Raw genomic sequence first — 72,089 nt, forward strand, 5'->3', positions numbered from 1 at the left:
ATGCGGTTGCTAGGGTGTTCTGAGTGTTTCAGTGTGTTGCTAGGGCATGGCCATGCGGTTGCTAGGGTGTTCTGAGTTTTTAAGTATGTTGTTAGGGTATTCTGCATGTTTAAGTGTGTTGCTAGGGCGTGGCCATATATATATAGTTTATGTAGTTTATGTTAAATATAATAAATGTGTCTGAAAGTGAGTGAATCTGTATATTGTAGTTTCCTGTGAAATTCCAATCAAAGGTCGCCTGTCATTTGTTACCCTCAAGTTTCAATTTCATGTCTTGTGCATTGAGAAGAGAAAGGGGTTTAATTTGAGCACTTTTCTAATTGATGGCGCTCATTTAGGCTTGTTGTGAATGACAGGAAACGCTCGCGAGTCGCAGCACTTCTCGTTTATGAAGCTGAATCTCAAATCACTCTGTGCCTCCACATCTGTCATCTTTAGGGTTAAAGGACACAGATGGCAGCCTCGCTGGCATTCAACCAGAGCGCCGCGTGCCAACTGGATGCCAGGCTGTGAAGAGGGAAGGGAAACCGTCTCAGGTCTCTGTGTCACCAGATGTCCCTCCAATCTTCTTGAGCTACAACTTATGTTGTTGCAATCTTGGTTTTAATCACTCTCATTTATACAAACGGGTCTCCAATAGCTTTGAATAGAAAATTAAGCATCTCAGCATAAGGCTTGAATCAGGATAAATCATTTAAGGATTTGACACGGCGCACATAAACATGTCTGGAATCACTGGGTGGAAGTGGAGCGAGCGTTTGATCGTTGCTGATACGAGGGCGTTCGACACTAATCGCGTGGCTAAGGCCGTTTGTTTTGCTGACTGGCCAGGCATTAGGCCTCTTCTGGACTTCAGTCAAATCGACACTCGTGGGTTTTTATCTTCAATATTACGTCTATTTAAGCGATAATTGAAGTTTTGGGAGCAGACGCTAAACCACACGGCCCTTCGTGTTCATCCAACACGCTGCAGTAAATGATATACCTCGCGGTGTAAATACTGCGCAGAAATTTGAAAGCATATTAGTGTTATCCCTTCCCCTCAGGCAATTGGTCTTTTATGGCGTCAGATTTTGGCTTCTGATAATATTAAGTGGAATTTGCCTCTCATATCTGCAAAAATAGCTTTAACCGCTAACACATATGAATATGTTAATATTGCGTGGGGAAATCTGCCATTTTACTGAAAGAATGACTGATCCTTCCCAAAGATCTTTAAGGTAAAATTAAAGCAGCCCTCATATTTAGCATCTATTTTGTCCTTTAGATGGAGGAATTTGAATATGACTAAATTGCATTTTCTTTAATATCTCCTCTCGAAATTAGACCATCTGGCTCGGAGTCATATTGGTTTTTGATCATATTTTGAAATGAATTCATTTTAGACACATTCCTTTTTAATGCAGTGCTTAATCTAAAATATTATTTTACATGGCCTCTTTTCTGTGATTTGTTTCCTGCTTCTTTTTTCTTTTATTGTTCACTCTTGAAAATAAATGAATAAATAAAATTAAAAAAAAAAAAAAAAATTGGCATTGATGGTACCATGAAGAACCTTTCAAATCCATGGAACCTTTCAATGCACAAAATGTTATTTAAAGTGGAAATAGTTTCTTTAGTGGTTTAAAATGTATTTCCATGTCCCTTTCTGCAAGTCTCATTTTTGGCAAACGCTGTCTGTGCTGTTTTACAGATTTGAAAATGCCTCGGCAAATGATCGAAATTTAATTAGCAATATAAATGCCAGAAAGAGCACATTATGTACAATTGTCTTGCTATCTTTCCAGAAATTAGTCTTTTAAAATGAATTTGCTGTATTAATCATCCTCAAAATATTTTTGATCACTGAATTAATAGTTTTCCATCCTGTTTTTAGGTATTCATTGACATAGGTGATTGCCTCTTAATTACTACAACGGCCTCCTCCTATTCAGTCTTATTAATTCATGTTTCCTGGCACAGTCCCAAAAGGCAGTCTCGCCCTATATCTTCTAATTACTTCTGTAATTGAATTTGCTCACTGTTCCTGGGCAATTTTTTCAAGGAAGTGTTTGTTCGGCGGTTTATTGTGTCTTTGTGCACCGGTCCTCAGCAGACAGAACATGCAGGGCCTCTTTTCTCTTTTCTCATTAATTTTCCAGAGCCTGCCTTCAGTTATTTATTTATTATTACCTGCCGAGGCGGCATGTGAACGCCGGCGCAAACAGGGTGGAGGAAATTAATTAATTAGGATTGGTGAAACAATCCTTGGGCCCCTCTCAGTCAGTCAGTTCATTTGCTGAAGCCTTCACCGATTTGAGAAGTACTTTGAAGTGCCATTACAGATACGCCACGCAGGGAGACCGCGGCTGTCACGACTTTCAGAACAAGTGTGAAAGATTTGGAGTGAGTTGTACACTGGCGTCGAGCATAAAGGATATAATTCAATCCATATGATATTGGCGTAAAAGTCACTCAAGGCAGTGGCTCCTAATGCAGAGATTAATGGTGTAATTGAATGTGGCACGAGCTCGTCCTGGCCCTTATCGGAGCCCATCGCGGTCGCTCGACTGACCGCCGATGGACCCTCAGGGCTCTTTGTCCTCGTGTCAGAGGCCATTATCCGTTGGCAGTGGTGGAAAATTCGTCCCACAGCTCTGACGGCGCATGTGTGTCTTTAAAAAAAACTTTCCCCCACTCGGCCATTGATTTATTTTTCCTTTCCGCTGCTCCTATCTCTCCTCCTTTTGTTTCCTTATCGTGGCTCCAGGTTATTATGTGCAGAGTATTGACAGCACTTGAAGGCCCGTGGTCGATGGTGGGCTAATGCATCCGTAATCCCGCCTTTGTTATGGCGGGAATGTTTTGCACGGGTCTCCGATGAGGAGAGAGGTGCAAAGCTGTTGATCCAGGTTTTATTTGTCACGAAGCCCATCCATCAATCAAACCCGAGACCATCTGACTGACTGAATGACACGCCGACTGGGCTGAGGAAATTTGATAACGCCGTATTGTCAGGCAGCTTCACAGACTTTTTCCCCCCTCTCGATAAGAAATACATTTGACTGGAGCAGATAAGCGCACAAGGGGTAAAGCCTTAAAGAGAGAGGGTGACACATATGCCATAAGAGGGGGGCTTTTCTTCTTTTAAGAGCCCTGGTGTAAATGATAGGTCTGGCAAACAGGACAAACATAGATTCAAATGTGGCAACATCCAAGTGCAATGGATATACCTAGATTATTTAAAAAGATGCCAGATAGTAACAATTCCCCATCTGTTTGTGCCATTTTGGAAACGCCGGGAGAAGCGTAATGCCATGTTTTGCACCCTGTTTAGGGTCTCGCTGCATCATCACGCTCTTAAGAGATGCATTTAATGCACTGCTGATCGGTATCGCCACATTAAGTGCTTAGCCAAGACAGGTGAAGCATGTTTTTAGCCATCACACAAGGCCCTTTCTTAATAACACCATTTTTAAAATACAACAGAGGTACTTACAATAGAAGTGGATGAAGTCAATCGTAGGCGTTAAATTACTCACTGTTATAGGATAGAATTTTCAAAACTCGCTTTTTAAAATCTTGTCTAATGGAATTTTAATTATGTTATCACAGTGCAACCACAGTGCACTCAAATTTTTGTTCCAAACTGGGCCGCTCGGCCCGTCCCGAGCATCTTCCCAACATTAGCTGCAGAGGGACGCTGACCCATGAAAAGATTCTTGAGCAAAGGCGATGAAAGACGAGAAATTACCAGAGGGCAATAAAATGGACGTTATTGTGACCTGTACATTAACACACTGTATGATTAAGTAAGTTTTTGTGCTGTAATGACCAGAGGCTAAGGAGTCCGAAAAGAAATGGGGGAAAAAATCAATGTAAGACTGCAGCAGATTAGCTTGACAAATTACATGCACTCGACTGGCCCATTGTACAGTGTGTCTCCTATATTCTTTAAGAAGACATCACAAAATGGAGCTGCCAAATGGTGTATGGACTCCCGAGATCATTTTTATTGATTTTGCAAACATCAATGCAGGACTGGGGTGGTCGAGCACTCCTCGTGTCTTGGATGTGTGTCAGGAATGCCGCTGCATCAATACTGGGTCAGATGCAGACAGCTGTCATTGTTCCTGCCAATGGACGTTCTCATTCTTGAGATCTCCTCATCAGGACAACAACAACAGCTCTTTGGTTACTGAGTTTCGGCAAGACAAATAGTTCTGTTGTTGAGTGAGCTGCCAAAACAGACTTGAGAGTCATGGCTTGGCTGCAATAATATACAAATAATGTTTCTTTACGCTGTGTAGAAAATGTCTGACATTTGGTTCGAAAGTCTTTTTTAATATCACCATTACTTCTCATAGACCACAATAGGTTTAAATAAAGAAAATTGAGACGTTTAGATATTTTCCTGAGAATTTAAAACTTGAGATTCTAAAGAGAGCTTGACAATGTCTAAAACTGCACTCTTGTTAAAGACGTCAACCAGGACATTTCATTGCTCAGAATTCTTGATTCCAGAGTTCTCAGTAGATTTAAGTGCGTTTGTGTCAGATTTATATGTCTAAAACTAGAGATCTATCTTTAGAAAGTCATACTATCTTAAAAGTTTGTTTACTGGTATTGATGGTTCTATTAAAGAAACTTTAAGATCCATGGAATCTTTCCATAGCACAAATGTTCTATAAAGTGGAAAAATAGAATAATTATTGGATTTACAGTGGATTCTTTACACTAAGGGGGGGGGGGGTTATTTTAAGACATGTTCAGTGAAAGGTTCTTTATGTAACCCAAAAAGGTCTTCCTACACTCTTAAAAATAAAGTATTTTTATTGCCATCTATGATTCTAAGAAGAACCCTTAACATTCATGGAAACTTTTTATTTCACAAAATGTTCTTTATGTTGGAAAAATATTCTTTAGATTATTAAAATGTTCTTCAAACGGATAAAAAAATAATAATAATCAAATATTTTTGGAGAACCCAAAATGGTTCTTTCTATGTCGTTGCTCTAAAAGCCCCCTTTTGGAACCGTTCTTTTTTAGCTATAAATGTATAAAGATGGATTGGATTAACAATTTGTAAGAATTTAGTAAGAAATGTTGGTTGCACTTTATTTTACAGTACGTTTACTAACATGCACTTATAGTGTACTTACAGTGTATTTTAAAGTTCTGGTAACAAGGTAACTACATGGGGTAGGGTTAGGTTTAGGTTCAGGGTTAGTACCTAGTTATTACATAGTTATTGTAATTACTTTAATAAGTACATAGTACGTACATGAGGAACAGGAGAAACATTTGAGAAAATGGTGATACTTAAGTAAACTGTCTTGGTTTTTGAGCAATAAAATTGTCTGTCATAGAAGCAGAGTATGTTAAAATTACATCACTAAAGACATGGTAAGTAACATCATCATTTGACTATCTTACAGAGAAAAATAAATACATCTTTTTTATACTAAAACTAGATTTTGTGCGTAAACTCTTGATGTCAGCGCTCTCCCTCTCTGCTGGAGCTGTATTAATGCCATCTATCAGCACATGAGCAGAGCATGTAACATGATAAGAGCTGGCAGCGTGATTCATTTGATTCTATTAGCAGAGTGGCAGAGTTACATGGCAGCGTTAAACGGAGCAGATGTTAACAGTGGGAGGTGATGGAACAGCTTATACACACACACACAGATGCTGCAAACTGTTGCGTGCACTTGTCAGCAAGTGTAAACGTGTGTGCTTTATGATGCCATTTAAAGGAGAGTGTCTTAACATAGGCCATTTCCCACCGCGCAAGGGAAATTTCTACGCCTCCTTAACTCATGTTTTCTTTGCTTTTCACACACAGGCAAACACGTGTGATTTATCTTCCCGTGAACCGGTGGCATTTATGGGCTAGTTGTGAAATTCTACAACTACAGTATAAACAAGGGAGGAGAAAAGCGCAGGATGGAGAAAAGCGCAGGATGGAGAAATGCACGCAGAGTCCTTCTGAGCACGAGACCTCCCTGCAGTTCTGTCATGAAGTGTGTGTACATGAGTGAATCTTACTCGCAGGAGGTGCTCAAGCCTGACTCCATGCTCAGAGTTAATTGTGTTTTTTTTTTTTTTCTTCTGTATGAAACTTTTAAAAATCCAATTAGGAGCTTGAGTTCATTAGGAAAGACTGTTTTGAGTTTAAGCAACTATATTTTGAATGTGTCTTAAAAACGGGTGAAGCTTTGAAGTCATTTTATTTTATGATAATAATTACAGACTTCATGTGAGCTTAGTGTCTGTAACTAAATACACACCTCCCCAGAGGAGCATTTAGATGATTTTTTTCTCCCTCAAATTCCTTAGGAATAAAATAAAACTAGACCTGAATTTTTTTTAAATAAAAATACAATTCCTCTTGGACATTTCAATTGTTTCTCCAAGAAGGATAACTGTAGACTTTTGCTTTTAAATCTCCTGCTATTTTCCAGTAATATCACATGTATCTCCCTTAGTTTCAAGATATGTCTCTATAATATCTCTCTAAGTATGCTCAGGTTAGAATTTTTTCTTTCTAATTGGTCACTATTTATAACTTATGAGGTTTTATCTTTATCTCATATGTAAAAAAAAATGTTGATGTAACATTCAATTCAGTCTTTATTACAATATCTGGTGTTTTGTTGCAAACTTGATAAATCAAAGCACAGTTGGAGATACTGTTCTAAAATATAGATTGTGCTTTAAATTATTATTATTTTTTTTAAATCCTATGGGTCCTCTATTCCATTTTCAATACAAATATATAAGTAAATTACTTGTAATATATGCAGTTGACTGAAAGTATGAAAATTGCTCAAATGCTGATGTCATCTCATCTAACCACCCCAACAAAAATGAGTTTACAGTGTAATATAGAACCTCCTAATAGCATCTCCCAAAACTGGCCATTGTCTCTTTTTGTCTGTGATCTGGAAAAGGTTGGTGTGAACCACACTGATCTTCCTCTATTCATCCACAAGAGCCTGGTATTTATTTTTTCCTGGATTTCCCTTGGCTTGAGAAAAAGTCCACAAGATAGCTATATTGATCTGAGCACTGGACAGCCATCACACCCAGTCCCCGCTCATCTCAGATGGTGGTCCAGAGCCAGTGTCTGTAAAGATATCTCCACACAACCTGCCAGTGCTGGAACACTATGTGTTTCCTCTACTGGGAACAAGCGGCCCATTCAAACACATCAGCGAGGCCAGAGATTGGCCTAATCACATGCTTCCCAAGTCCATTATGATGTGTGGAAACTCTCCAACTAGCAGTGTCAGTCTGAAGGGATGTAGGAGAATGCAATTTTAGTAAGGTTGTGGTTGGGTTTTAGTGAAGCATTGGTAAATAATATATGTTCCAATTAAAAGTTCCACAAATAACTTTTGATTCACTAGTTCTTCAAAAAAAAAAAAAAAAAAAAAAAAAATGTCTGGTGCATTTATGAATCCGAAAGGCATTACTCTAAATCTGAACAACTCATCATGTGCAGCAAGAGCTTTTTAAATCTTCAGATAACGATATTGGAACTCAAGAACCTTGAGCAACTCAAGAAACCAAGAAGCCAAATGTTTTGTTATTAATATACCATACGCTGAATAGTGAAGAATGAAATATTTACCTTTTTATTTCTGGAATCAAATTCACTGTTTGAGAATCTTTAATAGAAACATTACTGTTCAAAGAAATAAGATGATCAAAGACATAATCAAGGACTAAGAGAAGCCAAGGTGTCCTCGGCCATGATGTTGGATTTGGTGTTTAGGGTATGTTTTCTAAGCCTATATCTTATGACACTCATAAGCAGAAATGTGAGGGACACCTGCCGTCGCCCATGTCACCAAAGTTTAAGAGGTATCATCCTGTGGTGTGTCCAGTATCTCATCTGGATTTGAAACAACTCTTCACACTTAATTACGGAGGATGAGGGAAATGCCCTATTTCTCTTTGTTATAGGCTAAGCTTCCAGTAATCCCAAACAAAAGGTCTGGCTCTGGAAGCTGTAGGATTTGCTGGTGGGATTATAGTCTCATGGATAATGATGTGCAGTCAGCGAAAGCAAAGCTTTATTTGAATTCAAATTGGCCGGTAAACAAAACCCATCGGTATGTCTGCTGTTGGAGTATCTGTCTAGTAAGCACTGTGTCAATGCATCAGCAAACCCATGCAATTTATATGGATCTATTATTGCCGTTACAGTGAGCAAGTGTTCTGTTATCTATCTCTTCATTATATGAGGGTTGCTGGAGCTCTGTTTCCGTACGATTCCTCTGCGCTACAGAGCCCATATCTGGCTTTTGATAGTACCTGTCTCTTGTGCTTGTTTTCAATGCACTTTGATTAATAGACACGTGGTTTCATAGAGACTTTTTAAGAAGCATTTGCCTTTTTTAGCAATTTTTATTTACTTGAAATGTATTTCTTACTGCTACTAAGTCAACAATATTTATTAGTGCTTGACACTAGCAAGCTAGCATTGCTACTAGTATTACTTACATAAAGGGTTAGGGATTCTCAAGAACTCAATATTAAACTTTAAGGAGTAACTTGCCCTTCAATTTGTGTGAAAGGCATAAATGATACCCTGATTTATGTGGCTTATTAAAGAAACATACTTATCTTGATTTTAAACACATCTGGCAGACACTGAAAGAGGACCTGCGATTAAGTGTAGGCTTTTTTGACTTAGAACAGCATGAAATCAACTATAGCAACAATCTAAAACACCCTGAAAATGTCTTAACAATCAACAAGAATTCCCTAAACATAAATGACAACCACAAACTAAGCTTCATTGCAACTAGGATTAATTTAGTCTTAGTCCTGTGTCAAGTGTACTATTATTTTGATAAATTTTATTTGCAGTTATTGTTATCATTTGGGAATTTTTTTTTTTTTTTTTTTACATTTCAAAAGTTGCTCTTTCACCAATAAACACAAATCAATAGAATATCGACTCTTCTCTGAAGTCTGAAATATTTTGGCTCTTTTTTTTTAAACTACATTTTAGTTTCATAATTTATTCTCAGTTGTTGTTTAATTACCTTATTATAGTCTTGTCATCTTCTTGTTTTCATCAGGGGAAAAAACTTTGTTGATGAACTTTTTTTGTCATAGATTTCATTAATGAAATTAACACTTACTGCAACAAGTTCAGTTGGTTTCCATTGTGTTAGTTGTACGTTAGTTGTGTTAGTTGTGTAGACCAATATGTAGCTAATTAGCAACCACCCAGAAATCTCTGAAAATGCCCCAGGAACTATCAAGATCACTCTAGCAACCACATAACAATACCCTGGGTACCATTTACACACATCCTAGCATCATTGCAACAACTTCCATTGGTTTCTGTTGGGGAAGTTTTTCACACATTAATGTGGCTCTTTTGGTGTACACCAATGTGTAACTGACTACAACCCACCCAGAAGACCATGAAAATGCCCAAGCAACCATCTAGATGCCCTTGCAATGGTATAGTAATGCCTTGTCAAGCATCCAGAACATCTTAGCATTATTGTGGTAAGTTCCATGGATAGCAATTGGGACTTGGGACAGTTATTCACACCTTAATGTTTCTCTTTTGATGTAGACCAGTATGAAACCAACTAGCAAACACCCAGTTAATGCCCTAGCAACTATCAAGAGTTGGGTTGTTGATGCCACTCAAAGAAGTCTTTGGTTGTGTATCAGTGGCCTAATCAATACTGGATTGGATTGGTTGGTAGATCCAGGGTATTTTAAGGCACCAGAGTGTGTCAGCTTAGTGCCACTGCACTTTATATTTCCAAGTCAGACACCTTTTAATTTAATTCAACTGGAGCGAGACAACATGGGAGTCAAATATAAGCCACGTGTCTTTTGCACCTTATTTACTGTAGGTGGTGATTTCGAATAATGTCTTTTGTGTTGTTCTGGAGGTTGGGCTCCAACTGTTTTCCCTCTTTCATTTCATGTTCCTGATGATGAGGCAAAGTCATTTAATTCAATATTTTCGCAAGTAGAAAGACCTTGAGGTCCTAAGACACCTCTTCTTTAATAAAGGTGTTATAGATTTTTTTTTTCACTTAGAGCACACACATATAATAAAATTAAGAAGAACTTATAGCTTAAAAGCATTTCTCTGTACTCTAATAGCCTGAACCCATAGCCTGTGATGTAACTCTGAAGATAACTGCGCCTGCATTTCCTCCTGACCGTATATGAATCAGAAGGCTTTCATCACTTGGTCCTAGCTCGTGCCTTTAAAGAAAGGCAGTGTTGGAATGGTTTTGATCCTGTGTTCTGGCTCTGTTAAAATTGTTTTCAGGATGTTTAGTCTAAGTGGCAGGTAGATCAGACACAGGGAAGGGATAATTTTAGGACATGACCTATATTTTCTTTCATATTAATGTTAAAAACAACCCACACAAAACATTTCAAGTGTTTCAACTAACTAATCTGGAAAAGTTTTTATCACCAAGCACACTATGAATGAATGATCACTTTTATGCCTCGATGAACGATACATGGGAATATAACTTGGGTCTTCTCTCGGTTTTCACATTAAGCAATTTACGTAACATGGCCACAACACTGAGCTGATTTAATAACATACATGTTATTATGGCACATTAATAACACATGGGGGGTGTCTCGTCGTCTTGTCCCACTGGAGCTCTGTTCATTCAGCCCTTGAAGAAGTTCACACAGAGGTTCACTCAGGCTGTGACTGACAGGTCTCGAACCCTGGAACGCTTCCTCTTGATTACAGATTCAGCGGGGTCTAAAGTGTCATCCTCCCATTAAGCTGGGGTTGTGTCACCATAATGCACACAAAATAGCAGCCAGAACACACTCTCATGCATATGGAAATGAATGGCCATTCATTCATATATCAGCGATGCAGGCCGACTCCATCAGAAGCACATTAGTATCCGACGCATTGCAACGCAGAAGTGAACCGCAGCCGATCTGACTGCAGTTCTGTCATTTTCACCGATTGTTTTGTCACCGTTTAATGGTTGTTGAAGCATCAGCCCATCATCACTTTGATTGGAGCTGTAAGAGCAGTTATTCTGCAGCAAAACACAACACTAACAGTAAATCTGTTACTCCGGTTAACAATAATAAATTATGTTTTTTATTGTAAGATTTACTTTTTGACAAATCATTAATTAATATTTTTGACTTCACTTTTTGATGGTTATTATTATTATTAGCCTACGTACTACACACAGTGTGTTCTATTTGCCTGCATCTTTGCGAGCTCATTAGTCAGGGTAGTATTTTGATTGAAGTCATTATTGCTTTTCTTTTGTAGCAGCACCGTTGAGATTAACACTGAACCGTGCTGTATGAGTAGACAAAGCCTTCACAGTCAGTGCAGTGGATTACTGTCAGTACGAAGGTATAGGGAGGACGTGGTGGCCCATAATTCCCATAGAAAGGTAGACAAACACACAACTTTTCCCTCTAAGGCCTTTTGTCTCCCCCTGCTCCTATCACCCCCAGTGCCCTGTCAGAACCCATAAGAGCGCTGACCCAACCAGAGCCAAAGCCTGAAACCCACACCGAATAAGACCGGGTCCTAGCTTCAAAGCATCTTATTCAACTCAAGCTTCTGTTGTTAGATATTTTAGAGCTTATTAATTAGACAGATCAGTTGAAAATTTAGCTATGCATTTAAATACATGCAAACTGTACTGACAAACAGGAGGAAATGTGTGATCACAGTAATGAAACTTGTCACTATGTACAAATCAAATCAAACTGATTTTCTACTAGTATTAATTCTACTAGGATTAAATATATACACAAAATGTACGAATTTAAGGAGCCATGCAATGACATGCAAGAAAATAATAAAAATAAATTGTGCACACGATTTATAAATAAAGAGAACTTATTAGTAAATCGTGTGCATGATATAGCAAATTGAGAGCAATAAATAGTAATCGTGTGCACCTTTTAGTACATCGAGGGAACGAATAAGTAAAACGTGCATTTATTTTTATTTTTTTCATGCACGTCATGTGCAGAGCTCCTGACAAACTGGTGAATGTCATTGTTTTACAACTGGCATTGCTTTTTTATTTTATTTGTATTCATTTTGTGTATGTGATTATATCATGACATAACTTTTATTATTATTATTATTATTATTATTATTACTACTACTATACCTTTATTTAAATTTATATTATATAGTGGTTTCTTTTTGCTGTTGTTGTTCACATTATTCTGATAAATGTATGGAAGCACTGAATGCTCCCCGGCTGTACATGCCATGGCAGTGTATTTTCTGAAGTAAAATCTTTATCAAATAGCCATTCTTTTCGTTTGAAAAAGCCAGCCCATTACCTCGCGAATGCTTTTGTTGGCCTTTTACAAGAGCGAACAAAAACTGTTATTCAGGAGAAGGCTTTAGATTTTTATTGTTGGTGGAGCTCACAGTGTTATTGTAATAAAAAGAGCCATCTGTGTCAGAGACAATGGCTTCAAATTATCTCTGAATACCCAGTGAAAAAAATATAAAGCTTCCTCCTTTCTCATTATGTTTGGTGGGGGGTTTTGTAGACTTGCTATAAGTGACTTTTGTTGTTCTTGATGCATTCTTCTTTTTCAATCGGCCCCTTTTCAGATGGTTTGTAACTGTAGATGAGCTGAGGCGGGCGAACACAGCCGCGCAGCGAGCACTCTTGAGCGGGCACACGGAGCGAGTGGACGCTGCTGGATCATGAGAGCGGACGCCGGAGGAAAGCGCGGCCGGAAAGAGCGCCTGCTCGCCGGGCGCGCATGTGAGGATCCGCCCTAGAGGCAGACGGAACTCTGGATGTGTCAGTCAAACTGAGTGTAAGTAACTCTGGTTTGATGCTCGGCTTCTGCGCGCGTCTGTCTGCTGGGACAGGATATTAATTAGAGATTTAAAGAGCGTGTTACACGTTTGTTATTTTAAAATATTAATATGTGTTTTTTAGGAGGCGGCATTTTTTTCCAAGCTATTTTGTTCGTTTTATATATATACGTGTACAGTAGATTTCTACTTGTTGACATTTCATGGCTGTCTGGAAAACTTTATGGGAGAGGTGGGGGGCTGACAAACATTTGTTTTACAAGTGTTTTTAATTGTTTTAATATTTAAAATGTATGTTAAATTAAAGTACAATTAACACATCAAAATTAGTTTGTAATCTTCAAAATTTCGTCTTTTTTTTTTTAAGAAAACTATCAAAATAATTCTAAAGATGACTGTGATAATCTGTCATGTCAGAATGAAACATTTAATCTCAAACTTTCTATCTGAAGATGTATTGCAAATTTTCAACTTTTGTTTTAATGCTTCCGTTTGTTAGTTTTGGTCGCTGATGTTTCTGAACTATTTTAAGCACCTATAGCTATAAATTGGATACCGTTATCATATTTATAGATGTATAAAGCAGAGTTATTTGTCATATTTTGATCTGTAGTCAGCACGGCCCCTAGTGGACAAAACTCTCTCTCTCGCTCTCTCTCTCTCTCTCTCTCTCTCTCACACACACACACACACACACTCTCTCTCTCTCTCTCTCTCTCTCTCTCTCTCTCTCTCTTTCTCTCTCTCTCCCTCTCTCTCTTCCCTCTCTTATGCCAATTTCTATCTCATAATTTGAGTACTTAATTCTTGAATAATTCTAACTCTCACTCTCAAAGAATGTTTTCTGTAATTGTTGAATTCGTTTCTGTGTACATAGGCCCATATTTGTTAGCATACACTGGATTAGTTGTGAGATATTGAGCGCAAACATTAAAAAAAATAAACAAAATAAATAAAAAAATCGACGAAAGTGTAGTTAGTCCTGGTAGTTATTTCCATTTATTTATTTATTTATTTATTTATTTATTTATTTGTTTGTTTTTACGGTTTCAAACAGCTTAATGGTTCTCGTAGGAAATGTTACGTTTGTTTGATTGATTTACTTGTGTTTTCTATTTATCTCTTTTTTTTAGTTTCTTTGTGTTTATTCATTTTCATCTGTCAGGCAATTCTTTATTTCTAAAACATCAGTCTTCAGGACCATGGGATATCATTAAAATGTATTCATTCGCTTAATAATAAGAAACTTTTTTTTTTTTTTTTTTTTTTTTTTTTTTTACAAGCTGCTAACTATTATTTAGAACTGCGACAATTGCCAATTTAGCCGAAGCAGGATCCTCTCTGGGACGTTAGAGATTCCCTGCTGTTCTACACATTTCCATAAGCAGATTAAAGCAGTCAAATGCAGATCGAGAGAGCAGTTTAGAGCTGCATTAGAATAGCGCGTGCTGCACTGCCCTCGTGCTCAAATCCGCGGATTTGTTAGGCGCTTAATAGAAGTTTAAAGTGACATCACGACTATTTGTTTATTTATTCAGGTATCCATCCTTCAAAAATAAATCTAAAACATTTTCAAATATGCAGTGGGCTATAGCTTTATTTTTTATTTGTGTTTGCTCTTTAGAATTGATTTTGTATATGGTAACAATGTATTACACATTATGGCCTTTGATTTATAAATAACACAAATGGATAAATCAATCGAGTTGGGAAATATTTTAAAGGGCCAGTCGTTGAGTTTTTCTTCTATTGTTATCACCACAAGAGGACGCTCTTGAAACATTAAAAGATCTGCTTTCGTGCATAGTCGAAATTTTTTTATTTTTTTCTTCTTCTTCTTCTTCTTCCTGACATTAAGCCTGTTTGTATGTTAGTTCCACTTCTGTCGCCTTGTCGTTTAATGTCTACTTCTGCAGAAGAATGATCAACTTTAAATCGTAACTCTTGGAGAACAGATCTTCTTACCAAAAATGACACCGCGTGTTTTAGTAATTATAAAACAGCGCAATGGTTGTTTTTGACAATTGGATTTGATCAGATTGCATTATTATAAAGCTGTTTTTCTGAAGGAGGCTGTGCGGAATAAACCGTCTTTCCTGTCAGTCTTCATGGAGGAAATCCTCAGATCTCAGATGGGCAGTGTAGTCAGCTTCTGTGGTGCTTTTGTTCAGAGTGAAGTAATGACAAGAACCGAGACAAAACTACCTATTTGTGATGATTGACGGGGCTCTGTTTTCTAATTCACATTCAGCTTGAGCCGTTGAAGTGTAGTGTGTATGAATACAGAAATCCTACCACACATTCTGCTTATTGTTTCCAGAAATAATAATAAATAATATAACACTTTATGTATATATATATATATATATATATATATATATATATATATATATATATATATATATATATATATATATATATATATATATATATATATAATAGCACACGAGCAGTGATTGTTTATTCCATATGTTAACAGTTGCTAATAATACAAATAACAACCGAGAGTAATCACAAAATTAATAATGACTTTAATAAGTAAAATAAATATTGTATATTTGTGTTTAACACACTTCCGCATGCCTAAAGGTTTTATCCAAGAGCAATATTCAAACAGAAACTTACAGGCTAATACTATGAAAATGTTTCTAAAAAAATCGTTTTTAATTTTATTTTTCAATGTCAAATGTTTCAGTGTTCAACAGTCCATTTAAACTTGCAAATTAGACGTTAACATATACATGTAGCTACTAAAAAATAATAAATAAATAAATACAATTCCGGACGCTTTGTACAGCAAAAGCAGAACTGTATGTTTTGGTTTAGGATCTCAAAATCACATGTCCTTGTAATATAGTATGGTTAGAGAGTTATTTGTGTGAAATACTCTCACTTTAGTAAGTTATTGCTCTGATAACACACACACACACACACACACACTCGCAGTGTTCATTGGTGGAGAAGTGCTGCCTGTGCCTCAGCGCTACACTGCTGACCGCCCGTAACCCCGCCCCTTTATGCAAATCCTAGAGACACACAGGCTTGGCTGAGAGAGCAGACGCGCTCTGATTGGTCAGCGACAAACCCATTTATATTCGCTGACAGTCGCTCTATGAATGGTTGTCTATTAACTTGTTCAAAAAGTATCAGGAGTTGACAAGGGCTCAGGCGAGGAGGGAAAGCGAGTTTGTGTTGATTCTTCAAGACTAAAAAAATAAGTTTGTGGGCTCAACAGGACCCGAGAGCGCGTACCTCCTCAGCAAAGTTCCCACAACTGCTAAGGTAACTTCAGCAGCCTGCACTTTGGACTTCTTTGCGTGTTTTTTGTTTTGTTTTTGTTTTTACTTCTGGTGGGGAAGACTTTCACGAAATCGTTTTAAATGTATAACATGATGGAGACCGAGCTGAAACCCCCGGTGTCTCAGCCGAACACGGGGGGCACGGGGAACACCAACTCTTCAGGAAACAACCAGAAAAACAGCCCGGACCGGGTCAAGAGACCCATGAACGCCTTCATGGTGTGGTCGCGGGGCCAGAGGAGGAAAATGGCACAGGAGAACCCCAAAATGCACAATTCGGAAATAAGCAAGCGCCTTGGGGCCGAGTGGAAACTTCTGTCCGAGAGCGAGAAGCGGCCGTTCATCGACGAAGCCAAGCGCCTTCGGGCTCTCCACATGAAGGAACACCCGGATTACAAATACAGACCCCGGAGGAAAACCAAGACCCTCATGAAGAAGGACAAGTACACCCTGCCGGGCGGGCTTCTGGCGCCGGGCGGCAACGGCATGGGCGCCGGTGTGGGTGTAGGGGCCGGTTTGGGCTCTGGGGTCAACCAGAGGATGGACAGTTATGCCCACATGAACGGCTGGGCCAACGGAGGCTACGGCATGATGCAGGAGCAGTTGGGTTACCCGCAGCACCCGGGACTGAACACGCACAACACGGCGCAGATGCAGCCCATGCACCGCTACGACATGAGCGCGCTCCAGTACAACTCCATGAGCAACTCGCAGACCTACATGAACGGATCGCCCACCTACAGCATGTCCTATTCGCAGCAAAGCACGCCGGGAATGACGCTGGGCTCCATGGGCTCGGTGGTCAAGTCCGAGTCCAGCTCGAGTCCGCCGGTGGTCACGTCGTCCTCTCACGGCCGGGCCGGACAGTGTCAAACAGGGGACCTGCGGGACATGATCAGTATGTACCTGCCTGGCGCGGAGGTGCAGGACCAGAGCGCGCAGAGCAGACTGCACATGTCCCAACACTACCAGAGCGCGCCTGTGCCCGGCACGACGATCAACGGCACCATGCCCTTATCACACATGTAAATGACTTTTCTACAATTTGGACTATTTTTGTACAGGACACTTTGGGGAGGGAAAAGTTGTATAGCTCTCAAGGAAAGAACACAAACGTTTGCTTTCTATTTAAAATGGAACGGTAGGAACTCCACACAGTTTTTCGTTCTGTCGTTCTTTTTTATTTTCTGGTTCTGTTCTGTTCTCTCTTTTTTTATTGCAGAAGGTGTATGAGATTTGGAAAACTTAAGCGATTGAGAGTGAATCAAATGTTTTATTATTGCAATTGACTTGTGTACAGTATTTATCAAAGACACATAATAACAACCAGATTTAATGTTTGTCAACAGCAGGAAGTTACGTTTTTTATAAAAGGCAAACAAGATGGCAAAACTGATTTACTTCAGTATATGCTTCAAAATTCTGCGAACGCTGGAAGAACGGGATAAAAAGAGTTTCTCGATGAAGTACATAGTAATAAACCGTTATTATTATTATTATTATTATGAGTTCTAAATGACAGAACAAACAGTGGCACTCTCGCAGGTTCGACCTTTTATTTGATTTGATTTGATCATTTTCGTTCTCCCATTCTTCATCTATTAGGCATATGAAGTTTGTGTTCTTTATTTTCTCATGGTTTATAAATTTTCTGTACATTTTCTGTGATATTTTAAGTTTTTATTTGAAAAACTTTCATTTTTCGTAGTTGTTAAATGTGGCCAACACTCCATGTATATATTTTATCTAATAACATCATTATAACAGTTACAATCTGAGTTTTTTTTTTTTTTTTTTTTTTTTTTTCAATATGCAGTTTGAAATGAATAAATTTTTGAGATTTGGATATTTGAAATGGTTTCTGGTTTTGATTTGATTTGGATATTTAGGCTTTCTTGTCTAACTATCCTATTTATAGATTCCAAATTAATTGTCACTTATACTTAAGTATGCATTCAAAATCTCTAACTCAAAGCACAGATGTGACATAAAGAGTGCATTATTGCATGAATTGGTCTGAATAAGATGACACACAGACACAAGGGTCTTCTCTTCTAAAGTAAGTATAATTCAATCGCATGTGCAGAATTGTGAAGGTGTGCTTATTGGTGTTTGCTTCAAACAAATGACATGTTAGATGTTACTTAAATTTAGTAAGCACTAAGTTAACACCGTTTCTATTTTTTAGTGGAAACGAAGACTGTGAGCGACAACCACAGCGTGTAAGTTTCTTGCCTGTAAATCTCTGCTCTGCTTGGGGAGATAAAAACGACCCAAATGAAATGAAGACGCACGTCAAAGGTAGTCACTTGCTTCAACTTTATTTCTTATTAGCTGTTTTTATATGAGTGCATGCATTTATAATGCACATTCACTTATTTATTTAGTTTGCTTGTGCGTGCAAGTTTTAAATGTCAGTTGTTTTGAAGATTCATTATTTAAAAATATATATTTATTTAGAGTTCTTTAAATTATCTGTAATTTTATATAATCTTATATTTTATTATAAAATAATAAATAACACTAACCTCGTTATATTTTAACCTGTAAAATATATATTATATTATAGCCTATATTTCTATAATATTGCATAATATATATATATATTATATATATATATATATATATATATATATATATATATATATATATATATATATATATATATATATATATATATATATATATTCTTAAACATTAACAAACATTAAATGCATATTGATTTTAATAATAATAATAATAATAATAATAATAATGTACCGTTAATGCAATGTAATGTCACTCGCTAAAAAATAAATAAATAAATAATAATAATCACATTTGGAGTTCTGCAGAATGAAAAACAAATAACAGTAAACTATTAAGCGTTGCTCCAATCACTTATGCCCTTCCCAGGCTTTGCCTTTACATGAAGATGAACGCATTAAAGCACTGGTGTAGTGTTGGACACAGTTAGAGAACATGCTGCTGGGGTTTGTCCAGTGTCGCTTACTTGAAATCAAGCTGAAGATAAGATGATGAAGGTGAACTGTGGATGCATGGGGTTTAAAGTCTGAAGTGTGTTGGGATGTTCTGCTGCTCTGTGCTGGTAGATTAGTGCTGGTTCTTGCCAAGGAGCTGAGGCATCTATTACAGCGGGTCTCGGGGGAGAAGGGCTCACATTAAGCGCTAAATGAATATTTGACGAGGGCTCATTCCGACAAACGTGTCCCTGCCGGACTCTCGACGGGTCAGGGAGCACTGCTTCAATCCAGTGTTGATACACGCGGAGGAATGGGGTGTGATGGCTGGATCTGTGTGATAAACTGGGGGTTTGAGTCTGGATGTGAGTGGACTGAGGCTGTAGCTACTAATAATTCAGGATCTAAAGAAATGTTTGCTGAAATGTTCACTGTGTTCATGTTTAACGATCTTTACACCTGTAGCTACAAAAAAAAAAAAAAAAAAAAAAAAGTATATTTTAATATTAACAAACCACAGTCTGCCGCTGTTTAGTCATTTTATTTAGAGTGATAGCTTAAAGATACTGCTTTACAAAAAGTTTCACCATGGACTTTTAATGCTATGTAGGTCTATTTAAAAACACAGTTTTGTAAAATAACATTTGCGCGATCAGAAAAAAAACACACACAATGTGTTTAATGTTAAGCGGTGTTTGGGATTATTTTAAAATAATTAATAATATGGCACGAACTAATAATGACATCACTGGTTTGATCTGGTTTAAAGCGTGTGCTTTAGCTGTCATGTGTGATATATAGGCCTATTGCTTGGTTATTATACGGACCATTTTTTTTGTTGTTGTTGTTGTTAGAAAGTCGTGTGTTTTTGTTGTTGAATTGTATTTTATTGTAATATATGGGATGGCCCGACTCGCTGAATCTGCTGTTGTAAAGCACAGATATCTGTGGAGCAACAGTTGGTAAACCCTCTTTTCAACAGAAAGCTGCTAAAATTAGATCTATGACTGAAATCTGAACATTTCATCATTTCATCCCTGATGACAGTAACATGGGCCATTTCTCTAAATACTCACGGAGTGCTTCTTTCATTTAGGCCTCAAAGAGCGCCAAAGCTCATTCTTCAATATGTAATTTATAATCATCTGGTTTGGGAAAGCAAGCCTCGACAATGGCAATTTCATTATAATATGAGCAAATATAAATTGAAATGAGGATTACAGATATGTGACTGTTTGAAACAACCAAAGAATAAACCTCAAACACAACAATTACAACTACTACTAACAAATAAGTATACATATAATTATTAAAAAAAATAAAAATAAATGTGGTTATACTATTGATTTGCTGTTGTTGTTGTTATTAGTAAAATATATCATAATTATTGATTTTATTAAAATGTAATCATCACTTAATGTTCACGATATTATTATTAGGCATATAATTATCATATTAGCAATAGCAAATACTTATAAGCGTTACTAATTAATAGCGTCAGATTATTTTAATTTTACACGGAACATATATCACACACATGAAGTACTTAAACGGTAAACATCCACGCATAGCATGTGACTCCGTTTGTAATTTGCTGTTTGCTGGCTCTGGGAGTAAATGGGTGGAGAAAGGCGCAAACTATTTGGAGAAAGTAATAAGTTGTTTCTCGTGGCGGTTTTTTCGGGAGGGGGTCAGTGATGAGGGGGGACCGAGCATTGTGAGAGGGGCTGAATTGAGAACTGTCAGAGATGTCTCTCATTGGGTGAATGATCCAGTGCAGGTGCAGGGAAATAGGGGGATGGGGGTCTCAATAAGACCACACACTGTCAGCCAGCAGCACATCAGTCTCGCGCCTCGGCCAGTCCGAACCGAGCCTGACAAAACACCGCCGGGTTTTTCTTTTTTTTCTTCTTCTTCTTCTTATTTACTTCGTTTTTTTTTTTTTAGATGAATGTTCTTTATTTTCTGGAAGCCAAAAAGTGCGTCTAAATGAAGCGTTAAAGCAGATGTTTTCATCTGACGTCATGGCTCGTTCGTGTTGATTTAATTGATTAGGTTGAATCGAGGCATTTTAACAACGCTAGATATAACGCAGCTATATTTGTGCGCGTGTGCGCGCGTCTACATTTTTCTATTGTCTGGTAGTCGTTTTGAAAACGAAGGGATTAAAATAAAACTCTTATTTCAGATCAATATACAGCCTGTCATAATTCTAACCAAGATCCCGTTGAAGAATTTGGCACTCGACTCCAGTTCAGCCAGATTCTGACATCTGCTTCTTGTCATCATATTCACGCATGCCAGTGCTTTTTTTCTCTCTTCTTCTTCTTGTCAGTCTTTGTTGTGCAAAGTTACTTTTTAGTAAGATCTTTCTTGTTGTAAATGTAAGATTGCTTTCTCTCAGTAATATCCATTAAACTCTTCTTTATCCCATAACATACTGTACAAAGATACTAGTGAAGGGCACACACCTTTTTATTGTTTGCATGCAATTATATGTTCATGTATTTGTTTGTATTGTCTGGTGCTTATTTACACATCAGCTGCTTTGCTTTGCTACGTTTATCAAACCTGAACGAAAAAAAAACACCGACTTTGATGGTGTCTGTTTTGTTATAAATTTGAGATAGCACACGCGATTAATGGCAGTATAGCCGTGGAGAATTTCATCTTTATTTTCTCGAAATATCTTTATTGATAACTCTGGATTGGATCCGACAGACATATGCAGAACAATGCAAGCCAGATATTTAGAGTAAAAACATACAGTTTGTATTATGATCAGTGTTCAGTTGTTCTGAGTTGACATGATTTTGCTCACTTGTGGATTTCAAATTAAATTCTACAAATATTCAAATTCAGCAATTCTGATCTGTTATAATTAAACAGTTTGCGCGCGCTTTTTTCTTATATTTTCTTTTCTTTTCTTTTCTAATTGTTCATAACGAATCGGACAATACAGATCAATCTATGCAAGAAGCTCACATCTGTCAGTCTGCAACAAATGGCACCCGTCCATCATGTGTGTCTGTCCTGTATCATTATGCGGAGCAACAAGGTTGACCATATGCAAAGCTGAGGTGCAAGTATTTCGTTCCACACGAGGAACAGTCAGAGCAATGCGGATCCAGAGGGCTTTTAACGCCCCACTGAGTCTCAGACTGCGCTCTGTTGAAGATGGGAGGAGAGTGTTTGTTCAAAATAGATTTCAATAAAATACTCATTATCTACCATGCGCGCCTTATTAAAATCGCATAGACTTCTAAATATAGCTTTCTAAAAATTCTAAATAGCGCTTTTCGTTCGATCGGATTTGAAATATTTAGAGCTGTTTTTTTTTTAATTATTATTCGGAGCGTCAAAAAAAAAAAAAAAAACTATAAACATGCAACACATTTAATTTAAACAGGTACTTTACTTTTGGTTAAATATTTTGGAAATTAAAAAAAAAAAATCGAAGTTTTGCGAAAACAAAGATTGACTTTAAACTCTGGAACGCCTGGTGTTTTTAATGTAAACGCAATGCGGATCGCGCTGCGACTTAAAGCGACGCAAGGGAGTGTAAAATGTGTAAAGAGTGTAAAATAAACTCTCAAGTTTTTATTCAGTCCTCATAAAACACATTAACATATTCAAAACCTATTCGTTGTGTTTCCCTTTTCCTAGGAAATGCCATCAGGTAAATATATGTGATGCAATTTTTGCATGATGATCTTCAGCATGTGAATTTTTTTTTTTTTTGGTTTCCCAGCATTAGGTTTGGGGGCTGCTAGGAGACTGAACCTCACAAACAGCAGGGCATTGTTCTCTTCATTCCGACAATTTCAAGCTTCACTTATACATATAGCATAGGCCTTTATGTTGATTAATGACACTGAAAGCAACTGGGCCATACTTAAAAACAACTCATATTCGTCGCCAGTCACACTGTTTAAATCTGGTATTTGTTGACCAAGACTTGATTCTGACAGAATTTCTAAGAAGCTGAAGATAATGAGGATCTAATGTGGACTGATGAAATGAATTAATGGATTGGGCAAGGGAAATAAATGATTTGGGAATATTCCCAGGGCTCATTTCTCTTCTCAGTTTTGGATCAACCAGACGTATGTGTGCTTTCAGAAGAAAGGGTTTGTCTGGAAGTTGAATGGCCCCTCAACCGGCCCATTATGTTTCTCTAGTCACCCCCGTGTCATCTGAATGGAACGCGTGGGCTTGTTGACAACTAATTTTCTCAAAATCTCTGTGGCTCTTCCTGCCCTAAAGGTATCTACATGCTTTGGACTCCCCAAGACTTTCACTTTTATTTCGAGCCGTTGAATCGAACAGGGGTGCGTTTCCCAAAAGCATAGTTGCTAATCTGTTAGCAACTTGGTTGGCAATGAGAAATTGTATTGCAACCAATAAAGTTGCTTGCTTAGTTAGTTAGCAACTATGCTTTTGGGAAATGCACCCCGGGCTGGATATTTTCTATTCGAATTCGTAATTAGGCCATTATCAAGAACACTTGGCAAAGGATGCCATTGTTTAAACGTAAAAAAAGAAAAGAAAAGGAAAAAAAGAACGGATTTTAAACTTTATATTTTAATGCTGATTAAAGTAGCAGTAGTAGTAGTTTGATAGCGATTACACCGTTTACTTTTAAATCAAATTATCATTAAGAAGAAACTGAAAAAAAATACGTTTTGCTATAATAGTATTCTTAATTTTTCGTTTTAATTGGTTGTTAGTTTTAATATGCATGACTTTACAACGAGCCACAGTCCTCAAATGTGTCTATGATGCCAATACAGACCTAAAAAATAATAATAATAATGATAATAATCGAGCTTCGCATTTAGGTCACCACATGCCTGTCTTGCACTCATGAGTCTAATTAATTCTCAAGTGTAGTTAGTGGGTCTAAATCTTTGAATGGCCCCTATGCTTTCGTCAGAGACCCTGCAGGAACATAAAGGGCTTTTTTCTTTCTTTTTCTTACATTCAGACTCAAAGAGCTACTCGAGCGTTCCTTGGAAGTGACGGAATGTAGCCTAATGCTTTAAACCGGACACACGTTTTTAGCAAACTAAAGGACTGCGACCATAGGACACTTCCAGATTATGCTGATTATTATTATTATTATTTACATTCATTTCAAACTCCTTAAAACGAATACTCGTGATCAGAGCTGCCAGAAACACAGATATGAAATGTAATTTGTATATTGGTCAGGTTGTCCGAGATTTTAAAAAGGAGAAATCTTGCTTGCATTGATGAAAAAGGTTTAAACGAAACACATTTGATTTGAATGACAACCGTCAATCAAAAGGTAGCTAAACTTTCTTTGCACTTTGAATAGCCTAAATAATACACGGCCAGAGAATTATTTTCAAATGATATTTAAAAATACACTTGCAAGATAATTTTTGAAAAACACATTATAATTGTTCAATATCAAGTAATGCGTTTGTTTTACTCTGATAGCGATAATAAAATTGTTGCCTGTATGTTGGTTATGTCACATTAAATTAATAAAATATCTTAAAATCAATATATCTTGACTGTTTTTTTTTTATTTTATTTTTATTTTATATAATAAGTTACTTTGCGTGCTCTCTCTCTCTCTCTCTCTCTCTCTCTCTCTCTCTCTCTCTCTCTCTCGGGATATATCAAGATTTTGAGAAGAAGCTTGGCAATTAGAAATAAGTCTATAATATGGTTAGTCAATAGAGAACACGTGTATTTATTGTCATGTTTATTATTATTATTTTTTATTATTATATAATGCATTGTTGAAGAACTTGCAGACAAGAAAAAAGTCATGTCGTAACTATATTTAATGTTTCTAAAATATAAAATCAAACCTTTGGAAACGGTTCTGACCAGTGGCCTACTGAACGTGTCTTGACTTTCAACATTTAAAATTCCACACAGTGGATTTCATCTAAAAATCCAACCAATCAGGTGGCGTGATGTAAAAAAGCGGGTGTTGTTGCTCATATGGGGTGATAGGGGAGCTGCTGAAGTGTGTGCTGCTCGGTCAGGCCGTTTGATTGTAAATGAGAGAGTTCACACGCCGATCGAGTGACTAGGGAGAACAGGCAAAGCATTTGAGTCAGGTGCCTATCTATCTCGCTATCTCGGAGATCAGAGCTCAGTCAGATGACATCTCCCTCTGAAAAGCCAGTCTAGTCTCAGGATGAGATTTCACTGTCTCTTAAAACACGCAACAGTTGGTGGCCAGTTCTGGCATTATCCGGGTTCCCCTGGCGATTGGATCCAATCAAAGCCTGGATTATCACTTTATTTGCGATTGATTTATTGGTGGTAGCGCTTTGCATGTTATACTCAATTAATGTACTATGTATAATTAATTACTTTATCAATAAGTATAACAATGTGTAATAACAAGAAATAATTACATGACAAGTTGCTTGCTTATTAGTATAATTTAGCCTAATACGCACTATTTATATCTATAATTACACCAGTATGAACATTGTAAGTTAACACTTAGTAAAAAGTGAAGAACTGAATTTGTTACCATAAAAATATACTTCTACTTGATTTAACCCATGAAATTTCGATTTTTTGGTATACATTAATGTATTTAAGTTGATTTATTGATATTGAATCATATTTTTGACTTGCATAAAATCGGTTAACTTAGATGTTACTATTTTTCTTTCTTAGTGAAACTAGTTTTCTGTTTAGAATTTATTTAAAGCCTTTATTATAGAGGCATTTTTAATGTACATTGCAATATATTACAACTTCTCATACTTAATTGTAACCAAATAATATTTGAAGGTTAGTTTTTCATTTGTTGTAATGCATTACACTTTCTAAAGGTGTAACAATTTATAGGTAAGTGTTATGATTTACCATAACTGTGGTTATAATTATTCATTAGGTCATACAATGCATTATAAGGTAGTATTGATTTATGTGTCAGAGTCAGTCATGTTCTGTTGCTTTCTTAATGGAAACTGAACATGAGAAGACACAAATTAGCAGCTTTTGAAATTGCACCTGCCAACACATTATGAAGTTCATAACTTAAAGCTTCAGGTGTAATAACAGCTTGTGCTGTACACTTTTACTATATCATATAGAGATAATGACTCCACATTTGTGAAATGACATGTCAGCTGTAAAATGCAAGATCAATAATTGTGTATTTTGAGTCGTTTCCTCTTAACATGAAATCAGTGTAACTGTAGATTAGATTAATTCATGGTCCATTTCATGAGACCCATGTTCATCTTAAGAGGCGAGACATTAATGAAGGCTTTGTTGCAGGGTTAATGAATGCCCATGCATGGGTTAGATTGCATGAAACAGGAAATGTACAAATGCTTTTCTTAATCTCACGTCTCAGTTCTCAATAAAAGGGCATGACCGAATAAAAGTTCTCAAGCTGGGAAAAGAGACCAGGGTTGAAATAAAGCTCACTGCGACAGCTGAAATATGATCTGATCATCTGAATAGTCCCAATATTTGGTGAATGTTTCATCAAGTTTGGAATAGCCAAACATGGAGAGGTTTGGAAAAACCTGATTTGTGTTGTTTAATAATTCGTTTCTCATTAATACAGTGTTTTTAATCATTGTTGTTTTTAGTCTCTTTTTCTGTACTTTTGTATCATGGCTTGGCAGATTATAGTAAAGTTTGCGCCCCTTTTCAGCATAAGCAGGATCAGCTCACCGTGGAAACTGCCAGAACAATTCAGTTGAAGTTTGAAGAGGTCAGCTTGCAGGGTCAACAACCCCAGCCTCTGCCTGTGCCAGCTTCTGTTGAGCCTGGGACGTTTTGGGGGAGCGCTAGCTCAACCTAACCCTGGGTGGTAGGCAATTCTAAGACTGATATACATTTTTTGAGTCAGTTTGCAGCCTTGGCTCTCCAGGTGGCCTGTGAAATCGATTTTAACCCCGTGACCCTGTCTTGGAGAAGCACGGTTGACATCCTGGATGAGAATTTAGTTGGGCCTGACAGATTTGAGGCTCTGAGAGTAAAGAGAGAAGAGGCGGCTGGAGAGAGCATCTCTTCAGCGATGGGCTGCGCTTTAGAAGTGGTCATTAAACCCTTATTAAACGCTGGAATGGTTCGGAGAAGAGCTGCTGAACATGTCTGCGGCCACACAAACTTCACTGACTCGGGAACAATGTCAGGAAACTTCAGTGTCTGGGTCTGAATAGCTCAACAACTACAACATATTTCATCTGTTACTTTGGGGTCTCTGTTTAGTCGTTGTTGTGAGAGGTGGTGAAACTGGTTTTACACCAATTAAAAATGCAGTACTTAAAGGAATAATCTGGGGTTCAATACAAGTTAAATGGCAGATTAAAAAATAAGTAAATCTGGGTAGAGTGAGACACTTACAATCAAAGTCAAGGGGCCAGTTTGTTAATGTTAAAATACTCACTGTTTCAATAGTATAAGCACAAGACATAAACAATATATGTGTTCACACAACCCGATCAATTCGTACATTTTTCATACAATTCAGAGGTGGCTTATTCGTACGAATTCGTACGACCACACTCTTACAAATTCATACGATTGTTGCCAAATCGTATGTATTTTATTATTTGGACAATTTTTATGAATTTGTATGATTGACCTACACCTAATCCCGCCCCTAAACCTAACTGTCACTGGGGTCGTTAAAATCGTACGAGTGAGGTCGTACAAACTCGTATGAATAAGCCACCTCGTTAAATACGTACGAATTGGTCGTGAGATAGCGTTGGTTCACATGATTTTAGGGTGAAAAACTGCTTACTTACCTTTTATGTGTGACTTTATATCCAGTTTTACAACTTTGTTACCATTACAGCGCAACGCTGTATAAAACGACTGTAAAAAAAAGAATCAAGAATGACTGCATAAGAGAAAAATGTATAAAAAGGTTTTCACATTTCAGCTTTTAAATCATTGAATATTTTGAACTTTCCTTGTTACTGCTTCACAATGTGTGTTAACATCATTTTAATGTGAAAAAACCCACTTACTATTCCTTTATTTGTAACGTTATACATCCAGTTTAAAAACTTTACTGCCATGACAATGCAATGTCTAAAACTTTAAAAAGTATGTGAATGACTTGGAGAGGTTTGGAAAAACATGATGAGAGCGATTTTAACAGTAGAGTGATTGCAATGTTTATGTTTTAGCACAGCGTAGTGTAACGCAATTTAACATGATGTTTGACCACTTTCGGTGGTTTTATGAAATGTGTAGAGTTTTTCCAATAGACCGTAGTCAGGATTTGATGCCATATTAAGTTTAAGGCAGATTAAAACTCGGCTGTGAGGGATAAACTTAGGGTATGTTTACTGGACAATGATGTAAAGTTTTCCTTACAGATGAAAATGTTATCAAAGCGATCACCATTAAATAACTAAGAATGCTGCATTACTCATGCCAGACAGTAGGTGGCGATGACACTTTGTAAAAAAACTCTAATAATACATAACACGCATGCAAATGGCGTCCCTGTTTTCACAAATTAATGTTTTGTTGTGAGCTGATAATGCTATGGCTTTCATAAACTTGCACTTTGTAACATGTTTTCAAAAGTTTGAGTTTTCAGGCCCCCAAAAAGCCATTGTCATGTAAATGAACGGCCAAAACAGATAAAAAGTCAATTTTTTGTTTTTTTGAAAATGGTCTTGTAAATGCCCCTTTACAATCTTTACAAAGGAATGAACTGTATAAAGATCCTAGATCCTGTCAATTTTACAACTCGCAACTTTCAAAACTAATTTGAGTTTTTATCATACTGAAGGTTTTTCACGTTTCGTCAGCTGAACAATCGATACATTATTAAACAGCCGTACTTCAAGCGCTCACAGCCTCGTTCTCATTCCCGCCAAAAATTAATAATGGCTGCCCTGACTAGCATCTATTATTATGTAAGAAGGTTCAAAACATCAGAGTTTGTAAAGTGACGACATACCATTGCGAAACATACCGAAACACAACGCAGCTCAACATAACATAACTAATATGATCTCACATTGAGATGGAGGACCCACGTCTACTCACTTTCAATAAGGCCAAACTACATGTGGCCTTGGCAGTCCGAGTCAACCTGTTGGGTGATTTGAAACGATTTGGGCCGGTCACAGGGGAGACGGTGTGATCAAAGGACTGACTCACCACGCAGATCAGAGCCCGGGCTCTTCTCTCGGGGGCCGAATCCATCTGTCACGTTTAAGAGACTGAGGCTGTCTGCTGGCCACTCAGCGAGAGAGTGAGCAGTGCGGTAAACTCCTGCCAGATTGGTGCTGATTGTGTTTGATTGCATTTGAGTGCAGCTTCGATGATGGGTATAAGAGCTGGTATCATCCCACTCGTGTCACATCAACACTGGAAAAACACTGCTCTGAATCATTGCACCTCTTGGAAACTCTTGGGAAAAAGGCCTTTCTGCTATTCTTCGGAGATAATACTCAAAGCCCAGAGTGTGTGATTGTTGGTGTGGTTATGACAGAAGTGAACGGTGATATACTCATGGTCTTTACTCCTGTTAGGAGTTCAAGCTGTTATTACATACGTTCTCGTGGCTGAAATGAGTGAAAGAAGGTTTGCTCTGTGTGAGAATGTAGGATTGTTTACTTCAGCATAATGTCACTTTTGCCACCATTTTTAGATTCATTAGCCGTGCCAATAGAGTAAAACCCAAGTTTCACTTCGTAGCCTTCGCCGGCACATTTCCAGCGTGAGAGTGTTTGTGTAAACATTTCTCCAAGGTTGTGAGGACATGGAAATGTGGCCTTCCATTTTCACACCTCAATGGCTATTGATGTTACAAACATTAATATCTCTGAGATTTCATTTTTACAGCTATAATGACTGATCTAAGTTCAGGTGAACGGCGATGGAAAAGTTTTCTGAAGTTCGGAAAGTAAGTCTGAAATAGTGTGAAACTCTGGTGTAAGACAATATTAAGACTTGGCTTTATCCACTAGGAATTAAGTGGATGGTAAAATGTTGCAAAATGCATTTTTTTAAAGATTAAGATAGAGTTTTATAATTTGTTGCTTTATATATATATATATATATATATATATATATATATATATATATATATATATATATATGTTAAGAATATATGTAGATTTAAAAAAAAAAGAGAGAAAAGTAACCATTTAACAATTAACTAAAAAAAATAATAACACAATAATTTTTTTCACCAAATGAAAGTATATATAAAATATACAGCTGCCTCATAGGTGTATACTATTGGGTATTTTAGCATGTGTCTATTCATTTGATAATATTAAATCAGAGTGTTGTTAGTAAAGGCAATGGGTTTTGGATTTTTGGATTCGCTTTTGGCTGTATTGGGCTGTTTGTGTGTGTGTGTGTGTGTGTGTGTGTGTGTGCTAGTGTGATGATTAATGAGGTATTTTTGGCAAGTTGGCATTACTCATCAGTGCCATGGCAGTTTTGTTTCAAAAGTGCTGGTGCTGGAGAAAGAGGGATTTTAGCCCATCAGCAGTGTGTGATGTCAGCACACAGGACAACAAAAGACAAGTCCAAATCTGTGCTGTTTGCAGCATTACAGGGGCCCAGGCTGGGCTGAACACAGGCCCTCTTTTCACTGGGACAAACATACCAGAGCGCGCGCGCACACACACACACACACACACACACACACACACACTCTCAGCAACATCAACACACTTTCTCTTCTAAAGCCATGTGTATTTTCATGTGCAGGCAGCAGTTCAATGACTGTACATTGTGAGCTAAGTAATAATATGAGTAATAATTTATGACAGCAATAATTCATAGCAAATTAATTATGTGCAAAACATGCAAAATCACAACTTGATGGCACACTGTAAAATATACAATAATGCTTAGATGTTACTATATATAATGTTGTTTATATCAATAAAGTAAAACAAAGTAAATAACCAACCAAAATTTTTTTTAGGTTAAACTCTTTAACGGCAGGTTGTTGCAATTTTCCAAAAAAATAAACGGAGATCAAATTAGGAAGAGGGAGAGGTGGGGGACCCCATGACCCTGTGATTCCCTGTTAATCACAAACTATTTTAATTCCTCTCAAAATACAATATAAAAACTAAATCAAAATCACAGGTGTCATGGTAGACAGGTATGCGTGCCTTTTATTAATTTCTCATCCGCAGATTGAAACGTTAACAGAATTTGTGAATTCAGATGTGACACACACCTTTGTTTGTCTAATACTGCTGTGCTGACACACCAAAGCCTCTCGTGTTTTTACTTGCAAATCAGGATTACAAACTGAATGGAGATTTCTAATGGTGAGAAGGCAAAATTACCGTTAATATGCCACCAGACTAGAGGCAGATTTAAAGGGACGTTTCCTCAGATCCATTAAGTTTGCTTTACAGGAATAGTTAAGCATGAAAAGGAAATTTACTCACCCTAACCTGTGCTCGGTTACTATTTGAAGAAAAAAATATATATAATTTTTGAAGAATTATAATGCACATCTTTTCCATGCAAAAACAGTTCGTATTGACTAAAAGTACACTGTAAAAAATATTTTTTGAAGATTATTGAAGTATGTTTAATTACAAAATACAAATTTTTGTTTCTTTGAATATGCTACACCAAAAATATAATCAGTACAAGTCTAACGTTTACTTTGAATGACAAAGATTTTTGTATTATGAATTATTATTATTATTATTATTATTATTATTATTTTCTTTTTTGTTGAACAATTGCTTTCCTTTCAGGCAAAGCTCTGACATTTCATTTCTTGTAAAGAAATTTTTAACATTCTGTAAAAAATAGATAGATAGATAAATACATACATAAATAAATAAATGATTAGTGGACTACATTTTACATGAAAATGTTGTTTCAGTCATTAGATAATCTAATTTAAAGTTTTATTCAATGTGCTTAGTTGCTGTTTCTTTGTATTTGTGAAATTTACTATCAATTTCTAAGTGACAATTGTTACAAAGTGAAACCTAATGTTTGTGTGTGTTTGTGTTTGTGTGTGCGTGCGTGCGTGCGTGTCTCTCTCTCTCTCTCTGTGTGTGTGTGTGTGTGTAAATAAAAAAGTTAGTGAAGTACATTTTACAAGAAAATACTATTCCAGTATTTCTACTTTAAAACCGTATGTTTAATTCAATGTGTTACATGCTATTTTTGAGAAACTGTTTGTGATATTTGCTAGCAATATTGAATGAAACATTTACCAGATTTTCTCAATGTATGTTTAGATTAAAAGGTCTTTTATGCAGTTTTTATGATTTTTTAAAATTATTTTTTATTCATTTACTTATTTATTTCATTATTGGAGCTTGATATAGTCATGAACTTGCACACTTGCATAATAACAGCATGCTGGATTGAAGTGACATGAAGGGTGATAAATAATAGCAGAATTTGTTATTGCAATTAAATGCAGATTTGTATAACAATAAGGGGTCATCTTTACAATATAGCAAGCATTTTAATACTTGAGGTATAACAATATCACGGCAGCAACGTTGTAGACCAGGAGACCTTCCCAGACCTGACCGACTCATGCCATTGCACTGTTTACCAGTTGCATTTCATTCCTTTTCTTTTTTTTAAGCAATTAGAAACAAGAGATGGCAGCTGTAGGAGTGCCAGGGCTGTGCAGTTTCCGTTCATGTCATTTGTAAAGGGCTTAACCCTACTCTGACTTGTTTATTTGCATCCCTCTGTACGTTTCACCCCATCCTTGATGAAGCCTCACGCTACTGTACCTCAATAAACCCAGAAAACACAGTCAGAGATGGCATGAACTGACTCTGAAGGACTGGTATTGTGCATGCTGCCAATGCCCGACAAGCCCTCTTTATGATGGCAGGAATTATGATGGCCATGTTGGATATGTGAGATCGCTGGTGGCAAGCAAGATAAGTTGAGTAATTGTCACTTACTGTAACAGCGGCTCCTATTCATTAAGAGCTTGTGTCTAATAAACTACTGGAGGAAAGCAGGCCAGCTGTACTGTGAAGCCTCACACAAGGCGGCTCTTTCTCTTCGGTCCTAAACTTTGTCAAAAGGCGAAACTGTCTTCAAGCGCTCTGTGATACAACAGGGATTCCAATAGAGGTTTGTCTTGGAGGAGCAAACAAGGGCTTCCTTTTGACTAAATAATGAAAAATAGCGCGTTCAAGAGGGACAGCAAAAACTGACATTGCTTCTATTTTAGATAAGTTTTATTTATGTCAACTGGAAAACTAACAATTCAAGTTCTTGTGATACTTAACTTTTTGCTAAAACCATACTGCATAATTCGCAGCAATAGTTGGTCATAAAGCTGACCAAACGTATAAAGGAGCTTGTCCACAATGATTTCTTTCCTTATTTGTTTATATATTTAAAAGTAATGTATACACTCAAATACTTTCTTTGCACATTCACAATACATTCAAGTCTGGTCTAAGGTATTTAGCGAAAAACCATTTAGCAAGGGTGCATTAAATTGATCACAAGTTATGGTAAAAAAAAAAACATTTATAAAACATGTATAATGTTACAAAAATTTATTTAAAATAAATACTGTTGTTCTGAATTTTTTTTCATCAACAGCAATGATAATAATAATAATACATGTTTCTTGAGCAGCAAATCTGAATATTAGAATGATTTCTGAAGGATCATGTGACACTGAAAACTGGAGAAATGATGCTGAAAAATCTGATTTGCATCACAGATTTTTTTCATATTTTTTCATATATTCACACAGAAAATAGTTATTTTAAATGTGTCGTTTTTATTGTTTACTGTCAGGATAACATTAATTGAGCCCATACTTCGGAATGGTATTGTGTATATATATGACCAATAGAAGCAATTTGATGAGCCATATGTGAATATGGAAAAGCTTTCTTTCTAAACTTTACAGTAGACATAGCTGGTTAATTTACCCATAACCTATTAAAATAGTTAATACTTTCCCGTCCTCGTATCCAATTCACACTTTCCATTTCAATGTTTTCCTCATCACTGAATTCTTACATTCTCTCTTCTAGAGACACACAAACCAGATGCATTGTGCAATCCATGAATAGAATCCGTCCAATTCCTCATCCCAAAATTTTCAACAATTTAGTGAATTTTTCATACAGTTGAGTGAATTCCAGAGGTGCTTCAAGAGGAACACATGTCCTCAAGTATGCTGACATTTGAATGCATTTCTAGGGTGACGGCTGTAGGAACCCTGTCAGTTTGGGGTGTCTTTGCTGGATCATGGTGGGCCATTGTGACTGCTTCTCAACTTCCTGCCAGTAACTGTCTGAGCGAGGCAAGAAGTAACTTTTTGGAATGTGGCAAGTCCTTGTGAACAATTTAAAGTTCCTTTTTCTAACATTTTAAACTGATGGAGTTATACCAAAATTGTGGGGACTCACACAGGACTCTCATAAGGATATTTGCTGTCATTAACTGAGCTCATAGCAGTTTAATGCAGACCAATTAAGAGTCATATTTGCTAATACAGTTGTTAAGTTTCTCCAAGGACCATTGTGATTGAGGCCATACATCCCATTGTATTCCAGTAATTAATGATACTTTGGTATACTTTGGACTATACGGGGATATGACTTTAAGAAGGCTAAAAGAATGGGCGAGATATACAGTAATCCACAATTCAAACACACAAAGCTCTAATGACAAATGACTTCAGAAGGTCAGAATAAGAGTCAACACAAGAGAGCAGCTTCACTCCGGAATCAAATGCAAAGATCCATTGAGGACTATAAGAAATAGTTTGAGGGAAAAGTTTTAGGAGAAAGTTGGATTATTGAATCCAAAGAGGAATGGGATTGACTCCATCTGTAAAGAGGGTCTTCCAGTTGACTTTAGCCTACATTCTGGATGCTGGTTCAGGAAGCTATCTCTCACACTTCCTCCTGCAGTCCTTAACATGATCCTTGAAGGGGGAGTGTACCAAAAGGCATAGCCTCTATGTAAGGGTCTTTGTCCCTATTGGGGGCCAAACAGTGGGATCCTACATGGAAGGAAGCACCCGCCCCCTCCTTCAACAACAGCAGGAGGAGAAAGAAAGCACATTACATGCTTGAAAATCAGCCCACTGCCATTCTTTGGTTACCAAACCAGTGGGGGGACACAGTCGCTTTCAGACATACTCTACAGTTTGTGAGTCGTGAGATGGGCGGATGAGATTCGCCTTGGCTCACACCACGGAGTTCGTGAATGCACCTGTGATTGTGGCTCCCTGCATTGTTGTGGTGTTTTGTTGAGTGTCACATTTCAGTAATGGAAATGAGGCAATAAAACGAAAGGGAAGTTGGTATCAGTTTCACCTGTACACAAAAGTGTGCCACAAGCGTGGTATTCAAATGGAAGATGGTTTACTCAAAGCACAGATCAGATTTTTTTTTTTTTACTTGCAACTCAATTACCAGACTACCCATTCATAAATTACATCAAGCATGTAAATATGCAATAATAGATTTCAAAACAACAGTCGACATGCCTCTACGGTCTACAGCAATACTACTGTACATGCATATTTGGCAAAGTTGAATGACAGTAGATGTTTGACTTGATTTTTTCCCTCCTCTTTTCTTCTAGATTTTTTTCTACTCAAGCATGGCGGTGATAATTGGATTGTGTGGACACCTGTATGAGTGCAGTATTTCCAGGGGATTAGAGAACGGGATGGGTGAGTCAACTCAAATTATTGTAATGTTAACCTATACAACTGGCAGCTGCCGCCCCTACTACTCACTAAAATAAGGTCCCAGTGGTCACAGAACCTGTCCAACTCCAGAACAACCTCTAGAGCCAAAAATATGCAGGTGATTTTCTAAAGCTGGTGCATTTAATAGGTGGTTCTAAAAAGTTCCAACATTGTGTATTGTGCAAAAGTAAGCTGTTGATTTCTGCATTCTCTGATAAAGGGGTACAACAGCTTGTCCCTTGTCCTAGGTACCCTTAAAGAGATAACTTTGTACCTTATCTACTCCTTTAAGGTTTATAGTGGTACTTTAAGAGTACATATTACTACTCTAAAATAAACAAAAACTAATCTGCACATTTTCGGGGTACAAAGTTGTCCTTTTAAAGGGCTCTTCATCAGTGAAGTTGTTGTACTCATAAAAATAAAACACCTTTTTGAAAATAATGCCCAATATGTTGTACACTAAGATGTATTCAAGGTGTAAATAAAATGTTATTACTTTTTATTTGATGGTTACACTACATTACATTTTAGTCATTCAAATGTAAAATTTTCTAGAAATTTTTAGAATTTAGGTTTAAATAGAATACATATGCAAAAATTTGCCACATGCATTTTAACTAGATTTTTAAAACATTTATTTATCATTTATGGACATTGCTCAATGTCACTGATCCATTACTGACCCGACAACCTCACAAATTTGCATCAGAATCAAAAGATTAGGAAAGTGTTTTCCCTGACCAGAATTATTTATTTATCCTAACTACAACCAATTATTGGGTTAGCTGCATTTTATGATTTGATTTAGCATCCTTTTCCTCTTCTGTCTACCATTAGAACACATTTGTGACCCATTTTGAGGTCCCAACTATCCAGTTAAGATCCACTGATGAAGATGGTAGATGAGCTTTTACGCAAGAGTAAATTTTATCTGTTAATAAAGTCTAAGGAATATTATATTTTTCAGTGTTTGATATCACATTTTGTCCTGGTAAACGAAGGATAAATGTCAGACACTACTGCCAACAGGCCTTGTATAAGCTCGTCAGGGCGGCCATCGTTAGCAGAAGTTTGTAAACAGAGCACAGAGTGTGTGGAAGGGGGGCAGAGGTGCTGAAAGACGAGACGGCAATAGTGAAACTCAAGCTGGTTGGAGAAGTGGGGGGGTTGTTTGACCACCAGGATGAACGATGAGTCGACAGTCCCGTCAGAAACCACTGCCCCGGCAACAGTGCAGATTCACTAGGTGTTGTCTAGGCAGGTAATTCATCAGCTCATGCTGGGCCTCCGAAAACTTCCCATGGTCACTTCTGTGTGCGAATACGTAATGAGCTGGAGGGCTTCACATTTGCCATGGCTGATTAGACGAGAACAATGAACCCAAACAGAACTGGCAGTCCTCACAATGGGGGCTGGGAAGCCTCAAGGCATTGCCTCCATATATCTAGAGCAGGAAGAGAGAGAGAAAAGTGAGCAAAACTGTAGTTTATAACTGTCCTCTCTTTTGGACGGCTGATGAACATGTACGACACTGTCACTAGACTTCCGAGAGTTTCTATGTGTTGTAAGTTTGTGCTAAAAGCCTAAAGAAAAAAGGTAAACAGCATTTTGTCATATTTTAATGAATAGACAGAGAAATATAGATTTATAAATTGTTTGTTTATAATTATTATTAGGATCAGGATTATAGTAAATTAAATTGAATGTTAACTGAATTAAAATAAATATAAAAACTTAAACATTTTATTTCAGCTATTTGCAAAGTAACATTTCTAATTTTCATTTTAATTAATTTGATGTTCTAAATTACCAAACTAAAACTTGCAAAAGTGAGCAAATATGAATATAAAATATAAATATTTAAATATATTTAAATAGATTATAATATATATATATTTAAATATATATTTAAAATAAATTCAAATACAGATACATGTCTAAAAATATAGACATATTTTTAATAAATAAAAATGACAGAAATTACTAAAACTTTAAACTACATTTCTAAAAAGTCATTTTTTTTTTACTTTTTAAAATGAAAATCGAAAATATGAAAATAAACAATATAAAAAAAATATTTTTCAAAACTTAATTCTTAAAAATGCAGTTTTATAAAAAGTAAAATATTATCTTATTGATACTAAAATAGCATTCATTTGAATTAAAAAAAATGTAAATTTACATCTATTACTATAAAAGTAACATTATTTGAAGAAATGTGAATGTGAGGCCGTATAAAACTTCTTACAGTCATACTAGGGTGTTGTGGGTGGTTGCTAGGTCATTGCTATGTGGTTACTAAGGTGTTACGAATGATTATTAGTGCATTGCTATGCAGTCGCTAGGATGTTTTTGGGTACTTTCTAGGAGCTTGACAGGTTAGTTTTGGATATTTAGGCAGTTATTTATTAAGTCAAAATAACCCACAGCAAAGTCTCTAGATATAGAATTCTTCAGCTGTTTTATGAAAATTAATTCAACAAGCTGATTGTTTCGGTGTATAATTCACGTCTACAGCAGAATAAGTTAAGTTAAAATGTATTACTTGACCCGTTATGTATTGCAATATGCATACTTTAGCAAACTCCATTAATTACAGAATAAAAATGGCTTGACTGTCATTTAATTCCCATGAAACTATTAAATTTTGTTCTTTCTGATTATTTGTGTGCAATATTATCATACTGTTTATAGCTACACTAAAATGAACAGTCCTTTTCTGACCAACCAAAAATGTGGTAATCTTAACTAAGCAATTTGGCCTGGAAAGAGATCAATGTCATTAGCGTCTCTTGTTTGACAAAGAGGAACTGGCTCGTGGAGAGCGTTCAATCTCCGCAGCAGGCGTATCTCTTTGAACACGCTCTACCAAATGAGTTTCTCTATCAGTTGGAGACCGCTTCGCTCTCCGCTTTAAAAATAGAGATGATGGGAGGGAAGCCCCTGGAATATTTATTGGAAGGGGGGAATAAATCCACAATCCACTGACAATTTTCCTCTCCCGGTCACATGTTCTTCCCGTTCATGACTGTTTTTCTAATTACTTAACGGTATTTACATATTATTTCAGTGTAGTGTGGCAGATCAGCAATGAGGCGCTGAAGATTCACACTTAATTGTATTTCATAAATCATATTGGAGCCCCTTCAGAATAAGCTCCCTGTAACAAAACGATAAAATGGCCAATTATGAGAAAATTCCAGGGTCTGTAATTTACTGAACAGACTCTAGAGAGGGTCTTTTGAGAGGAAAGATAGACTCCTTGTTGAACTGTTTTCCTTGCTTTATGTCATATTAATGAATAAATGATGAGTGTTTGTGATCATTCGTGCTTGTTTTTGTGTTCTTTACACACAGAACATCCGTCACTTTGACAAACTGACCCCCCATCAGGAAGATTGGACCCAAACTAGTGTTTGCAGTCTTAACTATAGCCTTTTCAATGCAAATAACTGGAGTGATAGGTAGAGATAGCAGCTCCATCACTCTCAGAGCTGCTCCAATTCCTAATCATGCTATTTGTTTTAGCTTTTGCAGGTTCTGTCCAGACCCGTGGACTGAGTTCACCTGACTGTTGTCTCGCGATGGACCAGATCTGCACATTTGGGGACGTCGGTGTCAGCACACTTGAAGCATCAACTTTGACCTCTCAGTAAATGCATACTTTAGAGTCATGCTAAAATGGTTGTGCATATGGAATTTACTAATGCTTATGACTTATTTCACCAAAATAAACTCCAAATCTATATTTCTAATAACAATATTTAATACAAGAATAGTAATTTCTGTAATATGGTACTGTTCTGTGTTAATACATCATGTTTGGAGATAGCTTTATTTTGTTTCTGAGATAGATTTAATTAATTGTATATGTTTATAAAAAAAAAAAGAATAATAAAAAAAAGAAAGATTCATGCAAATCGAAGAAAAAAAAACTTTTATAGAACAAATTTGAAGATACAGAAGCTTTTCACTACATATTTTGCTACAACAAAGATATTTATATAGGGATTCAAATGAATCAATGAATTGTTTATTTGAATTGATTTATTTGGAATAAAGCAACCAAACAAACTGATTCACTAAAATCAATCAAATTTTTGTAATCCAGTTTAGGAGTATTTGATTTTCTCATTCTGCTATGAAGCCTTTTGTGTAAAATTATGTGATGAATGGTTGAAGCATTAGTTGTTAATGTGTTAGTAATGCCCATTTGGAAAATTAATCGCTGTATATCAGTGTTAAAAAACAACAAAATATTAATGGTCAGTACATTGTTTTGTCTATTCAAAACTTCGGCTTGAAACAATATTGAAACAATATTTTTTCTTATTTGTCTTCATTTGAATTAAATTCATGTTACAGAAATATTGATATATGCAATTATTTATTAGATAGTAAGTAATTCAATTAAAATCCATTATTTTGCTTTGTTACTTTGCATTATTTTTAAAATCTTTGTATATATGATGGTTTTTACAAGGTTTTGGAAAACTTGAACTGTTTAAATGTAATGCCATGTAATGTCATGTGGTATGACTATTAAGTAAAATGTATTATATTTGTATTAGCCCATCCAAATACATGTGAGTGTACACATCTTTATTTTACTTCTACTTTTCGAGGTAAGCCTTTTGTTTGTTTGTTTGTTTGTTTGTTTGTTTTAACAAATGTCATGAACTATAAAATCCTAAATGCCATTACATTTTTGGGAATCATACTTCATGACATTTAAGAACCTCAACTACACTGTTAAAAATCGCTGTAAAAAAACGGCCAAATTTCGACAGTAAAATACTGTTTTTCATTTAAACAGTGCATTCTGGGTAATATTAATCGTTTTCGAGAAGTAGCCTGCTGCTATATATCGTAAAATAACAAAGTTCAAATTCGACACTCAGCGGCTGTGTTTCAAATCACACCCTACTCCCTCATTCACTATTCCCTACATGAGTTTACTAATATAGTCCACCTGACAGAGAGAATGAACACTAATGAGTGAATTCAGACACTGATCAACAGCTGCTGTTAATGAGTAGAATCACTGAAGAAAAAAAAAACATAACAAGACAAACACATGAAATACAACTGACTTCAGCCACAGCCTTAGATGAAATCAACTGAAGATTTAAACGATCAACAAACAGCTTCACCAACTTCACACATTACTAACCAGACTGACTTTATTTCTATCAGATCAGAGATCAGAGATCAAAAAATCTTATTGAGAATTACAGAGATTTAGATGATAATGTTACTGTTTCGTCTGACGTCACCATTGTGGAGATAAGTGTTTGCTTTAGTTGGGCTCCTGACCCTTGACTTTTGTACTTCAACTTTTGTTTCATTGTTATATTTGTATCTTTATGATACATCTGTTACAGCAATATTAATCTTCATGGTCAAGTGACTATGACGGTTTCTGTCAGGCATGATCTACTAGACTGACTTATTGCTATAATAGTCAATTCATAATTTGGTGTTGAATTATATGAGTGAATAACACTTTTCTTTTGTTTGTTTTTTCAATTTTATAAGATTGAACGGTAATGTGATTATCTGGATATGGATTTAATGACATTTTGAGCTTTAAATATTTTGGGCAGCAGTCCTCACAACACTGAAAGAGAGACATCAACAATCAGCATATTAATCTCAACAATGGTGACAATCAAAAGGTTTATGATGCAATGCATGCTGGGTACCAGCACAGGATAAAACTCATCCATGACTCCCAGCATGCATTGGGGCATGAATAAATTATGCCCCTGAATTGTTCACTTATTTTCTTGAATTCTTATGTGCTTATAATTTTGCATTTGTTTTAAGTTTTAGTAGCATGTGTTGTGATGTTCAGAACTGATCTGTTCATTTATTTTGTGGATTGTCACCATTGTTGTGATTCATACGCTGATTCTTGATGTTTCTGTCTAAATTTTGAGTGAAATTTTCTTAACAAATTTTCTTAACAGTCTTTTATAACTTATGGCTCAGAAGTGTTCATTCTTATGCTGTAATATCAATATTCAATAAGAGAAGAGACACGGGATTAGATCAGAAATAATAGTGTTTGTTCTTGTCAATATATAAACAACAATATCAGATTTTTTTTTCTTCTGTGTACTTTTGTTTTGCTATAACAAGTTCCAAAGACGCATTGTTAAAGCATGTTAAAAAAAAACTTAGTTGTTGAAAAGTCATGTTCAAGAGCCCAACTAAAGTAAACACTGATCTCCATCATGGTAGTGAAAAAAACACCTAAACCTATTTAACTCTCCATAAGTTCTTCTGTAGACATCTGACAGAAATAAAGTCAGTCTGGTTAGTAATGTGAATCTGGTGAAGCTGTTTTAATAGTTGTTTAATCAGATCTTGAGAGATTTGATGTATTCTTTTATTCAGTTGATTTCATCTAAGGCTGTGGCTGAAGTCATTTGTAGATCTTGTGTTTCTCTTTCCTTCAGTGATTCTGCAGGTGTTTATACTAATGCTCAATCATCAATTAATCACCGAATTATCTCATTAACTTCACTGATTCAGTGTTACTCTAACACTCTGTAGTGTGCACACATTATAAGTGTTCATTTAAAACTGAGGATTTTCTTGTGGGGTTTAAAGGGTTAAAGATTTCAGATGAAGAAAAAACAGCATGAAACATAATTTAACAGTAATAAACTGTAATTAATTTACAGGAAACAAACTGTAGAAAAACAGTTATTTACTGGCGCCCCTGCTGCCAGTAAAAAACTGTTTTTCAACTGTTTCTTGCCGTAAATTAATGGTTGCCAGCAAAAAAAGTGTTTTTCTACAGTTTGTTGCCGTTAAGTCAAGGAAAAACAGTAATATACTGTAAAATGTAAACGTCAGATTTACCAAATGAAAAAAAAGTTAATTTAACTAAAATATTTGTGAACATCCATAGAAAAAAAACTAGGCAAAGTCATACACTGATAATGAAAGTAAATACTGAACTTGACTGTATTAATGTGTGTTTGCACAAGAGAAATAGTTTAATGTAGTTTTGTTGTTCACCATTGTGCTGGAGAGTAGAGCCTTTGCTTCAGTCAATGATGAGCCACAATTTCTGATTTTCAGCTGCTTTATGTAAAGGCAGTAAATGTGGAGTCGCTGATACAGTGATGATCTCTGCGTTAAGTACTTCAGCATATACATGTGTGCTATAGCTGACAATGAGCTGCAGTGATTTGAGTAAAAGTCATGTATTTAGTTACTTTATTCCTGCACATTAAGTGTAAGAAATATTCCTTCTCAGTGGACTCAAATGAAATAAGTTCATAGTACTAACATCGTAGGAATGCTAGTTTTAAAAACTCGAACTGTTTGAAGCAGTGGGAGTGGAGTTAATTTCTATGGTAGAATTTACGGTAAAATACTGTTAAAAAATAAAAGTGGTAAATTAATGGTTAAGAGCTGTAAATTAACAGTACTTTACTGGCGCCCCTGCTGCCAGAAAATTACTGTTATTTAACGGCAATTTTTTTTATAGTGTAGCCTGTCTTCTCCTAAAAAAAATACCAAATTATATGTTCATTTGAGAGATTTGTTAACATAATTTAGTTTTATATTTTTTCCCTACGTCTCTGCATGATGGTTGCACCACATGACTTTGATTTGGCAGACAAAGGTTTTCAATTATTAATAAACAGTAAAAAAGGAAAAAAAAAAAAATTCTAAAAAATAATGATACATGATACCAAAATAATTAATTAGGGTTTCATTTGAATAATTTATAATATCATGAGGACAGTTGCATTACCCTGATATTTTTAACATTTCCAACCAAAAAAACAAACAAAAAAACATTAAGGTGATTTTTAACTTTGAAAGAAAATTAAAACACACTAATGAAGGTGTATCCAGGTCATTATGTGGATGAATCACATTTTTTTTTTTACGTATATGTTTTAATAAAATAATAAATAATAAAAAAAATATATATATATACATCTGCACCAGAATCTTTAGATTATTTTCAAGCCGTTAAAACCCTTAATTGATTGACAACTTTTCTGAATAATGCAGGGGAAGTGTATGCGCCTAAACACCTTACACCTCTACCTTCTGTTGCACTGTATGTAAATGAGTATATGATTCATAATTAATCTTAGTGTAGGGCGTCCTGTTGGAATATAATAGCGTAAGGAAACTGCTCTTCTGCAGTATCAGTGTGGCAGCCCTGCGGTGCTGAAACTCTGTCACATTACCGTCTCTCTCGCTCTCGAAGCTCCCAGGCCAGCTCTGTGCTCTCCGTATTCAACATAAAGTGCTGTGACACGCTGCTCTCCACCTCTACCTGCAGTTATATTTGGGCTTATTCTGGTGTGCGCGGTCACTTCTCAAATACTATTTGTGAAAAAGAATATTAACCCACATAAGTGATTGTTTTTGAGTAAGCACTGAGAGTCTATTTGCGACGGATTGGAGAAGGTCCAGACAAACCAAAGCTCCATCCATGTAAGGACCAGATTGCACTCGACTTTTTCCCAGGTTAACACCGAATGTTATTAAAGCAAGTTGACCGCAGGGTCAACACAAGAGCAGGCCATGAAAACAAACAATTAATTTGGCATGGAGGTGTAATGGGATGATCTCCCGGCAGGGCCGGATCCATTGTTCGGCTGGAATTAACCATGGCAGGTCATGTGTCACTGGGCGCTGACCTCGGTCCATTCACTAGCCCACACTAGCATTAGCCATGGCCCTGCAAGGGGTCAAACACAGTTACAAGCCAGCCAAACAGCCCTCCTAACACACGCACACAAAACACACACTGCCTTCCAGTTCCTGGCCACTTCTGACGGCAGAAGATCTTGCCAAACAAAGGCATGGCCTTTACCAGGAAGGGATGTCCAGGCCACAAGATGCCCATCCCCCAACTCTTGCTCTTTGGAAAAGGTAACTGTGATGACATTTCTGCAAAAATATATAATACATTGTTTCTTGCATATTTCCCAAAAACATTTTATTATGTTAGCTATTGTTTGTAATGTATTTTGGAAGGTCAGAAAAAAAAGCACATTCTGATTTATTCAGATCAGATGAATGTGAATCTGCCAGCATTGTATTGTGTTATTGTCCATAAATGCTGGTAGTTTGGAAGTGAAATGTCTGATGAGTGATGCTAAAAGCAAATTCAGATTTGTCTGAAATTTTATTTCATTATTTCATGTTGAAAAGCCGTTGGATTTTATCCATGGTAAATGAACATGAATCTGGCAACAGTTTTTTTTTAGGTAAGTTGTATTTCCACAGTTCAGAAATGAATGCATTTGATTTGATCCAAAGCAAATTAACTTGAATCTTGATTAGGTCGGTTGTGGTTGAAATGTCTGTTGGGTGGCATAAACAGTAATGCTGTGCCACTGACATTAAACCTCACTGGGGTGCATGTCCCTAACGCGTCGTTTGCTAACTGTGGTAGTTAGTTCCATTGAAATCTATTGGTAATGACGGAACTTGCGACCATAGTTGTTTTTGGGAAATGCACCCCGATCCTGTTAACAAAAGTAAATGTGAGATAAAAACATGTATTTGCTGAAGCAACTATACCATTCCAACATTTCGTCTTTGGGCTCTTTTATTGAGTTTCATGACTCACAGGATTGCGATGCTGTAACGGCTGCGCTACCTAGCATGTTTACTACATCAGAAAAGCCATTCAAATGGAGCTAGTTAGGCCATAGCACAGTATTGTGCAAATAACTGTGTGAAAATACGTTTTTACTAATTAATAACCAGTCCCGGTAATCATAATTTGTGCAAACAGTAATACAAGTTTTTCGGTGTTTTACGGCTTCTAGTGTTCATTTCAGCTGGAACCTGCAGTGAATTGTATATATAGGGACGTTTGTCAAAAATGTAGGTAACATTTTTCCAATAAACCTAGTGTAGGTTGGCATTCCCTACTGTGAAATTGAAGATGGCAATGGGTCTGTGACACCTTCAAGTGAATCATCACTTCTAAAGCTACATTTACTCAAAGTCAAAGTCACTTTGCACTCAGAGAAGAACAGTTTAGCGTGTTCACTATGACATATCGGCCACAGGCCACCTATCAGGATGGCTTTATGTTGTCCGTATGTTGCTGTTTTTTAAACGACTCCCTCAAAGTTGCTGACATCATTTACCGTGAGTCACCTGAGGCACGAATCGCTCCGGTGCATGTGGGGTATAGTCAGAGGCGGTTAGCACGCTAATACACCAGACAGATGCACAGTGAAACTGCGGTATGTTGAAAAAACATCTGATCCCGTAGCCTTGGGCCACAGATACCACAGAAACATGTTGTGTGGATGACAGACAGTTATGCAAAACGATATTTGTGCTGCTAATCCTACTTAGCATACATCTGGGATGTGACTGTTAGTATTTGTTATCTACAGTGTTTCACAGGTATATCATCCATATTTAAACACAAGCAAACAACAGCTGGAAGCTGACGGCACACGTTCTCCGTTGTGACAGGCAGACTCCAGGAGACAGGAGTCTCTTTGATTGGGTAGAAAAGGACGGGCTGAAGCCCCAAAGCACAGAGCCCGAATTAAAACTTCAGTCCCCCATGTAAGACTCAATTTCATCTCTGACCCGACATTATACAAATGAGAAGAGGACTGAACCATAGATGGAGTCCCTGAGCTGTAGGCCTGCGATGGGGGACATCTAGTCTTTCAATGTCAGAACAGCAGATAGTTTTGAAGATCCACTGGAACATTATTATTTTGTAAAGCATCAACAAGATGGCAGGGTTTTTGTTATATCATATTATTTCTCCCGAAGAAGGCTTGATGGAAAGAACCTTGTAGGACCAAGCAAAGAACAGCACACACATTTCGGTAGCACTTTATTTTACAGTCCTGTACCTCAAGTACTTACTACATACTTATTATAGTAATTACAATAACTATGTAATAACTAGGTACTAACCCTAAACCCTACCCCATGTAGTTACCTTGTATTACCAGAACTTTCTTAGATAAATACACTGTAATTACACATACTGTAGAATAAAGTGCAACCGGCAATAACATGAGTGAAACACTGAAGCTGGCTGACTGAATAACTGATCATGTGTTAATTTGTCTTGATTGCAGGACAGACGAACCCATCATCCCACAGCAGTAGCTCCTTAAACTGGGTGACAGTCCCATTTGAATGGCACGGAGGGGTCGCTATGAACTGATTCAGTGGCTTGATGACTGGACATATTCTTATGGCTACCATGGGGTAGGACAACATGAACAGTGCAGACTTCATACGAGCCCACACAAGACGACTGTCTGCTCTTGACTGAGGAATTGTTCATGCTAAGAAAACTCTCCCAGCAGCAAACTGGAATATCACTGCCAGCCGAGATTTGATTTGTTGTTTGGATACAGTAATGCTTTTTTTGCCTTTGACAGTAATGAATGTCTCTTTTAGGTTCCGGTGCTGGACACGGAAAGTTTCGATTGTTTGTGTTTTAATGTTAATGATATTTCACAGAAATGATGTGAGGTGAAGGTCAAGGGATGGTTCTCTCGGTATTGGCATTGTGTCGTCCTCCCTGGAGACGATTAAATTGGTCACTTAGAGAGAGTCATGTCACAGGAATCTTTGTCGTCGCTAGATGATATCTGGGCAGCAGAGAACTACTTGCCTTCTGGCGTGGCTATACAAACTGTATGAATGGAGGATGTTTGGACTCTGATCCTGTAATTTGAGCTCCAAATGGACAACAGCCACAAGTCATCCAGAAACTCTGCCCATGCCCCTGGAAATTGTGGAGGACGGTAACAAGTAGACAGACTTTTAACTAAAACATGATATGCCATTCAATTAATCACACTTAATTGCATACATCAAATTTGCAAAGAAAAGCATCCAAATTATTATAATTCAGTATAATAAACTTTTCTCAACAAATTCTGTAACATGAAACGTTTTTAGATTACAAGAATAAATGTTTTGGTGTCCCCAAATTAAGACTACTTTTTAATGCTATTTATGGTTTATTTTTTTAGCTAAATATCTCAATTAATTGAACACATCAAATTTGCAGAGAAAAGCATCCAAATGATTCTGATTCAATGTAACAAACTATTTATTCTCAATATAAGACCAGGACAACTAGAGCCCCAGATACAGATCCCCTGTAAAGACCTTGTCTCAGAGGAGCACCAGGACAAGACCACAGGAAACAGATGATTCTTCTGCACAATCTGACTTTGCTGCAGCCTGGAATTGAACTACTGGTTTCGTCTGGTCAGAGGAGAACTGACCCCCCAACTGAGCCTGGTTTCTCCCAAGGTTTTTTTCTCCATTCTGTCACCGATGGAGTTTCGGTTCCTTGCCGCTGTCGCCTCTGGCTTGCTTAGTTGGGGTCACTTCATCTACAGCGATATCATTGACTTGATTGCAAGTAAAAACAGACACTATTTCAACTGAACAGAGATGAGATAACTGAATTCAATGATGAACTGCCTTTAACTATCATTTTACATTATTGAGACACTGTTTTCCAAATGAATGTTGTTCAGTGCTTTGACGCAATGTATTTTGTTTGAAGCACTATATAAATAAAGGTGATTGATTGATTGATTGATATTCTGTAACATGAAAAATAGTACGATTGCAAGACTAAATCATTGGTTTTACACTGTCACTGTATAAAAACTAATTATACTTTAATAATTTTTCAATCTTTAGTCAAATATATTTGTTTTTACTTATATTTACAAATTATGTGAATTAAAATTCATAATTTATATTTTTGATTGTTAGTTCAACTTGTATGCACATTGAAATAAAACAATAATTCTATCATATTTTAAAGTATTTATACTTACTGTACTGCATTTAGAACGTATTGAATTGCATTGTTGATTTCAGTATTTATTGTTTTTTACCGTAAATAGTTTAATGAGAATATTATTTATAATAATAATCAGTGAGAATGATTCAGAAAGACTAAACCAGATGGATTACTTTAATGAGAATTTGCTTAACCCCCCTCCCCTTGTGGTTTTGAGGTGATTTTTTTTATGTTTGAGTGAAATGGTAAAATTTCCATTTTTAAGATACCATGTCAGTTGATGTGTCCAATTCAAACAGGAAACCTGAATACATTTTTAATATTAAACTGGCTTGTCCTCCATTAGAAATGTAAAAAATCAATTTATTTTCTTATTAGAGTTATTATGTTTCAGATTATAGAGACCTAACTGCGTTTACAAGTAAGCTATAACACAATTATAAAGCGTCTTCTCTGTATTTTGAGCACCTTGAGGAAGGTCCTCTACATGTAACAGCCAGGACTGGGTTGGCTCCATATTTCTGTTTGATTTCCCAGATGGAGTCAAAGCCATTTTTGTAAATGCAGAGAAAAAGCCAAGAGCCAAGTTTGCCCATTTTGGAAACATAAGGATTGACTTCAGTGTGATGAAGCCAAGATCTCAAAGAGAGTCAAGGGAGTTATTCAGCAAACATATGGCCACACATCCATACCCAACATCTCATCCCATTCAATCCCAGAATCTCTTGGGATATTTTCTTGGAACAACAATAAATGTATTGGAAAAAGTAGTTTCTTTTAAGTCCTCTAGCAAGCACCTCTTTAATTAGATCACTGACTTGGTGCCAAAACCAACAGCAGGTGTAATGTTATGGTAAGTCATAAACTGTATAATCCATAATAATTGCTCCTTTAGTCTGAAAGTACAGTAGACCTTAAGACAGGTAAATGAAGCATTAAAGAATTAGATGATCACATCATCTAGATATTGCAACCTAAAATGTCTTTTTATAACTTTTTTTTGTCTATTTAGCATGGCTAGTTAGAAGTTAATCTGGAGTTTTCCAAAATTCAAGATAAGTAGTGAATTCTGACTAAATACATTTTTTTGCAAGACGTTTAACACGTAGCTTTAGCATCAGTTTCCTTGGTGTACCATGCATGATTATTTGTTCACCAGAAATGAAATTTCTCAATCAAGAGAAAGACAGAATTGTCATTTATGAGTGAACAAGAACCATGAGTGAGAAGACAAAGATATCTTCATGTTTTAAGCCTTGCATGCATTGAGCACCATTGATGGTCAAACTGGGTCGACTCGACCCCAAACAGAACTTTTAGGTCCATTAGAGAAGAATGTGCCTATGAGTTCTTGTGATATAAACCATGTGGGGAACAACACTCACCATCCTTGCCTGTCATTCACCCACGCCATCCTTAAGCTCCCATTCATGGAATGTCTATAATGAGAGTGGACATGTCAGCTATGATACACTCAGAGAGAAGAAGAGAAACAGGGCATCGTACAAAGGGCTTTTATTCAGCCTGCCTTGTGTTTCCTCCACACTTGTATTGTAGCTGCTTTGTGACTTGATTAGTGGATCCTCTCACACATTCTCAGATGTGAAAAAGAGCACAATTTGCTTGGGGATTATTTTTAGTAAAGCCCAGTCGGCCTGCATTGTTTGTTGTGTGGCACAGTGGTTTGTTGACCTGAAATGCGACGGGGACTGGGCTGGGTATTGGAATACTGTCAAACTATTTAGGAAAACCGACAAGCATGTGCCAAAACCTGTTTGTTAAACCTGTAGGTCTATACTCTATGTACCATGGTATTGCCATGCTTCCCCAACGTACTTAGAATAGCATTGAATGAAAAAAATACAATATATTTGTCATGATACATCTCCAAACTGCTAAAAAGTACAATGGCTATTTTTTCAAACTAGATTTAGCTTGTTAGGAATCCTACCAAGCATGGTAAAAAGGATGTAACCTTTTGAGGGTAGAAAAGTGAGGCTTACCTGTACAGCTCGTACTAGTTGGCCTTGGTAACCCCCTAAACCCCACTATTATCTGGGTCACGGTACCAATGTAACTCATTCTACTCATACTATTCTGAGAGGGATTCAAACCAGAATCAACCTCTATGGAAGAAGGGCACACTAACAAGGAAGCTAAAGATTGCACCCTCTAGTGTCAGTGCACCTCTTAAGGGCAGGAGGGTGAGGTTTACCTGCACAGCTCTTAAAAGCTTGCATCTGTTACCACCACCCCACTAAAACTTACTACCATCTGGGTCACGGCACCAGTTTGATTGGTCAAACTTGTACTGCTCAGAGTGATATTCAAACCAGCACCAACTTGCAATGGAGGTGAGAGCAGTCCATCGGTGAGAGCAACAAGAATGCAGCCTCTATTGTCTGTTGCTAGTGCCCCTTTTGAGGGCAGAAGTGCTAGGTTTACCTGTAAATCTCTTACTAGCTGGTCTTGGTTACACTCAGCCCTCTAAACCTCACTACTATCTGGGTCATGGCACCAGTTTTACTGGTCCTACTTGCACCGCTCTGAGTGGGATTCAAACCAATGTCAGCTGGTATGGGCAGCAATACTTTTTCATATAATGGAAATCTTAATGGGAAATCTTACATTTCGTTTTTGTATGAACTATCCCTTTAACCTTATTCCACCAAAGAAAATGTTTAAGCCTTAAAGCTATGTCAGTGGACTGGCTGTACACAAGGGTTACATAGTTAATTAAGAAACCTCAACTCTAAATCTGTAAATTACTGTATGATCAAATTACTCCCACTAGAGAATTGGAAATAAACTGCTTAATCCAGTGTAAAAATGACCAAAATAGCAGACCTTTCAAAATGAATCCCTTTAGTAGTATTAAATAAATGAACCTTCTCATGACGGCCATGTCCATGTGAAGCTTACTGTACAGGGTTCATTGTTTGAGAGCGATGAGTGAATGCTGGTAATGCAATCTCCTTCCAGTGATTTCTCAACTACAAAGAAAGAGATGTGATATTAGGTGAGACACTGGACGTGATCAGTCACACACAGACAGTTCCCTCAGGACAGAATACAAAGGTCCATCCACCTGTCTCAGTCATCAAGATATGGGAACACATTCTGTGTGAGCATATGACAGATTTTATGCCCAAAAGCTACAGTATGCAACATAGAATGGTAAAGGAATCTTCTGGGATGAAAATAATAATAATATTTATTGCTTTTCATTCCTCCATAAATACACAAATATAATAGTTTTTTGTTTATTAATTAATTAATTTGCATATTTTGGTCATGGATTTGTAAAGAACACTATTTAACAATTAACAATAACCATTTTCCATTTTAATCTATTTTAAAATGTAATTTATCCCTGTGATTTTTCAGCATCATTTGTAAATGTGTTTACTGTAACTTTTGATCAAATTACTGTTTGCTTTAATTAAAACAAACAAGTCTTACTGACCCCCACATTTGGAATGGTAGTGTATGCATTTGCATGTTTATATATTGCACAATACATAGCTTCATAAAATATCGATGTGAATAGAGAATAACAGCATGTGAATAAAAGCAATCAATTCAGCATATCAGGACAGATCTCACAAGAAGCATATTTTTTATGTGGTATGTCTGTTATGATGTTATTATGATTGCGGTTAGGCTAGTTTAAGCCTCAGACGGCACGCCTACAATTCATTCTCTGACTGTGAAAAATCATTGCGTGCTCATTTTCTCAATGTAGATTGCTAATATGATTGACTGATTGCCTTTACGCAACTTTGAGTGATGTCTTCGATATAATAAGTGTTTACTACTTTGATCGGAGAGCAGAGTTAGGCAGTAACCCTAAACGGTTTTATATAGCTTATTATATACATACTCTTCTTTTGCTGTTTTTCCCAGTCAACTGGAGGAGAAAAGGTGTTCTGTTCAGCTCTGGAAGTGGCTGGATTTTCAACACAGTCAGTCCCACGATAGTGTTTCATACTCACCCTGTTCACCTGTGCTGATGGAAAAGTGTGGAAACAGGCCCAGAGAGAGAGAGAGTGTGAGATAGAGAGAGAGAGAGAGATGGAGAGAGAGAGAGAGAGAGATGGAGAGAGAGAGAGACATGGGGGGGGGGGGGGTGTTCACCTGTTCTCTCACCTAACGAGTTTGACTTCATCTGCCGCCCACTCTTGGCCTCTGGCTGTTCAGAATAACACACGAACATACTCCTCGTACAATTTCTACGGAATATAGTCTTCATTGAAATGCACTATTTGTGCACGTATGGAATTCTCAGATGACCTACATTTACCAAAATGTACAGATCAAAATAATCAGAACACTTTATATCCCACAATACTGTGCAGTGTGTTTAACCAGATGTAGCATCTTTTTTTTTTTTTTTATAAAATGTGTATACAAAATTATATTTAAAACAACAAAATCAACTGATACACATACTATTTCTTACAAAACAGCAAGCTACATAAAGTATATAGTATATCAGCACAAATCTCAAGACCGGCAGACAGTCAACAAATGTAAAAAGTTGAGCTCTTAACATCATAACACAGCAAATAAGTAACAAGAGTGACAAAAGAACAAAGAAAGTCAGCAGACTATGAATAGTCATCCTAAAAGAGGAAACTTCGTGCTGCAATGCATGCTGGGAACTCACAAAAAGTTGACATTTCAGCAATATTGTTGCTATATATAAAACAGTAAGCAACATACAGTATATAATGTACAGTATATTAAGCTAGCACATGGTAAAAATAAATTGCTGATCAAATGTAAGAAAAATAATGCAAATTCAAAATGGCATTCATAAATTCATTTTGATGGTTTTAAACTATTGACTAAGTTTTGTCAGTTTGAATACTTTCATTCCCTAAATGCATCTCATTCAGTCGTTAATTTATTGAGGCAGCTACAAAATTCGTATTCAGCAAATTGCCAGTTTGTAAAACTATTAATTCATCTCTGCTATGCTTTATGTCACTACCAGTCGAAGACTTTTTTATTTAAATGTTTTTTTGTTTTTGTTTTGTTTTTTTGCTTAAAATTGAGAAACATAATCACAATTCCAAAGAACAGTTTTCTATTTTAATATATTTTAAAATGTTATTTATTCCTGTGAGGCAAAGCTGAATTTTCAGCAGCATTGCTCAACACCTGACACACACACACAAACCTCAAGGGAAGGCAACCATCAACAAACGTAAAAAGATGAGCTCTTAAATTCACATCACAACAAATAACAATAACGGCAACGACAAAACAACGATAGCTGAACAAAAGTCAAACAGTTAAAAGATAATCCTACAACACATAATTTATTCATGCTGCAATGCATGCTGGGATCTTTAATTTAAATTCTTTGTTCAGACAGCTGTGTTCGACTAGTCGGACTAACATGCGTTTTCATGTACTTTCGAGTACATTTCTTAGTACTTGTATTTGTTACAGTATATTCCATTTCAGACCTTTTCTCTTTCAGATGCTCACTGAACCCTGGCCTAAACCTTTCTGTCTGATAAACATCACTGCAGGACTGACCAAGCCGCCTGAAAACCTGCATGGTGTGTTTTGGAAAGCTCTAGACCTCTCATGCCTGTTGTTACCTGTTTGGGATAAACAAACCCCATGGCAGGCTGAGCGGGAGTTTGCCGCTGCGCACTGAGCAAACTATCACCAGGTGTGCACGCATAGAGCTCATCTTCCGTCAGCGTCCTGTCATGCACAAGATGTTTATCCAATTTGTCAAGATAATCTTTCCTCAAACAAGGCCTGGGCTGAGGCCTCCCAGCACACACACACACACACGCACGCACACACACACACTGAGAGACTGAAATGCATGCCATCTCCTCCAACTTTACTTCAGAACTAAAAGTCATTATATGTTCTTAACAGAATTATCTTGCCTTTCCCTTCACTTTGCCCGGTTTCTCTGGATCCGTTTCATCCACCCTCACATAGATCATCCGGCATATTATACAAATTTAGACTCTTAATGGAGTTCTGTTTATTTTATTTTATTTTTCTTCTGGATTACCGCTTTGTTAATGATGTCAGTTCTACTAAAATCTAAAAAGACACGCACATTAGCATAAATAACACACAAGTCGCACACGCTGACATACTCTCAAATTACAGCGTAAGCAAAAAAATCCTCAAGCTGATGATTTTATAATGAATCTTTTCATTTGCCATGGTGTGGATTACTTTAAACGGATTTCGGCGGAATATTTACATTCTGTGATTCGCAAACTTTATATTTAGCGAGGGGTTTATTTATCAGCGGCTATCATCTTAAATAATAAGCGTTATAATACAAGCCTCATAAATGATGTGCGCTATAATTACACAGCTGTGGCACATGAGCTTTAACTTTGTGACAACATCTATGAACTTCATGTGGAGTATTTCAAAACTTAAGAGAGCAAAAAATGACTCTCAAATGATCCGAGACTAGTAATTCTTGAGCAGACCAGTGTGAACAATTAAATAAAAAATAAAAATCTAAACTTACTGATAATTTAATGATAATTTGAAAACAATGTGATGAACCCAAAGAGTCAATAGAGAATTCAAGCTAATGGATGAATCACTGGAAACAAAATGACCCAACAAGCAACCAAACAGGGGTGCATTTCCCAAAAGCATCTATGTTCGCAAGTTTTGTCGTTACCCATAGAGTTCAATGGAACTAACAATCAAAGTTAGCTGACGATGGTTTTGGGAATTGCACACCAGAAGTGACTTTACAGTATAACTATGACATTTCAATTAAGCTTATTTTGTTACTTTTTTTTTATTTAAGCTTTTTAAAACTTCATTTTTGAAAGTTTGTTTACATTACATTAATTTAACACAATATTCAAACTGAAAATTTACTTTTTTTCTTCAAGTTACAGTTACAATTGTGGAAGCTTTTTTTCTGCCATGGCACAGTTTTTTTCTCAGAATTTAGAGTTCTTCCAGTTCCATCTTTGTGTGTGTGTGTGTGTGTGTGTGTGTGTGTGTGTGAGAAAAAAAAAAAAACTTACCTTTTATCTCACAGTTCAGAATTTTTTCTTTTGATTCTGGCTTTATAACTTAAATATAATCTTTTTTTGTCGTTGTTGTTCACGATTCAGGATTGCAAGATATAAACTTCAGAATTGCCAAGTTTTTCTGACACTCACAATATATAAACTCACAATTCTGAGAAGAAAAGTAGAAATTGTGAGAAACAAGCAGTTGCGAGAAAAATAAAGTTAGAACTGTGAGATAAAAGTCACCTTTTTTAATGGTGGGAACAGAACACTGAATTATGACATGTAAACTGAATTATGAGAAAATAAATACATACTAATTTTATTTTAGAGTTTATCTCTCACAATTCTGATACAAAGTCAAAAAAAGTATTTAGCTTTTTTTAATTTTTATCCCATGGCTGAACAACATCGACTCACACACCATTGACGGTTAAATTTAGGGGGGGACCTTCAAGCTTAATGTTTACTTCTTTTTGTTACGTTTCCATCTGTCAATTTCTAAATTGCCACCTCATGCAATTGTTACTTTTTCTCAAGAGATCTACAAACTAGATATCAAGTCTACAAGGGAACTTTCACACTGTACATATGAAGAAAAAAAAAAAAAGTAAACTGCTTTATTTCTGCTTTTAAACCCTTTTGTATGCGTGCCACATAGACTTTCATATTAAATCAAAAATATTGTGTGTGTTAACCGACATTATGCCACAGACAACGTCTGTTTAACTCTTGAACCCGGAACATTCCTTTAAGTAAACCTTCAAATATGAGGTAATGAGAAATGCATTAGCTAACAGCATTCTTTGCAATGTGTCTGGGGTCAAAAGGTGCAGGTATCTGCTCCCCTGCAGCAGAAACACACGTCTACATGTGTGTTCTCCCCTCACCTTCCGTCTGAGACCACGTCTGTCCAGGCTTGTACACACACACACACACACACACACACACACATCTACACCTGTGGGCGGTGGACATGGTTGACTGGAAAGGTAACGCCCCAGGACTGCTGTGTGGGCACATAGCAAAGTCTCTGTGGTTTCACAGCATGTTGCCACCCCAAAGAATGCAGCTGAGCTCTTCTGAATTCCTTCTACATCACTTAGCGAATGCTTAATTGAGGTCAAAACATGAACAGGGATATCCTCTGCCATTTGTTTTATGCTTTATGATGCAGGCAGCTGGATCTGTTCCTCTGCAGACGCACACATACACTAACCGTCCCTTATCTTCAGCTGCTGTTTTGTGAGCCATCGGATGTTTTTCCCTTGTCTTGCGAACACCCTCATGGAGGGCAGCGCTGCAGACTGCGGAGCGACTGGTCGAGCCAGTCAACTACTCTAGCGCTACCAACAGACCAGGACTAAACAAGAGAACACCCACTAACTCCTAGCCTTTTATCACATGCTTTGGCAACCGGGAATGTTTTTGCATGTGCAATCGCTTCAATCTAAGTACCAGCTTGCTGGATGGAGGTGCAGAAAGCCAAACCAATGACAAGATGCTGCTTGATGCATGTGGGAGGACTGCATGACTGCATGGAAATTCTCAGGAATAAAGCTGATGCGTGTCATTTTTTGGATTTTAAAATACTGAATAAAAGTCAGTCGATAAAAAGTTAGACACTCATAGGCTGAATCCACAGAAACAAATGTTAGGTAAACACTGTGGCTATGTAAAAATGTTACCCAATAAGAAAACAAGCAAATAAACTACAATGGAAATGCATTCACCAAATAATTCCTTAATTCAGTTCAGTAAAGGAACTTACCAGCACACAGATCTAATCGCACACCATCTCAAACGTTTCTGTAATAATTTTGAAATGCCTGAGCCAAATCTGTCATCGAAATGATTTGGTATAATCACCTCCCATATCTACCTCACACGATTCTGTTCCCGAACATTGGGTAACCAAATGCAAGATAACATGACAGCATATGTTATTGGGTATTTTATTGTGCAGGAATAGAGCCACATGCTTTCCTTTTTCCTTTTCTTATTTGTCGCCTAAACTCTGGAATAACCTACCTAACATTGTTCGGGAGGCAGACAAACTCTTGCAGTTTAAATCTAGATTAAAGGTCCCCTTCTTCGTGATCCCATGTTTTAAACTTTAGTTAGTGTGTAATGTTGTTGTTAGAGTATAAATAATATCTGTAAAATTCTAAAGCTCAAAGTTCAATGCCAAGCGGGATATTTTATTTAACAGAGTTCGCCTACAAAAAAATGACCCATTTGGACTACACCCCTCTAGTTCCTGTAGTAATGACGTCACTAAAACAGTTTTTTGACTAACCACCGCCCACATGAATTCACAAACAGGGGGCGTGGTCTTGTTGCGCTCCGACGGAGAAGAAGGAAGAGTTGTTTGTGTTTGTCGCCATGTCGTTGAAACGCTGTTATTTTCATCTCGGAGTCCAATCATCTTTGTTTGGGCTTCCCAGGGACGCTGTACTTGGAGATTAATGGATACAATTTATGTTTAACTCGGTTCCTGAAAATTATAATGCACATGTAAAACTATGTGTAGCACATTTTGCTGAGGACAGCTTGCTGTGGACAACTTTCTCAATCGCAATCAGTTTAAAGCCGGATTCGCAAAAAGATTATTCTTGAAAGATGGAGCAGTTTCCTCTTTGTCTGGAGAAGGTGTTGTTTATGGGCCACAACCGGTAAGTGTATTTTATTATTTAAGTTGGTGCGTTTAACAGTTTCTGTAACTTATTACACAAAGGGCAACACTATTTAGCTTTGTGAACTAGATTTTATGGCTGTGCAAAAAAACGAATGCGATGTTCATGCGCATCTCGTCAGTAAAAACGCTCCTGTGATTATCTCCAGCACATGCTCCTACCCACTTGCTTCTCAAAACTAGTCCAATCACATTTCCAGGAGGTCAGCCTGCGCTCAGCTGCTGTCGAATCACAACACAGGAACCACTGGCCCAATCAGAACTCGTTACATATTTCTGAAGGAAGGGCTTTATAGAACAAGGAAGACATCAGCCCGTTTTTATGACAGTGAAAACAGCGGTATACAGATAGGTGAATTGTGTGAAAAATACTGTGTTTTTTTAAACGCGAAACATGAACACGTGTTATATTGCACACTGTAAACACAATCAAAGCTTCAAAAAAGCGCGAAAAATGGGACCTTTAAATACCCATCTCTTTAACCTGGCTTACACATAACATACTAATATGCTTTTAATATCCAAATCCTTTAAAGGATTTTAAGGCTGCATTAATTAGGTAAACTGGAACCGGGAACACTTCCCATAACACCCTATGTACTTGCTACATCATTAGAAGAATGGCATCTACGCTAATATTTGTCTGTTTCTCTCTTATTCCAAGGTCACCGTAGCCATCAGATCCAGTCTGTATCCAGATCAGAGGGTCACTGCAGTCACCCGGATCCAGTACGTATCCAGACCAGATGGTGGATCAGCACCTAGAAAGGACCTCTACTGCCCTGAAAGACAGCGGAGACCAGGACAACTAGAGCCCCAGATACAGATCCCCTGTAAAGACCTTGTCTCAGAGGAGCACCAGGACAAGACCACAGGAAACAGATGATTCTTCTGCACAATCTGACTTTGCTGCAGCCTGGAATTGAACTACTGGTTTCGTCTGGTCAGAGGAGAACTGACCCCCCAACTGAGCCTGGTTTCTCCCAAGGTTTTTTTCTCCATTCTGTCACCGATGGAGTTTCGGTTCCTTGCCGCTGTCGCCTCTGGCTTGCTTAGTTGGGGTCACTTCATCTACAGTGATATCGTTGACTTGATTGCAAATAAAAACAGACACTATTTCAACTGAACAGAGATGACATAACTGAATTCAATGATGAACTGCCTTTAACTATCATTTTGCATTATTGACACACTGTTTTCCTAATGAATGTTGTTCAGTTGCTTTGACGCAATGTATTTTGTATAAAGCGCTATATAAATAAAGGTGACTTGACTTGACTTTACATGCTCCTGGTTACAGCAACTTCGATTTTTATTGTTGAAATCACCTATTAAATGTATACTTGGTTTGGGACAGTACAGTATCTGCCTCCTCATGTCATGTTCACATGAACTGAAGGCTTTAAAATATCCTGAGCAGAAAGCTCTGTTGAAGATGACTGATAAGGTGATGAAAGGTGCCAATCAAATGCTTAAAACCCGTCATGCGACACACTCACAGACAGACAGAATTTAAAAAGTGATTTATTACATTTCAGAAGACTGACAGTCATTGTCATGTTGTGTGACAGCTGTGACACTTATCTGCCATTTACACTTATTTTATGTGTAGTTTTAGTCCAAGATTCTTCTCATGTCTAAATAATATATAAGAAACAAGAATAACATCGTGATAATGTTTCAAATGCGTTGCTGAAGTCCGTACTGGTTGTTACAAATCTGAACCTTGGGGCTCCAGTCACTCTGGCCTCATTTCCCACAATCACACAAGTAATGATTATCTTGATGTTAATCGCTGTAAAATGACCATAAGGGATTGACCTTTCACCTTGCCTTAATTCTGGTGAAGATCTTATCTGCTAGACAGGCCCTGTCAGATGTACACGGATGTGTCCTGCCACCTTCTTGGCTGGAAATTGGACAGGATGTATTGGACGTGTTAGGATGAAACTAAATCTACCCATAAATGTGCAGGAAACACAAGAGAGTATTAAACAAGAACAGGAAATGTGTGTGTTTCTGAAGTCTTGATCTTATCTGTGGGATTAAACATTTAAATGGGTAAGGTTTTTTTTTTGTTTGTTTTTTTTTTTTATGGCAAAGGCACAATTGTAGCTGGAGGAATTATTTAGTGATGCTAGTTTGTTGATTCTGTTAGCCTTCAAACTCTACATTTGGCCTTGAGGCTAAGTTGTTTTATCCATAACATTTGTAACATAACGTTTTTTAAATTTGGCACTGGAGTGGCAGGCAAATACACAAGACATATTCAACTTGAGTTTGATATTAGCATGTTGCTAAGCTAACAATCTCAATGTGGTACTGTAAAAAAATGCAACATGCACACATTTTGGATAACATTTTTCTCACATCATGATTGTATATTTTGCAACATGACTTTTTAGCTTTCAATTGTGACTTTATTTCACATAATTTTGACTATTTCTCGCAGTTGCAACTTTATATATTGAACAGTAATTCCAGGTTCATGTCTTCCAAAGTGACTTTATATCATGCAACTAAACTTTTAAATCCACCCCTTAATGAAAATCAACAATGGTGTTTGTAGTTTTAGGGTATTGGCTAGCATTTGTATAACCACAGTTTTACTATAAACACCATGGCTAAACTAATGTTAATGTAGCAAAACCATGGATAATTGGTGGTTTCAATGGTTTAACCATAGTAACCAAGGTTTTTTTTTTTTTTTTTACCTTTTTTTTTATAGTAAACCATGGATATATATATAGTTACGGTTATTTATAAAATTATTTCTAGTAAAACCATGGTACATTTTTGGTAATAGTCTGATGCAAGTGGCAGAAACAAAAACCTGTATTAAGTATGAACAGGTAATTTGGCAGTTTTTGAAATCTTGATCTTGTCTGTGGAATTAAACATTTAATTTGGTACGATTCAGAAATATTAATTATAACTAGAGGAATAATTTGGCGATGTCTAGTTTTGATGATGCTAGTTGCCTACATCTTGCACGCTTTACCTTCATGTTGTATTATACATAACATACATGTTAGAAGTTTTGACACTACAGTGGCGCATAAGAAAGTGCAACAGAGATTTGACTCAATTAAGTTTTATGTTAGCATGTTGCTAAGCTAACAATGTGGTACGGTAAAAAGCACACAATATCCACAACATAACATTTCTGAGTGAGGTTAAACTGTTTTAATATCTGTATTGAGTGACACTATTTAAATTTATAATGAACATTTTAATCTTGATTCATTTTTGGAGCTTATCACAGTGCATTGTGAGATTGTCTTCTCAGTAAACACTTATAATAATGGCATAACATTTGACCACAAAACAGCGATGATACAAGTGTCTGCTAAATGCATAATTGCAGATGCATTACATTTCATTTTCATACTGGTGCACTTTACACCCCTACTTATATAGTGTATGTTTTGCTCAAAAGTAAATGTAGCATGCAAAAAGATTTGAATATTAGTTTAACTAAAGAAAACAAAAAGTTAAACTGAACTTCCTTCCTGAATCAACAAGTTGATGGTGGCACACTTCCCACAGCGTAGACGGCCAAGCCGATGCTTAATGAGCGTCCGCAGACGTGTGATTCCAGCTGTAACGTGACCAGCGTGGTCATGGGCAGAGCAGATGTCAGCGCACACTGAGAGGGCTGAGGGCTTCTGACAGGCTGTGCTGGTGACGCGCTCACACACAGATGCCCGGTGACAGCTCTCTGCTGGGGTGCAGCTGCCCCCCACCCTCCTCCTGTCCCATCCACTTACTGCAGCTGTATCCAGACACACCGTGAGATGCGGCGGTTAGAGGGACATTCTGGTGGAGATGTTGTTCAGAGGGTGATCCGAGGAACCACTTTACACTACACCTTAACTGATTACATCAGTCAGTGGTGCAAGCAGAGGCGGTTAGGATGAAAAACTGCGTTTCACTCGGAGCTCTGGAGATTTTCTTGGTCTGAAAAACTTTTTTTTATCTTTTCAGTGCCCCTTAGATTTAAACCTTTACCTAAATCCACTGCCCCTCATATTTAAAGATATATATATAAAAAAATCTGTACATTTAAGACTTTATGTTAATCATCTCTGAGATTATTTAAATCTTTATTACTGTACGACAAGGACTTATCTATGTAAATTACATCTGATAAGATTTACACTTTTGTTACTGTACATTCATGATTTCTAGAATTAAATTACCCCTGAAATGATTGGTTAACCTTGAGTGTGTTTGTCATCATTTGCTTAATACTGAATAGGTGTTCATGTAAATGTGGTTAAAGTTATGTGGCATAGTGTTCATGGTTATAACAAAAAAAAAAAGCATAAAGTCATTGCGACCTTATTTAACACAATTATTTATTATCTTGCAAAGATTACTTTATTTCAGAGGTCACTTTGTAATGTAAGTACAGCTTCAAATCTTCTAAAGTTAATTCATATCTCGCAATTAAAACTTTTTTTTCTCATAATTAAGATTTGATGTCTTACAATGTTACTTTGAAACTTGCAATTGCTACTTTATTTCATTTAATTGCAACTTTAATTCTCACAAATGCAAGTTTATGTATCGTAACTGCTGCATGTATTGTCCAAAGTGACTTTATATCTCACAATTACAGCTTTGTTTCCCGTAAGTGAGATTTTGTTTCACAATGTTACTTTATAACTTGCAGTTGTAATTACAACATAATTTTTCACAATTGCAACATTTTTTCATAATTGCAGCTTTGTATCCTTCAAAGTTACTTCATATCTTGCAAATGAAACTTTTTTTTATGTCTAAAAGTTATGCTACTTTGAAACTTGCAATTGTGACCTTGTTTCAGTTTATGTATGTAAGTTTATGTATAGTAACAGCTTTGTTTCTCATAGAGTTACGTTCCACACTGTTACTTTAAAACTTTTAATTGCAACTTTTTTCTTATAATTGCAACTTTTATATCTCGCAATGTTTCATTATAGCTTGAAATTATTTCACGTAACTTTACTTTAAACTATTTGTTTTAAATTTTATATCATAATTATCTTTTTACATTTTTACTCTGAGACAGAAAGAAGCTCCCATAAAAAATGGTCTGGGTTGATTTTGGAGGAAGTTCGGTGTTTTATTAACTCTTTTATTTCAAATAAACAAGAAAAATCCATGCTCAGGCACAGACAAATCATCTTAGCTTACAACATTTCATTGCCATTAATTATGACATTCTGTGTGCATTTGATAAATAAACATTGACTTGAAAATCCAGCTTTTTTGTGAAATGTCTCCTCTTTGAGTTTAACACACAACAATCTTCATTATTTAAAAAAAAAAAAAAAAAATTTAAAAGTCCACAAGCACAATCATCTCAGTCTGTCCCTTTGCCTGAGCAAAAACTAGTGTGTTCACAGTTTGTGGACACATGGATGTTTCAGAAACACAATCAGCATCATCTCTTATCATACTACATCTTCTGTTTGGGTTTCCACGAGCTACACATCACTGCTGCTTGTGTATCCTATTTGATTGCCATTCATGCTGCCACAATGACTACATCTGCCTGTTTTTGGGGACACGGTGTGTCTTTTGACAACACTCCTAGGAGGAAACCTTAAAATAACAAAAAATAATGGGGTAAAAAAATATATAATCATCTAAAACTCATCGGAAACAAATAAAACAAATTTCCATCAGTTAAGCAGCTTAAGCATTGTTACACAAAATTGAACATTGATTTGAGAAAGTGAAACTAGAGGTTTATATATTCCTGGATCAACATTCGGGTACAGTCGGGTGTCTATTTGTGATGATATATACCTCTTTGTACTCCGGTACCAGAGCCTGTTTTTGGCCAGGCAAACTGACTGTATGAAACAAACTTGAGAAACAAACAGTGACTTGACTGACTTGAGAAACAAACAATGAAGTAATGCTGCTTTGTGTTGTTTATCTGACTATAACCAATGTAAAAACAAACACTGTTTGTCCCTGTGTTTGTACAGGTAGTGTGGCACCTATATTTAGGTTTTTACAGTTCTAGAGTGACCCTAAAATTTAAGACCTTCCCGGACGAAAAACCTGCTTAACGGTTCAAGAATTGGGACCAGACCAGAACCCGCACCCAAACCATGTCTGTGGAAAACTGCTTTCAGAGAACCACTGCTGTTATCCCCACTGGGTCATAGTTTACCTTAAGGTGCAAATTTGTACCCTTGGTAGGTAGATAAGAGGTCTTCAATCCTAACCCTGGAGACACACTTTCCTGCACTGCTGAGATCCGACCCTAATCAAAAGCCTCTTTCACACAGAATTACAGTACTTCATTACAGTTTGCACTTATTTTTCTTGTTGCGAACGTTGATCTGCCTTCAAAACACCTGGTAAAAGAGTCCCACGATAACATGCGTCATCATTACGACACACCCTTTATAGCTTGGTTCTGGCTTTTGTTCACGAAGAGCTTGTTCTGGGACTGAACCAGGCAATGTTACTAGGTCCCCAATCCGGCATGTGTTAGCATTCACACAGAAGGCACTCCAGCAATTTTCCTGACCGATGTGCGTGTGAAAGGGGCTAAACACACCTGAAGTAGCTAATCAAGGTCTTCAGGATTGCTTTGAAACTCACAGGCAGGTGTGTTGAAGCAGGATGGAAACTTTGCAGGACAGTGGGTCCCCAGGAGCAGGGTTGAAGACCTAGGTGTGAACTCAGACCCTTGAGGGCCACCGTCCTGCAGAGTTTAGTATTTTTCACAGTGTGGAACAGCCAAGAATTCGTTTTAGTTATTGTGGACAAACCGATAATTTCAGTCTGGTTTTAGGGGTACACTACAGTGTTTAGGGTAGCTTTGGACATGTATTTTTTGAGGAGGTTGATTCAGGCTTCCAATGTCAAATGTGGTGTCTAAAGCAAAACCAGTTTGAGAGCCACTACCTAACAGCACAAGTCAGGTAAAACTCTGGGAACTCTTCGTAAGATCCCAGGCTAACAAAAGTAACCCATACGTGCTAATTAGACCCTGAACTCAGGTGTTAAACTCTCCACCTAAAAATCCAGCTTACGTAAGAGCCTCAAAGTTGGCCCACTTTAACCACAGCTGTAATTATTGAATTAGTAGAAAAGTTCAAGAGGTTCCTCAGATTTCAGATAGTTATTTAGCATCCCGATGAAACCTTAGTCCCAGCCAGTGCGGTTGAGTGTGTTTCCCTGACTCGCTGTATGCACACCTGTTCGAAGGTTTGTTCAGGGAGTTGGCAGAACGTTCTGTGATACCGGGAGTAAAGAATGCTAAAGATGTTTTCAAATCCAGCCATATCTGAATCATAAAGGATTTTTGGTAAACAGTGTAAGCAATGGGTAAATGGCCTTTACAAATAAGGAATCACCTGAACTGTATTTTGAAATGATAATGTATGGAGCCCCTAAGTGGATTTCGAAATTGCTTTGTAATATACTGTATTTTAATAAAATCTTTTATGATCACCAAAGCTGTATTTGTATGATCAAAAATACAGTAAAAACAGCAATTTTTTTATTTATTACAAATATCATTACAATTTAAATAAAAATGTAATTTAAAATTTACATTTAATTTAAATAATTTTCTATTTCTATTTAAGTGTATATATAAAAAAAAATACTTCGTGAAAATCGTGTTTACATGAGATTTTGAAATCACTGACTCAGAGAACATGCACATGTCGAATCGACACAAATAAAACTGGGGGAATTAATCATATTAGTCAAAATACAGCATGACTAGGTGGCAGTCTCTCACGCACAGCTGCCATTATTGATAAAAAGCTAAAGATGAAGGGGCATTTCTCATTGTCAATGAGAAGCAAACAGCAGCCAGACACAGAAAACCAGTTTGGGTGTACCTGGAGAAGGCAGGTGGTGAGCGAGGTGTTGGCCGTGGGTCACGACAAACGGACGGTTGTGGATGTATTGACGTACTCTCTGCTGAGGCCGGGCCAAGTCTGCTCTGATTCCTGTGACGTGAGGTCCGGGAGTGGAAACAATGTAGGGAGTGTTGTCCTGCACGTCATTCAAGAGATGGAGGGGTGGGGGGTGAACTATAGACACACACACACACACACACACACATATATATATCATCTTCATTGTGGTACTAATAAGGATTTGGGTTGGCAATAACCCCTAAAAAATTATTGACGGCTAAAATAGTCTGTCTAATACATATTTGTAATGTCAGAGTACTAGTGTTTTGCACGTTTGTTAACCCTTGTGACACTTAATGCCCAGAATAACAACAGACAAAGGAATGCATCAGAACTTGAAAAAGAACATGAACCCTTGTGGCTTTATCTAAAAAAATATTATAATAAATAATAAAAAAAATATAACATGGTTAGTGTGTGTGTCACAAAAAATAAATAAATAAATAAATAAATAAATAAATAAATAAATAAATAAATAAATAAATAAAATTCTTTGCACATTTGCAAATGAGTTTGATGTTTACCCAGTAATCTAGAAACTGAAACTAATCCTCTAAACAACATATTTTCAGTTCACAGTTAATAGGGTTAAGGACAAAACTGACACTTGGTTTAGCTCAGGTTGCTTTATTGTTTTAAGCTTGTCTCAAGAAAAATTTAATTATGTCAAGAAAAAAAATCAAGAAAAATTTAACTTCAATTATTTGAAAACTTTTGAAATTGTAATTACTGCAATTATTTAGAAAATAATGTTTAAACGTGTCAAGAAAAATCAAGATACATTTCACAATTATATGAAGACTGTGAAATTAATATTTAATTACATCAAGAACAATCACAATAAATATTACTACAAACATGCAAATACATAACATATAATTATTTGTGTTTAAAAATATATATTTCAGAGTTGTATATGAAGATTTTTGGAGTGCATTTCAAAAGAAACCCTCTACTTCAAAATTGCTTACACATGCTTAATTCATTGTGTTACTTGTTGTTTCTGTGTAATTGTTGGTAAAATTTATGAAAAAATAAACCCTACAACAAAAGTTTTTTTCAGTGTATAATTGTATTTTATTTTTAAAAACTACAAACGATATGGAAGGAAAGATTTGGAGGCAAATATGGAGGACGTCCATGACCCCATTCTGGAGAATCTTGCATAACTGCTGTTTGGTGTTGATTTGGACCCATTCGTTTACATGGGGACCTCAATCCATCTCTAAATGAAAATGACAGGAACCCCACTGTGGGTTCTAGATGGAGCCATAACCTCCGAGATGGGGCAACATCATTAGGGGGCCAACCATAACCCAAACTACCAACCATTTCTCTTGTACCAACAATGCACATCCATCCAGTAATGAGGCATTTCATTTGCTGGCGCCGTTACTGCAGTTGATTCATGATCAGTTAAAGTAACTGGAGATGGTGGTCGTAAGGTCCATAACCAAAGCAACAGTGATGATCTGTGTATGACAGGCATCTGTCTAAATGGACAGCCCGCGTAATGAGAGAGCTCTGTGCACATGGTGATAAAGCCATTGTGCTAATGACAGACTCCAGCTTTAATCTACCACTCTCACCTGTAAGAGAAGCTCACTGAAACCCAAGAACTTACATGCAACGATCGACAGGACTCGCAGGGAGCTTTACATCTAACAAGCAAATTATGCAGTCTCGTATAGAATGTATCAAACATACTGACTATCATAACACGTTGGGAAGCATCCATTATAGTAAGCAACATATTCACAAAATGACATTTAACCCCTCCAACCCCCTCAATTTATAAAAAGGATTTTAAAAGAAAATGTCGACAATAGCATTTCCATGACTTTTCAAAAAAGGAAAGAGTTTTTATTGCCAAAACTCTTGTCCTATGTATAGGTTTGTGGAGGCTGTATACAGGGAAACAATCTGGACAGATGACCAATCCATCACAGGGTTCCCATTCAAGTACTAACCAGGCCAAACCTCGCTTAGCTTCCAAGGTATGCAGTATAACTTAGTTCTCTTGTAATTTAATACCAAGGTAATATAACACAAAGTATGCTGTTATAAATGTACATTAGTAGCTTTGCAAACATGTCATCACAGTCTGTGGAGAGGCTTCATTATAACCAAGCCACAAACTAGTGATATTGGTGATTTTTTCTACTTTCCACATCAGTTTTGCTTTGTGGCCGCTGTCACTGGAAACTTGTCATTTGTACACCTGTTAACTGTATAGTTGCACAAATGGTAGACTGTAAACCAGAAGAGAACAGCACGGTCACAGTTGCTCTACATTTCTCTAAATATAATGACTTCCATTAGCGTTCCATTTATTTGTGTCCTTGAGCAGCACACGACAAACGCAAAAACTCAGACCGCACAATAACATCTCAATCACCATCCATCAACTTTGTCACTTCCAAACTGTCAAAACAGGAAGACGACAATTCCTTTTCACACGGCGTAACCCTGAGCATTCATTGACAGCCTACAACGACATTGTTTGAATCGACTTTAATATCTCTCCAAATGCCTCATTCTTCTGTCAGTAAGGGAATTCACTCATACACAATTAAAAGATTAGGCTGCGTGCCAAAGCGGGGAACACAAGGTGACAGCGCATGAATCACACTGTCCGCCCTGGGGATGTTTGTTATCCACATCGAGAGCTGGTAAAAAGACCAAGATGAGAGAAGTTTGAGTCGGAGCCATTATGGTTAATCCGCATGCTCTTTCAAACTCACGCACCCCCGCCCACAGGCTCATTTGACTTCATCAAGTCCCGCCCACCACACTAGCCCCACCCTCCCAACCTCAGCTTTATCTGCCCCAGAACAACAACACATCAGCTGGAGTGGGAGAAACCACAGGCTACAGATTTGGTTTGATTTCAGCTTTTTATTTATTTATTTATTGCTTTTACAAATCAAATTTTTCGACAACTCAAGTAATGCGAATGCAAAATGCAAAAATTTAAACTTTTTTTGACCACTAACTTAGTTCCACTGATTAAAACTTTTAAGAAATTAAATATATTACTATAATAACTAAATCAACCTGATTATATTGAGTTAAACATTGAAAGTAATTTATAACAGACAAATCATGTATATAACAAATAAAAAAATCTTAATGTAATACAATAAAACACATGAACACATCCAAACATTCATAAACAATATTTTGATACTATAACTATTACACTGTATCTGTGATTGCAACTCTTCTCAAAAAGTGTAGTTGAAATCATTATTATTATTTAATTACAAATATTTATTTATTTATTTATTTATTTATTCTTTTACAAAATACAATGTGATGTTAGAATACATCTCACAAAAAAATCTTTAATATTCTGCAATGTGGCATGCCATAATACATATCACAAAATTTAATGAGTAATAATGATTTTTATCATTTTATTTAATATTGTTTTTATTTAACTTAATTTAACTTATTTTTACTTTAAATTTATTTTTTTACTTTACTTTACTTGTTGCAATTAATAGCCAAATAGTGTCTCTGTCTCTATTTATTTTTTTAAATGTGGAGTATTTTTTTCTCTCTCTCTCTTTTACCCCCACATATCGTCTACAATATGACATGTTATAATCCATCTAAAAAAATAATTAATAATATCGTGTTAATAAATAAATGTATAAATAAAGTTGTAGCAATGAATAGACAAGTATATGTCACAAATCAGACTTTTTGACTGGCGATGGAGAATGACATGGGTATCCGGAACTAGAGACGGGGACTAGGAGACTGACGACAACAAGGGAGAAACATGTGAGGATAGTCTGGGGTACTGGAGATTAGAGCACAACACAGGTTAGAGTAAATATGAGTCTGGGTACTGTTCGGGGTAATGAACGGTAGACCAGACGCCAAAGTACCGAAGTGAAGGTGGCTCTATACTTGATAGGATTATTGGGCGGCTCCTGATGCCCTGATGTGATAACGGGGGCAACTTCAGCCTCTGGGTGCAAGACAATTTGGATGGACGCAATGAAACATCTCCAGCAGCGTAGGATAAAGGATGTCATCCTAGGCCACACAGGAACATTCTTCTGGTCTGTAACCTTCCCAGTCGATAAGGTATTCGAGCCGGCCACCCCGTCGCCGTGAGTCCAAGATGTCCTTGATTTGATAGACGGAGGGTTGATCCAGGATCTCTGGAGGAGGGGGTTCTTTGGGTTCTGGGGTGTCTGGAGTGGAAGGAGAAAATGGTTTAAAGAGTGAGATGCGAAAAGAGGGGTGAATTGGTACTGCAGTTGCAGTTGATAAGTGACCTCATTGATCTGCCTCTCGATCATGAATGGACCAATGTAGGGGGGACTCAGCTTCCTACTGGGCAGACGGAAAGAGGTTGGTAGCCGAGTATGCACTGGAATGGCATGAGGCCCATGGTGTTCTGTCAGAGGGAGTTCTGTGCATACTCGGCTCAAGGGAGGGAGCGGTTCCAGCTGTGCTGGTCTTCTAGGCAGTATGCCCGGATGTAGCGTCTGAGTTCCTGGATCTTCCTCTCAGTCTGGCTGTTTGTTTGGGGATGGTATCCAGAGGATAGGCTCACAGTGACCCCTAGCAGCTGGAAGAAGGCCTTCCACATGTGAGAGATAAACTGAGGACCTTGTTCTGACACTATATCCTCGGGTAAGTTCCTGAAGACATGAGTGAATAATTAGATAGGTAGGTAGGTAAGCCATGTAAGGGAAGTAACTTGGAGGCTTTCGAGAAATTATCCACTACCACTAGGATGCAGGTGTTTCCTTTGGTTTCGGGTAAGTCCGTCACAAAGTCAATCCCCATATGAGACCAGGGCTGCCAAATGGGCAGGGGCACGAGTTTGCCCACCAGAAGATAAAGAGGACTGGAAGACATTGCACAGACTGAGCAACTGCGGATGTACCGGTTGACGTCATGGGACATACTGGGCCACCAGTACCAAGCTTGGAGGAGCGAGAGGGTCCGTTGGCTGCCTGGATGTCCAGAGCTCGGTATGTTGTGAACTGAGCCCAGAAGGGACCTCCGTTGGGACCTGGGGATGTTTAAAGCAATGAATTAAACCAGGAGAGGGCATCGGCCTTACAGTTCCAATTTCCAGGACGGTAGGGAAGTTGAACCGGGCGAAGAAAAGAGCCAGGATTGAGCCTCTTGGTGTCACTGAGATACTGTAAGTTGTTGTGCTCTGTGACGACTGTAAAAGGATGGTTGGCTCCCTCCAGTCAATGCTGCCACTCTTTAAGAGTCGGTCTGATAGCAAGTAACTCATGGTTTCTGAAGTCGTAGTTTCGCTCTGCTGGGAACAGTTTCCGTGAGTAGTACGCACAAGGCTGGAGGCATGAAGGCTCACCATACAACTGAGAAAGCACGGCTCTGACTCCGGTGGTGGAGGCATCCACTTTTACCTTGAAGGGGACATTGGGATCTGGGTGATGCAGGATGGGAGCCATGCTAAAGGCCTGTTTTAGCTTCTGGAAGGACCTTGTGGGCACTGGAGCTCCAGGACAGGGACTTTGGCTTTCCTCAGAGCATGGTGGTCAAGGGAAATATATGCCGACTGAAATCCTTGATGAAACATCAATAGAAATTGGCAAATCCTAAGAATCTCTGAAGCTCCTTTACAGACTTGGGAATAGGTCACTCCATGACAGCAGATACCTTCTCCTGGTCCATTTGGATGCCCTCTTGGTTGATGATGTAGCCGAGGAACTGTACAGTGGGGCGATGAAACTCGCACTTCTCCAGTTTCAGGTATAGCTGAACTGAGCTGTGGAGCTTGTGGAGGACCTGTTTCATGTGGTGGCGATGGTTGGCCAGGTTCCGGCAGT

At 37.1% G+C, this 72,089-nt stretch overlaps 1 protein-coding gene and 1 long non-coding RNA gene across 2 annotated transcripts; one reads left to right on the plus strand and one right to left on the minus strand.

Annotated features, from left to right (window-relative positions):
* The first annotated feature begins 15,925 nt into the window (after positions 1 to 15,925).
* LOC113065192 (transcription factor Sox-2-like) lies at positions 15,926 to 17,810 on the plus strand. Its single transcript, XM_026236440.1, has one exon. It carries the CDS (start codon positions 16,210 to 16,212, stop codon positions 17,155 to 17,157), a length of 948 nt encoding a protein of 315 aa, XP_026092225.1. The 5' UTR covers positions 15,926 to 16,209; the 3' UTR covers positions 17,158 to 17,810.
* A 17,953-nt stretch (positions 17,811 to 35,763) lies between these two features.
* Positions 35,764 to 52,657, minus strand: LOC113065194 (uncharacterized). Its single transcript, XR_003278949.1, has 3 exons — positions 52,470 to 52,657; positions 51,475 to 51,579; positions 35,764 to 37,219 (listed from the first exon to the last, which is right to left on the minus strand). It is a non-coding gene; the product is annotated as an uncharacterized LOC113065194 (long non-coding RNA).
* Between the last annotated feature and the right edge of the window lie 19,432 nt (positions 52,658 to 72,089).

Source organism: Carassius auratus, chromosome 47 (assembly GCF_003368295.1).
Source record: "Carassius auratus strain Wakin chromosome 47, ASM336829v1, whole genome shotgun sequence".
In the NCBI taxonomy this organism is placed as follows: Eukaryota; Metazoa; Chordata; class Actinopteri; order Cypriniformes; family Cyprinidae; genus Carassius; species Carassius auratus.

What these genes read in the sequence shown, in the direction of transcription:
- LOC113065192 (XM_026236440.1), top strand. Translation starts at nt 16,210, where the DNA reads ATGTATAACATGATGGAGACCGAGCTGAAACCCCCGGTGTCTCAGCCG.